This window comes from Populus trichocarpa, chromosome 8, assembly GCF_000002775.5.
Source record: "Populus trichocarpa isolate Nisqually-1 chromosome 8, P.trichocarpa_v4.1, whole genome shotgun sequence".
Classification (NCBI taxonomy): Eukaryota; Viridiplantae; Streptophyta; class Magnoliopsida; order Malpighiales; family Salicaceae; genus Populus; species Populus trichocarpa.
This window is the reverse complement of record NC_037292.2, coordinates 17,304,086-17,376,174: the sequence shown is the minus strand read 5'-3', so window position 1 is coordinate 17,376,174 and position 72,089 is coordinate 17,304,086. Positions and strand designations below refer to the sequence as shown.

The window sequence follows — 72,089 nt, the reverse complement described above, 5'->3', positions numbered from 1 at the left end:
AATATATATTACTTGTCAACTAATCATTTTTAAAATTCAAAGATGTTGGAGGCAAGCAACAATATAGCACCATAAAGAGAAGACAATGAATCAGATGACCACTGAATTTGGAGATAGGTTGGAGAGGCAATGTGCTAATGATCATGGTGAGGTTCAAAATAGGCCTAAGCGAAGAGAATTTAACGTTAATAGGGCTATTAAGCGAGTTAACACTGATGTGGATAAGTTTGTGTATGATAATGCAGACATAAGTGATGTTGATTTTAAAGATGTATCCATGGGATACAGGGAACGTTTTGGATAGAACCATAATCGTTGGTTTGAAGGGGAAAGATATGGTGATGATTTTGGCCAGATGAGTAATTATAGTTACCGGGACCATTGTCATAACCTAATTTTTGATCCCTAAAATTGTTTTTATAAATATATACCTTTACTTATTTTATTATTTTTTTTCACACAATGTTTTTTAGGAGACAAGCCATAAACCACAAAAGATCAAGAAGCTAGAAGAATAATCATATTGGGTCATTTTGACTAGACAGACTGAAGAAAGACTTGATTTGAGACAAAGTTTAAGGTTGAAATCCCATTTGACCAAAATTAGAAGAATTAATTAAGTTTATGAACTTAATTAAACTTTTAATGGGTTAAATTGACTTAATTAAGGAGTTAATTGAAGCAAAATTAAGTTTAAAAGTCAATTTGGCAAAAATTAAAAGAATTGATTGAGTTTAATTACTTCTAACGAGTTTTAAGGATTCAATCAAGGACTTAGTTGATGGAAAATTAAGTTTTAAGGCTTAATTCAAGTTAATTCATAAAGATTGGAAGAATAGAGACTCATTTGAAATTTTGAAGAACCTAAATGGTGCAATCAAGGGTTCAATTGAAAGAAATTAAAAGTTTGAAGGTTGTTGGAGGGTCAAAATCGAAAATTTTCATGACCAAAGACCAACTTGTAAAAGCGCGCAATTTTAGGGAATAAATTTGATTAAAACAAGGGCTAATTTGAAAGAAATTGAAAGTTCAACATTTATTAGGGATCAAATTGAACAAATTAGAAACCAAGAATCAATTTGAAAAAGGCGCTCAAATCAGAAGAGGCAATTTGAAATTTCTTAGGGGTATGATTGCATAAATTAAAAACAAGAACCAAATTAAAGATTGACCAAAATCTCAATTAGGGAACCCTAATATGTTGGGTTTAAATAAGACGAAGTCATCTGCCTTTATTCCCAATTGAGAAAGCTAATTGAGTTGACACCTTCAGGCGACTGAACGTGGCAACTCGGACCACCTCCTAGGTTGCAACCACCACTGATTGATAGAGGAGTTTCCCCTCTTCATGGTAGTGCCATCCTTGTTGGATGTTTGTACCCCACCTGCCATGTGGAAGTCCTCAACTTCTTGTCCCAAGTCAACTTTGACTGATTCAGAAATTTTGACAGTTTTTCATCTAACTTTAAATCAATGGCAAAAGAGCTATAAGTCTCCAAATAGAGTGTGGTTTGATTCTAGTTGAAGCAAAAACATCCCCTCTACAATTTTCATGGCTTATTTTGTTTCAATAATGTAAAACCCGATAAAAATAAAAATTAGGTCGGCCTATGATAAGAGGGAGTTAGAGGTAGCAGACTGGTTTGCTCTAAGGGGAAATGTGAGGGAGCAGAACTAACTTGTTCTAAATGGAAACTATTAAGGATTTGACTAGCCCTAGGATGAACCAAATAAGGATAAGAACATGGGTAACCAACCTTTCAAACACCTCTTCACATTTAAAAGAGGTATAAATACAGCAAAGAACAAAGAATAACCTTTCCTCTCCCCCCAAAACAGCTTTGGCTGCAACAATATCTCTTTACAAAGCAAAACTAGTAAACCCAGTTGCATGCACCACCCTTGAACGTGGTAGAAGAAGGGAGACATAGGGAGAAACAATGGTGGTCGAAGCCATGGAAGGAGAAGGAGCCCAAGCCTTTTTCCAAAATCGACAGCAGCCATTGTTGTAACACTCACACCCTTCCTTAAGGAGAAAACCAAACCCAACCAGCCTGCATACCACCTTCTTTGAGCATTGAGTGAGAAGTGAGTTAGGAGAAGGAGAGAAAACCAAAAACATGGTAGAAAGAGGAGCCTAGAGGGCCGGTTGGACAACAGGAGAGGGAAGGAAGAAACCGAACAGAAGAAAAAGAACAAACCACCTAATCTTACACTAGGACTGTCCATAATCGTGAGGTAAGGGAAGAATAGCACCTCCTTATTTATTCCTTGAAACTTCTGGATAGAAAAAGGGGAGAAAACTTTAAGAGAAATGGCCTAAGATTCTTACACCTATAATTAAGGAAAACTAGACTAGAGAATGCATGAAAATAGAGCTGATGGGGGACCTAACTCCAAAACATTTAACAAAAAAATGGATAAATTTGAATGCATAAATTTAGGAAGAGGGTCGATCTTAGTGAGGGCTAAATAGAATACAAATTTAATGTGATGAAATGCATGAATTGTGACCTTGTTAGAGTCTTAGATTATGCTGGAACCAAAATAGAAATTATGCTAGTGTGAATGACGTGATTTCTGCATGTGTTTGAAGAGATTGTGTGAAAATGTGTTAGAATGATGTAATGCACAACATTGTGACCCTGTTGAACCCTTAGAAGGATCTTTGAGCCGAAACAGAATTCATGTTGAAGTTAATGCTTTGAATCTGTCATGTAATTGGCGAAATTGCATGGTTATGAACCAAGTGAATGAAGTTATAATTGTAGCATGCTATTGTGAATATACTTGTGATAAAAATAAAGAATTGCATGTGTAAACTAGAGAGAAAATGGACAACAATGTCCGGTCAAAGAAGAGGGAAAATCATGATGGAAACCATGCATGATATAACACATTTAGAATAACATGAGATGAAATGGAAATAAAACCCTTATGTGTTGTAGAATTGTATTAGTTATGTTGGTGCTTGGCCATGATACAATTGAGAATATAGAAATGTATGATTGTAACAATCCTAGGTGTTGGTTTTGGAAGTGATGAATTAGGAGAAATCTTGGTAAATGTACATTTAGAAATGTTGCTTTTGTATTGCTTGATAATGTATGATGAATGGAGAGTGATTGGTGACATTTTATGTTTAGTTGGGTTGGGATATGTCTAGGGGAAAAGGCGCAGCGTAAACCTTATGCATAGTCTAGGGAGAAGGAAAAACTATAAATGACTCAATTTGTCGCTGGCGATTTCTGAATCGGCAGTGACTTAGTTTGCGTTGATGATTTCTGGGTTGAAAGCGACACAATTTTCATCTATGATTTCTAAGTCAACAACGAATGACATGCGCTGACCATTCTAGCATCAACCATAGAAACTAGGTTGCGTTGATGATTTCTGAGTCAGCAGCGACTTAGTTTTCATCAACGATTTCTATGTCAGCAGTAGCCTATGTGTGCTGATGATTTTTGAATTGGTAACGACTCAGTTTTCGTCAACGATTTTTATGTCAGTAGTAGCCTATGTGTGCTGATGATTTCAGCATCAACCATAGAACTGGGTTGCGTTGATGATTTCTAGGTTGGCAACGACTTAATTTTCATCTACGATTTTTGAGTAAGCAGTAGATTAAGTACGTTGATGATTTCATGCATCAGCCGTAGGACTAGATTTCACTGTCAAATCCTGTGTCACCAACAAATCAATTTTTGTTGTCGAATCCTGTGTCACCAACAAAATAAGTTTCACTGCTGATTATCTACAATAGATTTCCATTTCAGAAATGACTTAAATGCTTGTAACGATTTCATGGTATAATTGTGTAATATGTGGAACACTTGAATACGAACATGTGAATTCTTGGAATATATATAGTGACGCATTATATGATTACCAAATGCAATTATGCTAATTTGTGATCATTGATGTGTTAGGTGGTGCGACCAGGATCGGACCTGTGACTGGACAAGGACACCCCACATGAGAAGTATGTAGGTGACTTCTACCCCTTTCTAGCATAACGTTAGTTTCTGAAGTGAATTCATTATGAAAGACTAAGTATCATGCTATAGTGAATACTAAACTGTTATGAAATGTTTGAATGAGTATTACGAATGATCTATTATTGTGATATAGTGAATGTTAAACTGTTATAAAGTGCTTGTGTGAGTATTATGAAGGACCTATTGTTATGCTATAATGAATGCTAAGCTACTATGGAATGTTTGTATGAGTATTATAAAGGATCTATTATTATATTATAGTAAATGCTAAACTGTTATGGAATGTTTGTTGAGTATTATGAAGGATCTATTGTTATGTTATACTGAATGATAAACTGTTACGGAATGGTTATATGAGTAATTCAAAAGATCTATTGTGGTGTTATATGAATGTTAAACTGTTACGGAATGTTTGAATGAGTATTATGAAGGATCTACTATTATGATGTAATGAATGTTAAACTATTATGGATTGTTTGAATGAGCATTACGAAGAATATATTATTATGTTATGGTGATTACATAAACCATCTATGAAATGTTTGACTAAATTGGTGATTAGCTTCGGCTAATGGCATCTGAGACGGATGACTGAGTTGTGATTGATGATTAGCTTCGACTAATGGCTCCCAAGACAGATGATTGGGTTGCATTTGATGATTAGCTTCAGCTAATGGCATCCGAGATGGATGACCGGGTTGTGATTGATGATTTGCTTTAGCTAATGGCATCTTAGAGGGATGGTAAGGTTATGTTTAATTATTAGCTTCAGCTAATGGCATCCGAGATGGATGGTTGGGTTGTGATTAATGATTAGTTTTGGCTAATGGCATCCAAAACGGATGACCGAGTTGTGATTGATGATTAGCTTCGGCTAATGGCATTCTAGAAGAATGGCCGAGTTGCGTTTGACGACTAACTTCAGCTAAAAGAATCCTAAAGTGATGACTGGGTTACATTCAAAGGTTAGTTTCAGTTAATGTCATCTAAGATGGATGACCAGATTTGAGTATTGCAATTAGTCTCAGTAATAGACAAAATAATAAAGGCGACATTACATAAGTATGGGAAAAATGAAAGAATTATACTCTTTCGGGCCATTAATGAAAAGCAAACGTTAATATTGCTTTAATTATCTATTACTATGTTTTCAATTGCTTATAATGCTTGAAATTATCTTGTGTTGTAACAAGGGCATCACACCAACAAGGTGTGTAAGGAAATCTGTACGATCACACATTTTGAAAAGAACTATATATTTGCATGATATGGGTGTTATGTATTTTGTAAGAATGAACATACTAGTTGAATAGTTTCCATTCAACACTTTTGAAATGACTTATATCGATAATTATAATGGAACATGGATTTGAATGTATGAATGTGTAAATATGATATTATGAACATATGTATGTGGTATTCTCTTTTATGAGAATGGTGTATTATGAAATAACTTGAGTATTGCACTACACTAAGAGATGAATGTGTACTGTCACTTTTTATGGGATATTGATTTACATTATTCTATGTGGATTGTGCATTGCTAATGAATGAAATGCATTTATAAATTCGCATAATGATATTATGAAAGGCATCGAGAACCTGGTGACCTAAAAAAAAATTTCACCACCGATTTTAGCTTTGAAAAAGTCGGGTTATTACAAATAACTTCTCTTTTGCCACAGTTAAATTGAAGAAGATGCACCCCCAGTCAGCCATTTTTGGATCAGTTTTAGCTCTCTTTTTTCAACTCTTTCTAGAAGCTTCCAAAGGTTGTTAGGGACCTAGAGATAGGGAAAACTAACATGAAAGAGGTGAAAATGAATCTCTAACAAAATGGAGAAGAGAATCCTTTACATGCTAGTTTTAGAATACCACCAAGGGGAAGATGGTTTTGTAACCTCTTGCATATGAAAGGCCATAAAATAGAAAATAGAGGACAAGCAAAAAGGAAGAGGAGATTTGGAAAAAGAAAAAAAAGGAAAAAATTAGAGAACAATCTCTAGAGTTTTTTATAATAGAAACAAAGGGAAAGAAAGAAATGAGGTATCAAGGAAGAAAGGAAGAGGTTATTGGTCATTTGGAGCTCGAATAGAAGCTAGAAATCCAGTGGAAACCAGCAAGGAATCTAAAGGAAATCCATTGCTCTCATTGATTAGGTAAGTCTTCAACCTTTAATAAGGGGGTGAAGCTTAATGAGCACACCCCCTCCCCTTCATTTTAATCCATGTTGTAACTGTTATTTGATAGTTTAGTGTGTCTTAGATGTTGTTTTGTTAAGATTTGATTTTGTTTTGGTTATTTTTAGCCTATTTATTAAGTTATTTTAATGTCTTTTTAGGTCTGCACTTTCTTGTTGTTTAAGTTTATTTTCTAGGTTATAACCATCACAAGTTTATGTATTTGCAGCTTAGAATGTGTGTTGGATTAATGTTTTTAACTTATTATATTTCTAGATGCATTTGTTGGGGGGGTTTGAGTATGATATTGTTGCATCGAATTTCTGGGTTTTTAAGGCTTTTTAAAGCATGTTCTTGCCTCCTGAGTTTTGCTTGAGTCTTGTGTAAATGTTAAAATGTTTGGTTTGGATCCAAATTGCATAAAATGTAGGCTGTTTTAGGTTGACCATTTTGAAACTTGGATTTTTTTGCATATTTATGATGATTTTTTTTATTAGTTCTTTTTTATTCAAATATGTTTGGTCGTGATAATGTGGTTTGTTGAGGTCAGAATGGTCTGGTTTGTAGGCTTAAAAGGCGTTCTCTATGTTTGGTAGTGTTTCTTGGTTTTCTAGGCAATTCCAGGTTCATGTTCTTCGCGTTCATCCAATGAATATTATCATGTGTACTAGTTTTAGAGTTCGTTTTGATTGAATTCTGGTTTTTGCAAATTCGTATATCATTATTAGTAAATAATATAGGACTTTCAGGCATTAATAACATGTTTTGTTTTATGGATTGTAATCTTAGGGTTTCGATTTTGCACTGAAACCCATTCATGTCAAAATTATGGCTTTTGAGTGATAATCGAGACAAACTGACACTTTATTCTTAATCTATGTTGGATTGCGCATAAAATCTTCCCTTTTATTGCTTGACATTTGATCTGGTTTAGATTTGCATATTGCTGGGTTTAAGTTTGAATGTTCTTGGTGTTCATTTTTTTTGTGTTTGATATGTTTTTCTTAAGAAATTTTTGAGTTTTATGTTTTTGTTATGTTTAATCTGTTTTGATTTTGGGTCTTTGTTTTGGTTTATTTTTAGGTCAACCCAGTCGGGTCGACCAAATTGAGTCAACCTGGACAAGTCAAAACTGGTTCAGTCTTTTATACCTTGTTTGTTTTGCCTTTTTTTTTATTGGTTTAAGGGTATGTTTGGCAAATACCTTTTAGGTCTATTTTGTTTAGTTTTATTTCAAGAAAAAATGGGTCTTGCAAACATGGCCTTACAAAAATACAAAAAATAAATAAATAAAAAATAACCTTAAAAGAAAAATAAGTAATCTTAAAAATAAGTATTTTGTTTGTGTGCATATGGCTAAATCTCTCAAAAATACAAAAAAAAGAAAGTAAATCATATCTTACTTAAAATATAAAATATATGGTGCGCTTTAGTATTTTCATACAGAATTCAAAAAAGAATATATTTACATGCATTTGAATTTAATAACCAGTTTATTGAATCCATGAAATTTAACCTATGTTTCAAAAAATACAAAAAATAAATTATTTTGTTTCATTCAATATCTAAGATTACGAACTTATATGTAAGATATATTTCTGATGTTAAATAAAAGAGTTTTTTTATCATTTATTTCATATGTTCTAAATCTTTTTACCAAAAAAATTATTTTGTTTAATATAAGATATTATGAACTTATACGTAAGATGCATTTCTGGTATTAAATAAAAAGATAGTTTTTCTCTTTTTTTTCATGTGTTGACTTTATAATAACTAAGTTTTAACTTGATAAGATAAGAACCTCCTTACCAAGGAAGATTTTTTTAAAACTTTAGATAGACCAACATTTAGAAAACACAACAACCTTAGTTTTTTCAGATAAATAGAAATGCAGTTTACCCTAGGTAAGGTGTTTTAGGGGTGATACGTCCCCCTTACTCAAAACCTATCCCCTTACTCAGATTCTTGCAGACCAATAGGTTTTCTAGTGACCATAATACTAAGTGGTGACTCACATTTCTTTAGTTTCATTGATAAAGGGCAATAATTGCTTGTTTCTTTGCACCCATACCCTTTCACGCTAATCCTGCTCTGGGAGGACTATCACTGCGACGTCGCACACGTGCGATAAAATGACCACTCCACTAGGAACTCCGTGGACTAAGCTTTATTTGTTTTTCTGATTGTTGTGTTTTATTTTCTATTAGTCTGTATGTTTTTATTCTTTTTATGCTTTAAATGTTTACTATTTTTTGTCTATCATTTTTATTACCAACATAAGTTCTTTTATGCTTTCATTTTTTTTATCGCACATGCATTTGTATTTTTTAATATGGATTAATGCCTCATGCATCAACCTATGGCTATGGGTTAGGGTTCAGAATCGTGAAATACCAAACTCATATCTAAGTGTCTACTTGGTAATGGTGGACGTACGTGCCTTAACAATTCATTGCAACTGTAAAACCTGACAAAAAATATAAGTAAAAGGTTGACTTAAGCTAAACAAGAATTAAGGAGAACAAACCAGCCTGCTCTAGGTGGAAAATGGGGAAGGAAAACCGGCCTATCCTAGGTGGGAATTGTAGGGTAGTAACCAGCTCTAAGATAATCTAAAAGAAGGATAAGAACATCAAAAACTAGCCCCTTAAACACCTTATCACATTTATGAGTGGTATAACTACAAGGGGGAGAAAAAGAGATGACTCTTCCTCTCCCTTAAAACCGGCTACAGCTCCAGTTGTAACAATCTCTCTTTCGTAAAGAAAAACCTAGCAACCCAGCTGTATATGCCTTCCTTAAACGTTTGAGAAGAAAGGAGAGTTGGAGGAAAAGAGAAGTGACCGAAAACATGGAAGAAGAAGGAGCCTAGACCTCTCCCTAGAAACAGCAGCAGCCATGACTGTAGTTAACTCTCCTTCCGAAGAAAAAAAACCAAACCAAATAACATGCAAACCCCCTTGAGTGTAGAGTGAGTAGAGAGTTGGGAAAAAGAAGAGAAAATAAAAAAATATGGAAGAAGAGAGAGCCTAAAAGGCCGGTTGGAACAAGCAGAAGAAGAAGATAAGAAAACCTAAAGGAAGAAGAAGATGAAACCACCAAAACCTTCACTAAGACTGTTAAAAATGTGAGGTAAGACCAACATCTTTCCCTTGGCTAGTTGTTATCCCAAATTTTGAGCAGAAGAGAAGGGAAAGAATTCAAAAAAATAAGAGTTCAAGGCCCTTACATTATAACTCAAGATTAGGCAACTAAGTGGGATGAACCTAAGTAGAATAATGAACAAATGAAAACATGTGCAGATTCTTACAAAAGAAAAATGAATGAAAAAGAATGGTGTTGAATGTGTAGACTTAGAGGAGGTCGGCCAAGTGGAAGGGATGATTAGATTGTGTAATGAAATGAGGAAATGCATGAATAATGACCTTGTTAAACTCCTAAAAATGTGCTAGAACCAAGAACAAAATTTCATGTGTATGTTAATGCCTTGACTTTTACATTATAATTGAAGGAACTATGTGAAAATGTGATGAAATGATGGTATGCACAGAATTGTGTTGTTGTTAAGCCTTAGAGGCATGCTGCAGCTCAAATGAAAATCACACCATGATAATGCCTTGATTTTGTGTGCGCTGACAAATCCAAGCATCAGCCGAGGAAGCAATTTCGTTGATGATTTCTGAGTCGGCAACGACTCAGTTTTCATTGATGATTTTCGAATCAACACTGAATGTATTCGCTAACGATTCCAAACGTCAGCCGTGAAAGTAGTTTTGTTGATGATTTCTATGTCACCAGCGAACCATTTTTTGTTAACAATTTCTATGTCACCAACGACCCAGTTTTTGCTGACGGTTTTCTGTGATAACAGTGACTTAGTTTGTTGAGGAATTCCATAACAGAAATGATTTGATGCTTGTGACTACTTCGTCGTCGTCGTTCTGATCTAAGTCACTATAAAACTCAAGAATTAAACACTAGGATGCCTATGAGTGGCCACGTTTAAAATAAAGAGAAGTGTCTTGATATAATGATGTTCATTATATGATTGTATAATGTGTGGAACACTTGAATGTGAACATGTGTATTATTGGGATGTGTATGATAATGATTATATGGTTGCTTGCTAAGAGTATGCTGATTTTGATCATTCAATATGTCAGGTGATACGACCGGGATTAGACCTTTGATAGGACGAGGACACTCACTACCAGAAATTCGATTAAAACCAACAGAATTACCGACAAAATAATTTTGTCGGTAATTTGCGGTGATAATTACCGATGGACACTTTTTTGTTTGTAATTTCGTAGGTATATACTGACAGAATACTTCGATCGGTATATACCGACGGAATATATAGAATTTCAAAGAAAAAAGGCAATTCGCTTAAGTGGAAGTTTTTGCGGGCAATTTTACTGATGGAATGACCAAGAGATTCAAACCGGGATCTCCGTACAGTGACGTGACCGATTCACTGTCAGAATTGCTGACAGAATCACCGATAGAATGAGTCCGTCGGTGATTCCATCGGCAAAAGTTAATATATCACCGCTCTGCCGACCCTCTCCTCCCCTATTTCTCCTTTTTCCCCATCCCAACTCTCCCCTCCGTACAGGTTTTATGGAGAATTACATGTGATGGTATGCACAGAAAGAAGTATTTGTTCGTAATAAGAGCATAGGAGAAAGGGTGGTTAAGTCAACTTCTAGTCTAACAACGTGCATGGAGTTGCAAATGACAACAGTAATCCTTATAGGAATATGGTTATGGATGCAATGAGAATGAATCAAGGTAATGTCAGTCAATGTCCAATCATAGAAGAAGAACCTAATGCAGATGCAGCTAGGTTTTTTTAATTTGTTGAAAGATTCTGACGAATCATTATAGGTCTGAACCACAGTAAATTATCAGTCGTAGCATAGGTGTTCTCCATCAAGTCAGATCACGGGTTGAGTGAGGCCGGGTATGACAAAATTATTGAATGGGCGAAAAGCATTTTACCTGAAGGGAACAGGTTGAAAAAGAACTTCTATGCTGCAAAGTCCATGATGAAACCCCTCGGTTTAGGATACCAGAAAATTGACAAGTGCCCTAACTTCTGCATGTTACACTACCTTGAAAATGCTGAGCTGACCGAGTACATGACATGTGGGCATTCCCGTTACAAACCCAGAACTGGCAAGGGAAAGACTATCGTGGCATATAAAAAACTTAAATACTTCTCAATCACACATAGACTACGAAGATTATTCATGTCACCAAGGACTACTGAGCACATGACATGACACCAATCACATGATGTTGTTGATGGAGTGATGGTGCATTCTTCTGATGGCGAAGCGTGGAAACACTTTAACAGTGTGCATCCTCACTTTTCAGCTGAATCAAGGAACGTGTGTCTTGGGTTGTGTACAGACAGATTCAACCTATTTAGGTCATTTGCTGCTCCTTATTCTTGTTGGCCAGTCATACTCATGGTTTATAACTTGCCAATGGGAATGTGTATGAGGCCGAAGTTCATGTTTTTATCTACTGTCATACTTGGTCCGAGCAGCCCGGGCTGGAATATAGATGTTTGTCTTCGACCGTTGATTGATGAGTTGATGCAGTTGTGGTCCTCCAGAGCTTTGACTTATGATATATCGAGGAAACAAAATTTTGTTATGAGGGCGACTTTGATATGGACTATCAATGATTTTCCAACTTATAGAATGGTTTCTGGTTGGAGCACGCAGGGAAAACTAGCTTGTTCATACTGCATGAAAAACAACAAGGCATTCACGCTAACAAACAGAGGTAAAGCTTCTTTTTTTTACTGTCACTGTTGTTTCTTGCCACCGAATCACAGGTATAAAAAGAATAGAAATGACTTCTTTATTGGCAGAGTTGAAAAGGATGTTGCACCCCCGCATCTTTCTGGTGAAGAATTGCATTGTGTTTGGTCTTTAATCAGGTAAGCAGAAGTTTCATGGTTTTGGTTTGACCCACAATTAGGTAAAGCGAAGTATCTTTTGGGAGCTTCCTTATTGGAAGACCAATCTCCTCCGCTATAACCTTGATGTCATGCACATAGAAAAGAACGTGTTTGAGAACATTTTCAACATCGTCATGGATGTGAAGGGGAAGACAAAGTACAATATCAAGGCTAGATTGGATATAGCTTTGTTCTGTAACCGTTAAAATATGGAGTTGGTTTGTGATAGGGCACGGGTCGCAAAACCAAGAGCAAGCTTTGTGTTAGAGAAAAATGCACAACTACTAGTCTACAAATGGCTTAAGAGTCTGCTTTTCCCCGATGGACATGCCTCGAACATATCAAGGTTGGTTAATATGGAGGAATGCAGATTGTTGTATGGAATGTAGAGTCATAACTGCCACGTGTTTATGCAAACACTCATTCCATTAGCTTATCATGATTTGTTGCCAAAAGGGATATGAAATGCACTCATGAAGATCAGTCATTTCTTTAGAGATATATGCTCCAACAAGTTGAATGTTAATCACATTGAGAGGCTTGAAACAAGTATCATCAAGACACTATGCAAACTTGATATGATATTCCCTCCATCATTTTTTGACTCAATGGAGCATCTCCCCATACATCTACTGTTCGAGGCAAAAGTTGGAGGACCGGTCCAGTATAGATGGATATAACCATTCGAACAGTTAGATATTACAGTTGTAATGTAATTCATATATAAAAGTATTTTCTTTATTTTTCTTAATTGAAAATATTTGATTAATTCAATGCAGGTTAAGAATAAGACGCATGATGATAGCGGTGCAATGCCTTCCAGTGGGAACTTGTCAATATTCTCCAATCCTGGACGAGAATTTCGTAATAAAATACACTATGCATAGTTTGCGAATTCCTGTATGTCATTTTCTCAAGAACTTGTTGTATATAATGTACATACACTATGCAAACTCATTATCTCTTGCAAAATTACTGTATATCATTACAAAATTCTCATTTACTGTTCATTGTTGTACATTACATACAAGGTTTATCATTTCACCGTTTCCTCCTTTTATTTCCTATTTAATTAGATTTTCCATTCAAGAAAATCATACAAAATCCCTCACATTTTCTTATCAACTTTCTACACATTTGCATGGAGTCTACACACATTTTAAACCTTTTCAAAACATGACTTCCAGAATTCTCCATACTATAGATAGTCAGCTTCCATATATTTCCTAGCTAATTTCTACAAATTCAAGAGAATCAAGGGTATAAACAACTTTCCTATCGTTTGGAACCATTCTGAAAAGGATTATGCGCTTTCTCCTCCCCTTTTTCTTCACTCTCTTATGGGCTCTTTCAATTTGTTACCGGAAATTATGTTCACAATTTTACCAATATAAAATCATATGTGTCATCATGATGTTGGTCACATAACCGTTCAACATTCAAAACGGATCCAACCTTTGTTGATTCATCTATCTCCTTAAAGTTCTCCTTATAATTCATCTAAATCGTAAGGTTTCATCCCTAGCTCTTTATAAGTTAAGGGATCAAGAACCACATAGTCGTTGACATCTTTATCCTGATTTACCTAAACCATATAGGCAACTTAATCTCCTACAAATCTAAAAAGCTTTATTATTATTTTATTACCATCATATAACACTTATCAATACAACAATTTTTATTTGTGTTACCTCCTGCATCATTTACCTTTCATAAACCCACTGAACCTTATCCAGTATAAACTCATAATATTATGTTTGCATGATTAGAAGTTCGCATTTAAAATATACATGCATAGATATGAGTTTGTATTCTATCCTACAAATAGTCATCACGAATTTAATCTAAAAGGATCTAATAATAGTTATACATTCAGTACATTGATTCATATAAAAACACCATGATTTAGAATGCAACTACATGATTCCTTGCAAAAGTAGGTTCCCGTGTATTGGGTTTCCTAGGCACCTTGTTGGTATGACGTCCCTACTGCAGTACAAAACATTTACAAGAATGCAATTACTTAATAATAATAATAATAATAATAATAAGAAAATGGTCTGGCAGTTTAATGAAGCATTAACATTATCTCATGTTTGAAGCTTGACATTTGTAGTTCCTTCATGTTCTTGGTATACACAACTTGCAGTGCATATATATGCACCAATTCTTACAATCAACCATAATCTTAAATCCGGCCATTATTTTAAGACATCATTTGTCGAGGTTAACTGTTCACTAACCCCGGCCATCCCCTTCGAATGCCATCAGCCAAAGCTAATCAACCGTTTGTCCCGGTCGTCCATTCAGATGCCATTAGCCAAAACTAATCATTCATTTGTCCCGGCCATCCCTTCTGATGCAATTAGCCAAAACTAATCATTCATTTGTCCCGGTCATTCCTTTGGATGCCATTAGCCGAAGCTAATCAATTGTTTGTCCCGGTCATCCCTTCGGATGCATAGCCAAAGCTAATCATTCATTTGTCCTGGCCATCCCTTCGGATGCCATTAGCCAAAACTAATCATTCATTTCTCCCGGTCATCCATTCGGATGCTATTAGCCGAAGCTAATCAATTGTTTGTCCCGGTCATCCCTTCGGATGCATAGCCAAAGCTAATAATTTGTTTGTCCCGGCCATCCCTTCAGATGCCATTAACCAAAACTAATCATTCATTTGTCCCGGTCATCCCTTTGGATGTCATTAGCCGAAGCTAATCAATTGTTTGTCCCAGTCATCCCTTCGGATGCATAGCCAAAGCTAATAATTTGTTAACATTTAAGCATTTAACAGTCTGATATCTGAATTAACATAATACAGTAACATTCATGATAAAGTATTTTCATTATTCAACATTATTTAAAAGGAAGGTGAAAGTCACCTACCTGCAGTAGAAGCTCTACTCGTGCTCCCATGTTGCTGTTGTTGCACCACACCAGTGGTCCCTCTTGCAGTCACAGACTCATCTCATAAATTTTCCTCATTCAAGGATATGTTTTATAATAATCATATCAATAGCTAAAAAATCTCTCTTTCAATCATTTCTTTCTTTATATCTTACGTTTTTCTCATTACACCCATTAATGTTGTCATCCTTTATCCAACCATAGTTATCATTCCTTCAGACCGATATTACAGAGATTCCATATTCATCCATTACTCGTATGTTACTTTCTAAGCATTTTCATTTCCTCATAATAACATACATATATATATCATGTATATTTTCAGAGTTAGTATCTCAATGTGAAAATGTTCGTATGACTCAATTCTTTTATATAGTATTCACGTGAAAGTCTACTGTTACTGTCTAACTTTGAACAGTTACTGTCCAATTTTCAATTGTTACTATCCAACTGTTACTGTCTAGACATTGAACTGTTACTGTCTACACATTGAACTTTTATTGTCCAACTTTGAACTGTTACTGTCTAGACATGTGAACTGTTACTGTTTACACATTGAACTTTTATTGTCCAACTTTGAACTGTTATTGTCTAGACATTTGAACTGTTACTGTCTACATATTGAACTGTTACTGTCCAACCGTTACTGTCTAACTTTGAACTGTTACTGTCTACACATTGAACTGTTACTGTCCAACCGTTACTGTCTAACTTTGAACTGTTACTGTCTAGACATTTGAACTGTTACTGTCCAACTGTTACTGTCTACACATTGAACTATTACTATCCAACTATTACTGTCTAACTTTGAATTGTTAATGTCTACACATTGAACTGTTATTGTCTAGACATTTGAACTGTTAATGTCCACACATTGAACTGTTATTGTCCAACCGTTACTGTATAACTTTGAACTGTTATTGTCTAGACATTTGAACTGTTACTGTCCACACATTGAACTGTTATTGTCCAACCGTTACTGTATAACTTTGAACTGTTACTGTCTAGACATTTGAACTATTACTGTCTACACATTGAACTGTTACTGTCCAACTGTTACTGTCTAACTTTGAACTGTTACTGTCTATACATTTGAACTGTTACTGTCTACACATTGAACTGTTATTGTCCAATTGTTACTGTGTAACCTTGAACTGTTACTGTCTACACATTGAACTATTACTGTCCAACTGTTACTATCTAACTTTGAATTGTTACTGTCTAGACATTTAAACTGTTACTGTCCAACTGTTACTATCTGAACACTCATCAGATTTTTAACTATATCTAGAGTTATAGAACTCTGTTTCAAGCTAGATTAGTTCGTTGGAAAGCTAATACACGAGGCTAAAAGTTCTCTAAAGGAAGAAGAACCTAGTTCTACCTCTGAGATAGTAAAAAATTGCTCATCAACAAACACTACCCTATAGGGTCTGTCAGGATCCAATCTCGGTTGATGACCCATAACTGGGGTTCTACAGCTCCATATTGAGCAAGACCAATTTTCTTAGTTAGCTAACATCCAAAACTACAATTACTATGAAGAAACTGGATCCTAATTCTCTTATCCTCCTACTCGAATTCTCTCTAAAAGTCAGGAGACGAATCTGTCCAGATTCATCAATCTTTTCATTTACACACAACATCCACAATTTAACTTTTCTCTTTTATCTCAACCCCTGGCCATATCACATATCGTTTAAGAGTGTCAAAAAGATATCTTTATAAGAGCCAATTTATCTTATTTATTTCAATCTTCCCTCTTAACGTCAAAATAAAACATTCTTATCGATTTTACAAACTTTCCGAACAATATTCTTCTAAACACAATCTTTGACAACAATTTCAATCAATCAAAAATAACAAACGAATAATATTCCAAACAATCCATTCTTTCAAGTTATAATGCATTATTATGAGTATAACATATCCAAATATTAACTTCATCAAATGGTGAAATTTCTAGAAATATGGGTTTAACCGAACTGACCTCAAACTTGCAGACCTACTGTACGAGATACACAACTTCTATACCGAATGTTTTTTTCAGATCTCCACCGTTCAAATTTAGACAGAATCAAGAAGAACAACATATCCAAATTATAGCCTAATCCAACGGTGGTAGAAGGAGAAAGCATACAGCAAAGAAGACTGTTCATAAGTGTATTTTCCTAGATATTTTCCTCCTTCGATATCTCTCAAATGGAGACTGATATAGAAAATCCCTCCGGTGAAAATGTACACGACATGGATGAGAACAACATATTCAAATATCATTCTGATCCAACGGTGGAAGGTGGAGTTATAGCTGTCGGATGTTCTGCTATCAATATATCTTCTCTCCAGCCTCTCTATAAACTCTCTCTTACTCTTGCCAGCCGCCCCAAGAGAGAAACTAGAATGATATTTATAGTTTTAACATCTTGTTAATTGCACATTTATCCCTACCCCTTTTTATCATTTGTACATAAACTCCCAACCTTCTGTTATTTGAATATTGACCTCTCTTGATCTTACGTATTCATTTTGTCCTCACAAATGGTTTTCTTTTCAATAATTTATTACTATATTCACTTTTTATTTCATTAATTTCACTATTTTTTATCTTGATTTAGGTTTCTTTAATTTAATTTAACCCATTTTACTATTAGTTAAATTTTTTATCATTTAAATACCCAGAAAAATTATAACCAGGGGTTTACAGTATTATTCATAAACCTCATATAGAGCTCCTGGATGGTCTTAACACCATCCCCACATATAGCTGGGGACTGTTGTCTTGGTATGCTTGTACAAACATCTATGTCTTGTATGCATAAAGGAAGCAAACAAATTAGGGGATGTTTGCTACTTTTTCATGTATGAATCGAAAAATTGGATTATAACAATTTACATTTAAAATATTTATGTTAACAATAAATAATCAACTTGTTTTTATTTAATAATAGTTATGGTCCTTGGTGCTTCATGTTGGCCAATCCCAAATACTTAAATTGTCGCTTATAGTTATCCAAACTATGAGGGTTACAATACAGCTTTCACTAGGATGCATGTATTGCAAAGTTATTTAGCAATATTGATGCAAATTTATATTGTCTAATTGTAACTTTTAAGGATATAATTAAACTAACATATTTGTAATACTAGGTGGTGTGCTAGTAGAATATTTTAAAATAATCTAACACATGTATTGACATTTTATTAAAGGGAGCTAGATAGGCAGCATGCTATCCAGGTATTTTAGCCATTTTTTAAATAAAAAACATGACTCCACCAAATTGTATCTGTTTGGTATTTAAAAAACTTCTATTATAAAGGTCATGTGGACGCTTTACAAGGAAGAAAGATTGCCGATTGTTCCGGCTATTTGCATCAGCGAGATGGACATATGAACATCAGTGGTCTCGCTGATATTTTTTGAGATGATTGAACTACATTGCCTAGATCAAGTAATGCACTAGTTCATCTACAAATAGCACATTCTAGTTGACATTGATACGACTGATGCTTTGAACGCCATAACTCATTGAGGTAAAAATGATGATTACGATTGGTTAAGCCACCATGGAGCTTATGTACCACAACGGGATGTACGAAGAAATGGTATATTTACAGAGATGCAACTTGTGATTACAGATAAGAAGTATTTGATTTGGTATATGAGTATCACACGTCGAGTCATTACTCTGAATCCTGAGTAGGTTCTTATACTTGGTACATGCAGTACGAGCAATATGCTCAATAAATTCAAAATATTGTAAATATGTTAAAAATTGGGTTTTATGTATTGATATTTTATTTAACATTAATGTTTTATTAATATTAGGTTAACTTCATGTTATGAGAGGATCGAGAGATCGCATCAGTGCTTTGTAATATTGATGAAGAAAATGAAAGTTACACTTATGTGTCCTGGTGGTTCAATGTTTGCCGCATTGGACTTGAAATCTTTGGAGAGATGTTAAACTCTTGATGATGTCATGGTAGAGGACAAGGCCACTCAAGCAGGTGCAAGAGCTGGATCCATTCGTGCTACTAATGAGCCCGAATCATATAGTAGACCACGTAGATGTAGATAGATTAATTATGTTTATATATAATGAGATTTTAATTACTTAAATACTGTATTATTGAAGTATTTTATATTCATTTTTTATGATATATACATGTTTTCTTATTTTTGCATTCCTAGGGTTACTTGTGATTATAAAATGTGAGAGTTTGTTAAGTTTGGTGAGAATTTATTGAGTCTACAGTTTTTTTAAGTAGGATAAAATTTTGTTATAGTTTTTATATAGAAAAAACTCTACTCAAATTTTGTTAAAAGTATAAATTTTTTGACGCTCTAAAATCATTAACTAAATTAAATGTTAGATTAACAAAGTAAATAATAAATCTCATAAAGTTTTTTTTTGTTAGATTTAGATTTTGAGGAAATTTGTTGCTAGAAGAGGTAGTAGCCTGAGAATCAATCCTCTGGCTAAATGGTCGGCTGCTTGATCCAGTTGTTTGAACCGGTCGATCAATTAGAACAAAAACTATGGTTTTTATGAACGTTTTCTCCTAAATATATCTTATGCAACAAAACATATATCTTAAAAGTGTGTATTTTGTCACAATATTTTGCTGTTGTGTTAATTCGACCATTTATTTGCATTTTGTATGCTAATTGCACAATTTAACCGTTTGATTTATGGGTCCAGCAACAAACCTTTCTTCTAGTCTTCGGTCAGTTTTTGGTGAGGGCATGGCAGAAGAAAAATGCAAATGGATTGTTAAATAATGAAAGACCTGAAGGGCATGGCCACAGCGGCGATGTCTGCGAAGTTGCTTGATAAAACTTTGAAGATGGGATTGTTTAATGGAATTGCCTTCCTCAAACCATTGCTCTATAACTGGAATGATGGAGACCCTTTGGATTTCCAGCCTCTCTTCAAAACCATGATTCCTTTATCAATTGCCAGTCAAAGTCCAGTCACAAAATTGTCTCCAGATGACGCGAAAATACAAATATCCCCCAAGTTATCTCCATTAAAACCAGTTCAAAGCTCTTTTCACAAGAAAAACCCCAACACTACTAACAAGCGTGCAAAGCCCAAGACTCGTCCTTTTGGCTCCATATTAATAACCCCAGACCACGTTTCTCCTAAGAAAGGCAAGATAAGCCGGGGATAATGAGGAAAGAAGAGAGATTTTGGCCATGTGAGGAGCCAGCAGACGCTGGCTTTTTGTGGGTTTGGGTATTGGATGCAGGGTTTTAGGTGTTTTCCTTGGTTTGCTCTCACAGCTTCCATATGGCGAAAGGAGAGCAGTGGTGTGGGAGTTGGCTGTGAAATGTGAATGGTTTCACTTAGGGTTCTATGATCATTATTTTTTTTTATTTAACAATAAAGTTATAATATTTAGTAAGTAATTTTTCGCGCACGTAAACTATTATAAACAATAAGATGTAATAAAATGTAGCATTAAATTCTCAAGAGGGTCTTTCTTGTAGTTAAAGTAAGTCCTTCCCGCATATCAACTCGGGAAATTGGAGCTTGACTTGGGTGAGGTGGTCGGAAATTAATCCTCTAGAAAATCAAGTCATGATCTAAATTAAATTCAAATAAAACATAATAATGTAGATTTCAATACATATTTTTTAATTAAAAATATATGATTTTAACTAAAAAGACATAAAATGATTTTGGTTTAAGATAAATCTAGTTAATTTACCATAATTTGCTAATGTACGAGTTAATTTAATAATGAAGTGTTTAAGAGTATGATAATAATTTATTTTTAAAATATTATTAACTGAAAAATAAATTAAAATAATATTTTTTAAAAAATATTTTTAACATTAACACATCAAAACAATTTAAAAGTTAAAAATTTAATTTTTTTAAAAAAAATGTATTTGGAATATAATTTCAAATAACTTCTAGCCATGTTTGTTTTTATGTTTTAAAAGTGTTTTTGAAAAAAATTAAAAATTTTTTATTTTTTTATTTGCTTCAAATTAATATTTTTTAGTATTTTTAAATTATTTTGATATATTAATATCAAAAATTATTTTTTAAAAAAAAAAATATTATTTAATATATTTTTAAATAAAAAATATTTTAAAAAATAAGATTATTTTATGTACAAACCAGGTTTGATGAACGACGAAGGAGATTAAAAAATAAAAGTCACAACTTTCTCTGACATGACATGTAATATTTTATCTTAGTAATTTTATTATATCAAGGAAGAAAGGTTTGCTGCAACAATACACGGTAGCACCAGCAAACAGTCATCAGCCAGCCACATAAGCTGTTGTCAACACTATTCATTAACAATATAATATTATATAATCTCGTATCATCTTGAGATGGATAAAACAAAGAGCGGAGAGACTCATCCACATCGCAGTGAGTCAACTCATCAATGGAATAAGCCTATTTAAGCAAGTAGTAAGGGAGAGAAGCAGCAAGGGAACCATTTATTTTGGTGGCTTGAAGTTGCAAGGGAGGTAGCTGGGCTGAGGCTGAGGTTGCTGCTGATCATGACTAACAGATTGAGAAGATCCCTTAAGATCAATTCTCTTTCGTCAAGCAGAGACTGGGATGGTAAGCTATACTATTCTGTAATTACATCATCAACTCCCCATGACATACAATTACTTAATTACTACTAGCTAATTTTTTCTTTGAACAGAAGAACCATCTGCCGCCAAAACCAACCGCCTGGAGTGGCTCAACATCGACATTAATGGTACTGTTTCCAGTTGTTTTCTTACTACTTGCTTAAAAATACTACTAGTGTTTCATGGTCAGGTTCTCAAACCAAGTACTGGGATGCTGCGCTATATATACTACTTTTATGGCTACTTCAGGATGCTTGGAACAACCCCATATCATTGATATATACACAAGCTGAATACATTGACGATGAAGAAAATGCGAGCAAAAGAAAAAAGAAAAAACCAAGTAATAATAAGATCATCCTTTCTTTCTGTTGTTTTTAGAGAATTCTACTATTTTAGAGGAGACTGGGAGGGCAAGAGGGCAAAAATTGATATACGAAGGGTGGATGGTAAGGTACGGAAGGCGAAAGATCGGGAGTACATATATTCACATGAGGTACTTCACCCTGGAGCCCAGTTTCCTTTCTTATTACAAGAGGAGACCGAAAGATAATGGGGTAACTATTTTTATTTTATTTTTTTGTTAAATTTGCACTAGTTCTTTAATAATTCCCAAAGTTTATTTCGAATGAGTTTCTGGAATTAAAAAAAAAAAATGTATCTTTTTTATATGGATTTTTGTATTTATGGAAACGAGAATGCAGGTATGTTGTTGAGTGTTGAAGTCTTTGTCTATTTTAAATTAGGTTCCAATCAAGACCCTTTTGATTGATGGCAATTGTAGGGTAGCGGATAGAGGTTTGAAGACTCATCAAGGACATGTGAGTTTTTCCATTCAGATATATAACTATGCATAGTTTTCTAATATATAGGATCATTAGCAGCTTCAATAATTACATCATACTTTTTTATCAGTTTCATTTTTAAAGAATTGGAAAGTTGATGAATTTCTTTTTTGAGTAGTGGAAGTTGAGGAAATTTAATGGGGTTGGAAATTATATATGTTTAAGTGACTTCATGGTGATGATGGATGTCAGTAGTAGTGAAGATAGTTAAATTGATGTGCATTACACGAATGCACATCAATCCAATTTCGTTCCAAAACATAAATAGAAGTGGTGGCATTGCCATGTTTGAAGGAGGATATATCTTCTTATCAGAAATTTGCCAACTGTTTTGGTATGCAAATGAATTGGATTAGCCTCCATTAGCAGATAGGCTTCACACTAACTTTGTATTTGTTCATGTGAATGTGGATTTGTTTTGTGTTGAACTGAATGTTAAACAAACATTCCAAATGCTTTTTTGGGATTTTTTTTTTAACCTAATGAAACTGCATCTTGGGAAGCTGGTAATTGTTTGGGTTTTTGTTTCAATTACTGTTGGAAAATTAGTTTGCTGTTGTCACTCTGGTGACTTTGCCTCTCCTTCCTCTCTTTCTCTTTGAGTGGTCCCTTTTTCATGGAGAACCAGCTTTAGGGAGCTGGTGGTATCTTAATTAGCTGTAATGTAATTTTGCTGATGGGAGAGTTTCAATGTAATTATTGAATCTACAAGTTAACCTGAATATTGTTTTCATTTCTGCAGATGATTTACACTCTATCTGTTTACAACAAGAAAGAAAAGAATAATGCAATAACAGTGAGTAGTCTTTGCTCTCAGTTTCTGAAATTCTTAATGAAGATAATATCTTTAGTATCTGCCTTGGAAATAAGCAAAAACAAGATCTTTGTCTGAATACAACATTCTTAACCTTTTGCACTTCCTTAGCTTGCTGAATTTGTTGTGGCATCTGAATTGTTTGTAGAAAATGTTGATCCGCATGTGCTGTTTTCTTATTTCAGTTGTCGGCATTTAACATCCAGGAAGCACTGATCTGGAAGGAAAAAATTGAATCTGTAATTGATCAGGTCTCTATACTTCAGAATGTGTAAACTTTGTTATCTGCCAGTCCTTATAATTCGATAGCTTTTTCTCCTTCTGAGTTTTGGTTTGATTCACTGGTAAATATAGGTGTTATGAAATCCTGGATGAAATATCCTTGGTTAACCATAAGATGTTCCGTTGACTCTTTATTGAACATTTTCAGTTTCTATACACTGACTGGAATGATGATGCATATAAGACTTATTGCATGATTTGGTTGCAGCATAACACTGTTAGTGACAAATATGCCTCATACAAGTATGGATCTGGCATGGATAATGGGGTGACTGCTAGTTCATCAGAAAATGGAAGCCAGTGAGTGCCTGTTCTATTTCTCTGCTAGTTTAGCTGTAAGAAAGTAGATGCCTTCATAGCATTATTTTCTGCCTGCTTTGGTAAAACTATGTTGATACTGGCAAACATATTCTGTATTTTAAGGGAATAAATTGTGCAGCAGTTCACTTTCATGTGTCTTTATTAAAAGAATTTCATTACATTTTAGGTCAGCCATTTTCTACCACTACAATATTCCAGCAATTGATGTTAGATTCATCAACAATTTGAACTGCTATTGTAGCTAGTTTTATCAGCTGCTCCAACTGCTATGAAAGTCTGGAGGCAATATGCGTGTGCACTTTCCTGATTTCTGAATTGTCTGCAGGTTTGGTGAACATGAGGATGAAGACAACACTCATACAAATTTGTTCTGGAGAAAAACAATTGGAAATGGTTTTCATGACTCCTTTCATGGAATTCAACTTATTGATTCAATCTGTTTCCAATTCTCATTTGGTTCCTAACTGGCAGTTTCTCCTGATTCAGTAGTGGACCGTACACCAGAATGTGACTCAGAATTGCCAAACCAGACTGCTAACAACCAAGCATTCCCTATAAATCGTTGGCGTCTTCTAAAATGCCAAAATGGTGACCTATTTCTCATAGCTTTCTTTCATCGTTTAAAAGTTCATATATAGAAGCACATTAAAGACTTGAACTGGGAATTTGATTGCTGGCTATGTTACGGTGGTATAGATGAATTTATACTCAAGTTTTTTTTGCTGTACATATGACAGGACTCCGCATTTTTGAAGAGCTTACTGAAACTGATTACCTTGTATGGAATCATTTGTTCATTTGCTTTCTGTGTTAGACTTTGGTTTGCTATGTATGAGGCTTTAATTGGTCTTGCCACCATTTATTGTTTCCTTGATGCAGCTGAGGAGCTGCAGTCAAGCAATGAAGGCTGTAGGTATTGTTAAGGCTACATGTGAAGAAATATTTGAACTTGTAATGAGCATGGATGCAACACGGTTTGAGTAGGTTTTTTTCCCTTTTCACCCCAGAACTTAATATGATGGTTTTAGAGACCCTGTTAAATGTGTGCTTCCCCCTGTAGATTGATGCACTGCTGTGTGCATAATATGGTGTTAAATTCTACCTATATGCAATTTACTTGAATCTTTAATTCTTAATGTTTTATTAACTTGACTTATTCACGAAGAACTCCTGCAAATACTTGAAGAGAATTGCTGTTTGGTATATATGATTTTACGCAATGTGCTATGTTCTTCGTGTACTTTGACAATTCATGAATGATATTTTTCTTGCCTTTTGCAGGTGGGATTCCACTTTCCAGCATGGTTCTTTAGTTGAAGAGGTAGATGGACACACAGCAATACTCTATCATCGTCTTCAGCTGGACTGGTTTCCAAAGTACTATCATCCCCTACACCCCCAAATAAATTGCTTCCTTGCCTATGTCAAAATAATGAATGCATTTCATATGGAGTGTTGTTGGTCGTGTTTTCTAGTATGAAATTTCCAAAATAAAGCCATAGAAAATCCATATTAAGCTATATATCCTAATATTTTCCCTTCTTCTTTTCCAAGCCATGTATGCGCAATAATTAATTGTGTTATGAAAATCTAAGTTGCTCTCCAAGTAGGGGCATAAATACGCCAGGGTTTAGCCATTTTTCCTTGAGAAAGAATAAGTAGGATGTGTTTTACATAACCTACATCGAACAGTATTTTTAAGATTACTAGTGTATATCCATATTTCAAGAGTGAAGTTCCTTTCGTTCCTTCAGAAATCACATATTATCTTCTTCTGTCACTTACATATAAATGGGTTGCAGGTTTGTGTGGCCCCGTGACCTTTGCTATGTAAGGTATTGGCGGCGAAATGATGATGGAAGCTATGGTAAATGTTTTTGATTGTCCAAATCAATTTTGATGTTCTAACTTGTCACAAGCTTAACCTTCTTGTTATTGTGCAGTTGTGTTATTTCGTTCTAGAGAGCATGCAAACTGTGTTCCACAATCAGGTTATGTGCGTGCTCATGTTGAGAGTAAGTCTCAAATTCCCGTCCCTTTGGTTTGTGTTTAGGAATCTATCAGCAGAGTTTCTGATAGTTTTTAGCTACGTTCTGACTTACAGGTGGAGGTTTCAATATTTCCCCTTTGAAACCTCGTAATGGGAGACCTAGAACACAGGTGCAGCATCTTATGCAGATTGATCTAAAGGGATGGGGTGTGGGTTACATTCCATCATTTCAGCAGCATTGTCTTCTTGAGATGTTAAATAATATCGCTGGTGAGTTCCTTCTGTGATTTACTCACTGAAATCTGCCACTCTTGTCAGAAATTGATAGGTTTATTTAGCCTTGTTGTGCTTAAAAGTTAAGCTGCTTTGATCCAACATTTTCTAGAATAGAAGTGTTGTGGAAAAAAGATCGAGCAATTTATCATAGAAAAGCAGCTAAAAGCTAAGTGTGGAAGAAGCACCTCTTTTCCTGCTTCTCTTATTAACCATAGCAAGGCAAAACAATAGTATTGTATGCTAAAATTTCTCAACATCATAAATTGTCATTCTTATATGCTTTTGCACTACTTCCTCTCATCTGGAAGTCTGGGTTTGGGGTTGGGTTGTAGGTGCTAATTTTCCTTTTGTTTGTTTCCTTTAATTATTTCCATTCTCATCAATATTCTCATCAATATCACATCTTGTCGAATTTACGTTTCTTTTTTTTATTATTATTTCATTATTGATCAAATAGAGTTGATGCCAAAGGCTAAGAAGTAATGAAACATGTAACTGTTAAAAGGGACATGAAATATAACGATTGATTTGGCAAAGCGTACTCCACAAAACTTCACTATAAAAAATTGGAGATTACATCCACTAATCAAACGCTACACAAATACCTTATTATTGAAAACCCAGTTACATCTAGAATCTTCACAACTACTAGGCCTCGCAAAGGCAACCATTTCACAAAACCCACCATGGCACACACCAAAGAATTCTACCATCTAAGATTTGTGGTTGCCGCCACACACCATCAATAATAGAGGCGCACAAAAATTAGCCACAACACATGATATTTATACTTGCAATGAAGTCTTATTTTCATTAGGAAACATACTTCAAGTCCAGCTCCAACAAGAAAAGTCTCTTTTCGTAAACAAAATATATCAACACATTTCATTCTTGTTTAGGACACAACTCCATGCAATTACCAATCTAACCTAAACCAACTCACCAATTTAAGCCACAACTCAGCAGTAACTTGATGTTTCTAATTCCTGTTTGGTCATTGAGTAAGCACTCCTTCAATCTCAATGCTCCATTTTTTCTGGTTTAGTAATGGTTATGTTGCCTTTTCTGACAGGACTACGTGCATGGTGTGCCCAAAGAGATGAAAGAGATGCCCATACAAGAATCCCAGCCATAGCCATTAACACCTCAGGTTATGTTTCACCCCAAAAAACTGCAAGTTCTGCACTGATGGATGAATACTCCGATGAGGATGAAGAATTTCAAATAACCGAGGAAGAAGAAGAGGTATGGCTGACATCTTGTCCTCATACGATTTCTACATCAACAATGTAAACACTACTCTTTTTTCTTAATTTTCAGAATAACCCAACTCAGCATAAGAACAATTCAAAGAGAACAGGTGGATGATAGCTGCAACATTTCTTTGTTTTGCTCATTTTAATAAGTTTAATCTTTTATGGAACTGTTTGAGAATTTAAATAACAATCGTTTAAACAGTCTTGGAGGAACAACCAGTGGATCAAATTGATTTATCCTGTTTTTCTGGTAACTTATGTCATGATGATCATGACAATGCCCATGACTGCTGGCAAATATCTGCTGGAGACAACTTCAGCGTTCGCAGCAAGCGTTTTTTTTATGACAAATCAAAGGTTCCCTGCCATTTTTCTCTTTTTTTTAGTAAGTACATCGGGAGTTAGAAAGTCATCATCTTATGACCTTGTTTATCTTGCACTTGTTGCACTCTATGCAATGTGCATATGAAGGTCCCTGCTGGAAAACATTTGATGGATCTTGTTGCTGTGGATTGGTTCAAGGACACGAAAAGAATGGACCATGTTTCTAGGCGTCGAGGTTCTGCAGCACAAGTAAAGACCTTCCAGGCTCCCCCCTCTTCTCTTTTGGTGCTGTTCGTTTCACAACTTCAAAACACACTTTTCTGAAATAATTTGTTCTGGTCTGCCAATGGACCTTTATTAAATATAAATAATCTCAATACTTTATCCAGTTGGTGTTGGTGGGCAGAGCTGCTTTTGACCATATTTGTATCTGATTAATCCTAAGAGTTGAAATAGCTTGGTCACCCTTGTCCATGTTGATTGAATAATTTTTAAGAAGTCCATGGTTGTCAATTGTATGATGGCGCTAACTTACCTATGCACTTCTTTAAATGCCTGTGTAGGTTGCTTCTGAGAAAGGGCTTTTCTCTGTGGTTTTTAATCTGCAAGTAAGTTTATTCTACCAGGTGGTGTGAATTTCAGTTGCTCCATTTCAACAATGAACAACTGTGTTTTATCTCATTTATCACAGGTACCTGGTTCAACACACTACAGCATGGTATTTTACTTTGTGACGAAGGAATTAGTACCTGGATCTCTCTTGCAACGATTTGTTGATGGTGATGATGAATTCCGAAACAGTAGGTTTAAGCTTCTTCCATCAGTTCTCCAGGTAGTGTTTTTGAATCCTGCAGGGTTCATGGATATGTGCAATGAGTTCAGCATGACTAAGTTGCTTTCTATATTGAACCATGCAGGGTTCATGGATTATGCGCCAAAGTGTAGGAAGCACTCCATGTTTATTGGGAAAAGCAGTTGAGTGCAACTACATCCGTGGTCCCAAGTACCTGGAAGTAAGCACCACACAAATCTGTAACTGTAGAATTGCTTGAACAACACATCAGCATCGTCTAAACTGGTTTTATGCATCTGTAGGTCGATGTTGATATTGGTTCTTCCGCTGTTGCTTCTGGAGTTCTGTGGCTTGTAATGGGCACAAGTCCAACATTGGTGGTTGACATGGCTTTCCTAGTACAGGTGTGTCATGCAGGAGGCTCTATTTCATAGAACCATCTCGGTTATTTATATGACCAGGAAGGCTACCAACTGAAATTACGGACATTGCATTCATACTCATGAGCAAGCTACAAGGTTTAAGAGGACAAAGCCTTTATGATCACTTTCTAGGATTAGTATGCTATGTTGTAATAAAAAAAAATTCTCTTGGTTGTTCATTATTCTAAAACAAGTTTCATCAACACTTTGAAAATATGAAAACCAAGTTTCGCTAGGAAATTTGGTCTAGAAGTTTACTTTAAGAGAGATTTGATCGATTGATTGGGGGGAAAATAGTAAGGTAAAACTGAAACAGGAAACAACTTATCTCAGTTATGATGCATAGTCACTGCCCTTAAAGAATATGTTTAACAAAAAAATGAAATGAAAAAAAGCACTTTGGATGTCTCTTTCAAGCTCCCTTGGTAATGTTGCCACTGCATGTGCATCCTTTCGTGTTCTACAATCCTTGTAATGCTTCATCGCTCATTTCAAGCGGGGCTAGTGTGAGAGCCAGGGAATATTGCTCTGGCTGCATTTTGGTAATTGCTGGTATGGTAACGATGCAAGCTGCTCTTATGCTTTGAGATTTATGTATATATAGCGATGCATGGAGAGGCAATACTAAATCATTTACCGTGGATCTGTTCAAATTTTACCATTCTCCTTTTAATTTTCCCCTTTTTTACAGGCAAATACTACAGAAGAATTGCCAGAGCAGTTGATTGGTGCTGTCCGTGTTTCTCACGTTGAGCTTTCATCAGCTATGGTTCCCAGATTGCATCCAGATTCTTCATGAATAGCAGAGATCATTCGCTATTGATTTTGACAATAAATCATTTCTTCAGACTTAAATATGCAAGTGTTTTATCACAAAAAGGATATATATATATATGCATGCATGTGTTTCATTCCAATTTCATGAATTGTTTTGTATTGATCAAGAGTAGGCCAAAGTACAAAACTACTGAATCAGATGATGGCAGGGGGAGAAGATTTATCATCCACCAGCGTAGAAGGATGAAATTCCAAGATAACATTATGACATCAAATCATTGTAACATGAGATTATGGTTCAATAAATTGAGTGGTATTCAAGAAAAAGGCTGGTGGAGGTCATGAAAAGGGAGAAGTGGTGGTTGCTTCCAAGTTTCTTGACATATGGTACCCACTGGATGCGAGAGAAGCTCTTCTGGCTGCATGTTTTGGTACAGGAAGCTGATTCTTGAAATGGATTGCTGATCAGCGGAAAAAGAAGTCCTTACTCTTTGAGAGTAAGAAAAAGAAAACAATTATGCACGCATTTGCTCATTTATGAATTTATGGAAATATTCATCTTTAGGCGAGCATTAGTAGTTTTTTTTAGCCAAATGGCCTATTCAATAATCTTATTTTTAATGGTGATTAACTTGACTAGTCATAACGCAACCCTTTGACAAAACAGAGATTAAGCATGAACTAGCCAGTTTGCAGGATCAGATTGTGCTTGATTGAGAATCAAGATTTTAGTATCTGCATTGGAGTAGCAAAGTGTCTGAAGTATCTACACCAGGAGAGGACGTTCTGCAATTTGAGAAATTAGTTCCAGAGAATTGGCAGCCAAGAATGTACATGGCTGTAGCCCGAATGATCAAGGGATCAGTTCCAGAGATCTCCTACAAAAAAAATAACGAGGCGCTGCTGTGAAATATAGTTTCTCAATTTACTAGATCCTCAGGATGATATTTCAATGCTTCATGCTGGATTCCTGAATAAAGATGCTAATGGGGTTTAAAATACAGTGATAACTATCTGATTGATCTACCGTTTCAAACTTTTTGAAGGGCAGAGTAAGTCTGGAACAGCATTTGCTTCAGCTTCAATAGTTCTAAACACGATCTACCTCGTCTTCAGCAGCAGGAACAGGTTCAATATGATGTGAGGCGTGAAACTTGCTAGAAATGCTATACACTAGAGTTCTGAAACCAAATTACTAACGAAAGCACATTTAAGGACTCAACAAGGAGATAACAATTCAACAAGAGTACACAAATCTGGACATGCCAAGTGTGGCTATTTTCATGTAAATCCAGGGATTTACATTAACAGCCAACTCGTTTCTTACCCTTGTCAAAGTACGAATTATATGTATTCTTCACGTTGTCCCTGTGCCAAGAGCATAAGCATTGCCAAGAGCATAGGGAAACGATAAATAATCAAGAAATATTGTTGAAACCAACCAAAATGTTCTGCCACATGCATGCTTAAAGGAATCAGGACCACCTTGAGCAGATATGGTGAGCTTATCAAATCACACCTTGTGATGCTGGGCCCTGTATGACACCATATGGATTGTAGGTTTTTGATGGTATTCAACTATTGTTGAAACAAAGACAAAAGGAGCAATTTTTGCCTTGCTGCATCAAATATGTGAATATCGTTTCCTGCAATTACAAGAGGAAAGAAAGCTCTCACACACTATGAATATCGTTTCCTGAGTTTTACCTGGAAACATGCATAATCAAAGGTTAGTAGGTTATATATGTGAAGGTTTGGGAAAGGAAACAAATAAGAGAATTCCTGACTATCAGTAGCTTGGTTAGCAGATTGTCACAACTCAGGAAAATACTAGTAGAGTTTTCCAGCAAAAGGGATTTACAATTTTCAACAACTAGGTATCTTGACACCTATCCAATTTCGGAATTTTGATTAACAAAAGTATAACAATACAAAGACTTGTCATCATTAAAGTTCCAAGTTCCAAAGTTGGCATTTTTCATTGAAGTCAAAATGAAAAATGCAGTTCCTTAGAACAAACATGACTTAGCTGTAGGGTCTTTCATTCTCAGTACTCCAGATAGTTTTGGCTAAAAACTGAAGAAAGCACGTGCACAAGGAACTTGTCGATTGGTGATGCCAATTTCGTTTTCATTCTTCCTTCATTGCATTAAACACAAGGAAATTTATAAACTTCTCTGTTTCTGCTGCGTGGATAAGGCAATTCAAGGCCTGTTTTCTAACATGAAATCCAGTAATGCACAGAAACAAGAGTTCATTGGTGTTAAAGAAATGTACAGAAGGAGCAAAGGAAAAGGAGGGCATTGATGCAAAATAAACAGTTGATGTTCTTGAGGTCATTTTGATTTCTTTTTGTTGTATAAAATATTTGATGGCTACAAGCGGGACAACAAATATACATTCTCTCCCCCACTAAAAGAAGGCAAACTAGCATGTGGGTCGATGCTTTGGTTTGATGCTCTAAGCTTTATTTGCCTAGTTGATGAGAACTTCGTCTCTTACTATTTCTGGGATGGTTCCAGCACTGGAGTTTGGGAACACACAAAAAGAATTAATCTTGTAATTTTGGAATTTCCCATAACATTGTTAGATTCATATTGGAACTCAAGTTTACACACTATGTTTTCATGGCATCCAGGCTCATAACACGTTTTGATATGGTGGATAATCTAAAAAGGTCAACAATCTCTCCATGTATTTTAAATGCCTACCAATCAAAATCTCTGCTTCTGACTTTTGACTCTATGAACTTGTGCTATGGGATATTCGTTAATTGTCTGAAAGCAGTACCTTTTTTTTTTTATTATTATTATTATTAATATGGGTCTCTAAATAAATTTATATATATCTTGATTAATCTCACAAACTCTAAAAATAATAACCATGAAAATAAATAAATTTATATATATCTTGATTAAACTCACAAACAGTAAAGATAATAACCATGAAAATAAAGCCTACCCTGGAAGAACTCATTTTGAAAGCAATAATACTTTCCTTCATGAGAGATGGTTTCAGTTAGAGGATCTAAAAAGTAGTGAAGGGAAAGTAGACAATTCAAGCCCAAGCCCTAATCCTCTCTTGAAAAATTGACGGGGGCGGCTTATAAATATATCATCTAGAAGGAAATGAGAATTATCTTCAGATTTTATAGTCACTTTCCTTGACCTGGAGAGAAAATACCATTAAAAAAAAAATACGTTGATTTTTCTTCTTCGAAAAAGACACCGAGAGCCAAATTCATGAAGAAATTTCGTTAACGTATTTGATCATTTACCAAAATTCACATGAGACAACCTTCACTTCCATCCTATAAATACCACCTCTACTTATCTCATACATGTACCACAAAACCATCCTTCAACCCCAAATATTCTACTCCTTGTCGATCTTCTCTGATCATTCTATCTATATTACAATGGGTGTCATCACTTTGGAAAATGAATTCCTCGTTGCTGTGTCTCCAGCCAAGCTTTTCAAGGCATATTGCCTTGACACCGACGCTCTTATGCCTAAAATTCTACCAGAATATATTAAGAGCTCCGAGATAATTGAAGGAAATGGAGGACCAGGAACTGTCAGGAAGATTACTTTTGTTGAAGGCAAGTGTGTGTGTTAATCTCTACCTAGTTTTTACACTTGAAATTAGTTTAATATAATCTAGCTTTTATTTTTATTGTTTAAAGAAGATTGAACTTCACCTATAGCTTCAAGTAACAATCTAAGTTTGTTGATCACAGAACATGCATATTTTGATCAAACAAGTAACAATTTAAGTTTTCATTTGCAGGAAAAGGGCTCAATTATGTGAAGCAAAAGATTGAAGCAATCGACGAAGAGAACTTCACCTATAGCTTCAGCGTGATTGAAGCTGACGTTTGGAAGTTCGCTGAAGTTGAGAAAGTTATTTACGAGAACAAGTTTGTGCCTACTCCTGAAGGAGGATCCATCTGCAAGAGAACCAGCACATATCACATCAAAGGTGATGGTGAGATCAACAAAGATAAAATCAAGGACGTATATGGCAAAAAGACAGAGGCCTTGTTCAAGGTCGTTGAAGCTTACTTCTTGGCAAATCCTGATGCCTAAATCTGAAAATTTCTACTTTTTTATTTTTATTTTTTGTGTGAGATAATATAGGCGTGTATTCGGTGTGGCTTTCATGTTTTTACTCATAATAATTTGTGCTTGGGGTTTTGGTCATATGGTACTTGTATTGTTTTGAAAAGAGTAAAAGTTGTTGTACTCAAAATGCATAATAAAAATTATGTTTTGATTGTGATCGAAGGTTATTGAAGAGCAAGAACTCGAGACTTCTCTTCTCCTTTCATATTTGCAGGATTTAAAAAATTCTCTTCCAGATTTAGGAGCTTTCATGGACATTGATGGCAGAAAGCCAGACACAAGTTACGGTCTGCACTATTTGTGTAGACATAATCTCATAACAGCTACTTATGTCTGTACAAACAGAACGTAATGCATGAGCCAAAAAATAGCGACAGTTGATTGAAAAAATGAAATGAGTTAAAGAAGCCAAGTCGAGCAAACCGACAAAATGAGAGGGAAAAAAAAAAGACAGATGAGGAGTTTTTCCAGCAGCACACAGGCAATGCCTCATTTGGTTCAGCAAGAGGCACTGGAAAAGGTACAAAAAAGCATGTACAGAACAAAAACAAAGCAGTATGCGAGTGGGATGATGAGCTGGAATCTGAGATGGTACAAGCATGAAGCTGTGCCAAAATCCTTGACAAAATGGGTGGTCAGCTGCTAAAGCCTGGTAGTAATTCGTCCTGTATAAGAAAAGAAAAGAACCATGTGAAGCTGCGCAAAAGTGCAAGAAGTCTAAATTTAAACAGGCTTTTGCATTAAAAAAATGAAATGCATGAGTAAAAAGAGATCATAAACAGTTGGAATAGAAAAGATCCCAATTAGAAGTGTGGTAAAAGCCTGAAAAACCATCATTATTAGATAGGATGAAGGAACTTTCAAATGGTAGCTGAAAATTGCTGGGGACAATCATGAAAGAGCTTCAAAATGGGGAGGATCAAAGACGCAACAAAATCAAAAGTGTCAGGGCAGTTTATGTCATATTTGATATGATCAGATGGAGGAAGAAAGGGAAGCAAAACAGCAGCGTTAGCCAAGGCTATTTTGCATATGCAATATATGGACCAAACACAGTAAGATTTGCCAGATTAACATGAGGAACCACGACATGTTTTTGGAAAACAAATGGACACAGCAAGACAAAAAATACAGAAATTAAGGTGTGGCGAAAACAGAACCATGCCTGGACACTACAACAATCAAGCGCAAGGGAAAAAATCAAAACCAGATAGGCCTCACATCGCAAATACTGTGATAAAAGAAGGTAAACACGCTGAACAAAATTAGTAAAGAAAGAATACGCGTTGTAATTAGTGAGCAGCGCCTTCCTTGTCAGCTATGTTACTTCAATGTGTTTTTTGAAAGAATGTAAAAATAAAATAACCAAAACCTGACATACTAAAATGCATGTGAGCAGTGATTAATTGATCATTAATGAGTTAGCATAGTAAAAAATGCAGGCCAAGATTGAACAGATCAACACAGCATCAACAGCCAAACCGAGAGTAGAGAAGAATAAATAAAAAAGGACACACCTAAGACTGCGACGATGGCTATGAACGTTGTTTCTTGCTTGGTGGGGATTTGCTGGGAAGCTGTTTTGGCACGATCTTGGTTGCATTCACCTTCTCCAGCAATTGTGGCCTGAAACACAGCAATCAGGCTGCACCAAATAATTAACAGCAGATATGATTGTTTGCATGCATCACAAAGAGTGAAGAATAGTGAGTTCGAGCTCATAAAGTTTGCAATGTTTGCGCGCATTGAAAGACAAAACAAACAACTTTGCAATGTATGAAAATTGCAGGAAATTGATGGGGTATGCGCATCAAAGAAGGTCAGAAACAAACAAACCACAGAAAATAGCAAGTCTGAAGAACTGGGATCAAAGTCTCGCTCAGACAAGTATCCGTTTCAAGATGGAGAGCAAGGCTGTAGGCATTGGAAAAACTCATATGCTAGTAAGAGATTGCAGTAGTTATCACTTGGAAAATACTGAGAAAAAAACCCAAACCAGCTGAGTTTTTCATGTCACAGAACAGCCATAAAAATAGCATCAGCACAACCAATCAAACTTGGCGATCACCCAGCACATATCGACAGAAAGTTACTGAGCCAGTCCATACTTGCTGATGGGAAAAGCAAAATGGAATGTGGAAAAAGCTAACAATAAAGCATTCGTACAATAAAAGTTGCCCAGCAAAAAATAGTAGAGACGAAATCAACCTTGTGCTGCTGCAGAAAACTCCATGAATGCGCAGCGACTAAATCTTAAACTTCAAGGAGCTGAAGTGTTTTCCACCTGAAAGATTTATGTAATAGAGAATTTCAAACATAACAAAGGCTATATGCTTGAGAAAAGGAGATGAATCAACTCCTAGTTCCACCTAGACCCATGCCTGAAACAAAAGCAGGTATAATCTGAATAGTCAAGAACTGTTCAATCTCATTAAAATACTCAATTTTAAGTCTAAATGCCATTGAGCAAGCAAGTAGAGTTGGTATCATAACTGATATTAGCTGACATGGTCCTCAACTTTCCATTTGAAAACATCCATGTAGATGCACTGCCCAATCTTGGTCTAGCCCCATTAATGTAAAGAACAAACTATTAACAAATACTTTGAAGAACAGTGAGACTAGGTGTGCAAATGAACCAAGATAATTAATTGGAGAAGAAAGTTTTGAATAAATTTTACTCTAAAGTGATATGTTCATTCTTAGAAAGTTCTGAATAAATTTGGTGGATGAGAACATCACACACAACTCTTGAATCCTTTCCCATTCATATATGCAACCCCGAAACTTTCGAAAACCTCAACTGAACCACTCCCAAATCAATGAAACAATAAGCCAAGACCATGTATCCTAATCAAAAACACAAATGCAGCCACACTAATGCAGAGTAGGCCTAACAAGATTTCCAAACCATGAAGATTGGAAGCCCCTAAAAAACAACATACGTATACATGTATTTGATCAGTTTATATATATCTTAACTAATTTTACAAATTCTAAAATAATAATTATGTAATTCTTTAGTAATCCTGAGATTTATGATAATCGAATTCGTGACTCTAGACAGCAAAGCGCCGTTTATGCCAGCCCTTCTTTAGTAGGAGACTATTTGTTGGTCTTATTTTCTGCGGAATCAAAGACATCGAATTATAAGACTTAAACGCAAGACCTCCTCATGTTTAAGGTTTTGAGCCCAAGCGTTCCTCATGTCTAAGTCAAGTTCTTACCACTTATGCGAGTCCACGTGGGACTTTCTGGCTGTCTTGTTTTTTAGGAATCAAAGACGACACTTTGTAATTGTAATTATAATATTTATTCTCTGAATTGTTTTTGTTGCCTGTTTTTGTTTTTTTTTGTTACAATAAAAAGACTCGAATCGAAGAGGGAGACTACGGGTGCCGATTCAACTACAAATTTATTAAGACCTACTTGGCATTGTTCATATATAAAGTCATTCACCTGTGTTATTAAAAATTATTTAAGGTGCAGTCAAGTTAATCTAGATATTCATATTAAACTAAAAAAAAATTATTTTTTCCACTAATAACTTGTTTGATTTTATATTTTAAAAATATTTTTAAAAAAATTTAAAAAAATAATTTTTTTATTTTAAATTAATATTTTTAAATAGTTTTAATATACTGGTGTCAAAAATAAATTTTAAAAAATAAAAAATATTATTTTAATATATTTTTAAGTAAAAAATACTTTCAAAAATAACTCATATTAAAATAATTAATGGAATTTAAAACAAATATCAAAAAAAAAATTATTATTTACCTGGTGGTAATGCTTTTCTGACATTGTTTTATTAGCCTTCGTAGTCACAATGATACCAAAATATTTAGAGATCGGTGTCAATGAAATTTTGGTTACAATAGATTCTTAATATATAGAAACAAATAGATTATTTTGTAGAAAATATTAATAAAGAAAAAAGAAATTATACTAGAAAAATATTTTGTTTTAATGAGATTTGAATTATTAGTCTTCTTATAAAAAAAACTATTCACATATAGTTAAATAAAAAAAATTAAGCACTCTCTACAGCACAAAATCATATATATTAATTTACATTTATTTTTTAATTTTTTAATTTAGTCTTTATTTACTATTTTTAACATTTATTTTTGCATTTATTGCATGAGCTATTTTATTGAATGTATATATAAAATTTAAATTTTAGAATAAGATTTTTTCTTAATAACACCCGACATATTTTTTCTCAATTTTTTAAATATTTTTCTATCAAAAACCTTTGAGTAACTCAAAAACCCATTTTCATCTCAAAAGATATTTTAACTCATCCAAAAAAAAATAAAAAACTGATATGAAATTAAAGAACTCAATTATATGGTGATTCACTCACCTTTCACAAATTTATACCAACTCTGTTAGGAATATATGGTGATCATATGATGAAATTGGAAAAGGCAAAAGAGTTCACAAGGAAAAAAAAAAGTTACAGACTAAAAGGAACTAATTAATGGCCCAGGGTAACAGGGATGAGTAAAAAAACTAAAAGATCGATTAAATCAAAAAAACCGGAAAAAACTAACTGAGAAAATCGAATCGTGAAAAAAACCGATTAAAATTTTGAAAAAACGATCGGTTCGGTTCGGTTTCGGTTTTATAAACCTGAAACCAAAAAAACAGAGCTAAACCGAGCTAAATTTTAAATGGAATGTGAGTTCTTAATATATTTTATGATAATTTACATTGAACGAGAGCTTGCTAAAGATATTAATTCAGATTCGATCATAAATGAATTTTATATCACAAAACATGGAAGAGTGCAATTTTGATAGTGTAATTTATTTTTAATTTTTTTTAATTTTATATACTTTAAATTTGAATTAAAACTTTATTTTTAATTTGAAAAATTTATATATATAAGTTAATGATTAATTTTGAAAAATAATTTTTATATATCTATTTAATAGCGTATTACAGGAAAAATTTCTGACTCTACCTTGTATATAGAAATATGTCTAAGACAATAAGATTTGTAGAGCATGGTCTTTCAAAACTTTCCTTAGTTACCATTATATATATATATATATATATATATATATATGTTATTTTAATTTTTTTTAAAATATCCCAAGCTGTTACCTATCCATGTTTGTCAAATTCTTTTTTCAAATTTCAGGGTTTCTCAACAGTTTTTTTTTTTTAAATAATTTTTTTTTGTGGTTAAGAGATATTTTTTAAAATTCCACTCTATTTTTATTATTGCATAACTATTTTTTCTTTAATTTATAATTATTTTATAATTATTTTACTTAACTGGTGAATTTACACAATTTGTTACTGAGTTGATATTTTATTTTATTATTTTATTTTATTCAAAATTTAAATTAAATTACTAAAAAATTTCATCCTTATTTGTAACAATTTTTCTTTTTAATTATTATTTTTTAATTGAAATTCATTAAATTACCGGTTTTAGACTGGGTGGTTTATAATATATGTTTTTTTTTATCATGATAAATTTAGCTAATACTTCTCAAATTTTAATTTAAAATTTTTTTTTTATCAAATTTAACTTTAAAAGAAAGGGATAAATTTGTCTTCGTGTAGGATTTTAAATTATATCTCGGTGTATAGAAAAAGAAAAAGATTCCATCCCTACAACTTGTTTAAAACCAAATCACACATGGGGAATGTAATTCAATTTAATATATAATTTAAAATTAATTGATAATTTAATTCGAATTAAATTTTATAATTTTATTTTTAATGTTAATATTAGAAAGAATTAATTTAGTAAATTAGTTTTACTATTAAATGTTTTACCTCTAAATTATTTTTTAAAATTAAATTTCATTTAAAATTTTATTTTTAACAAGCAATAAAATTTCTTTAAGACCTCTAAATTCAATTTAAGTGAATTCAGATGATTGCAAATAAATTCAATTCCGATCTTGGCCACCATCGTTTCTTCCTCATGAAATCACAGCTGCCACCACCCAGAAAACTAACTCCCACCTTCACCTCCCCCATGCTGAAAGAGACTGCAAATCCACACCACTATCTCCCTCATCTCCTCCACACCAACGAATCACTCCCAGCCGCCACTGCCACTTTCTCTCCCAAACACACGCCACAGCCATTAACGCCATAGCTCGCATCTTCTAACCTACACAGCCCTCTCCTCTCTTCTTTTTTTTTTTTTTTTTTTTTTTGTTAAACCAAGCCAACGTATCCTCCTTGACCACCAAACCACCACCTCCAAGCACTTGAACTGCCCTAAAACCCTATCCAAACAAACGCCACCGAGATTTCTAGCCCCTCATCCTCGTCAACAGCCAGCCAGCCAGCCAGCCACCACAGACAAACACCTGTGACGTGATAATATATTGAAAAATAAAACAAAAAACAATGTAGCATGTTTTTTATTTTATTTAGCTATTATTTATTTTTCATTTTTATCTTATTATTTATTTATTTTATCTTTGTGAGAATGCGTGCTAGAATTATTATTTTTTTTAAATATATTTGGTTGATTTGGATGATGTCAAAATCACTCTAAAAAAGACTGAAAAATTCATTGAATGTGAGTAACACATATAACTTTTTAAGCACTTAATAACTACTTACCGAAATATCATGTTTAATTAAGTAATTAAGTGAGACATATACTTTGATAGAGTGATTAGCACGGTTAATCTTCTGGACACTTAACAACTACTTACTGGAATGTCATGTCTTTTTAGATAATAATAAAAGCTTCTAGTTGATGTTTTATCTGTAAACGTAAATGTCACTTTGCAAATACCTGTCCATAAAAAAGATCTAATCACTTAAGTTAATTGATTTTGTAGTCCAAAATACAAATCCTGATGATGATGAAATTGAATTTTTATTCTCTCACGAATGAGATTATTTCTGATATTATAGCTGTTGTTACATATAAAAGTTCTGATGATTAGTGGCCTAGTTTTGAAACCCGGACCGGCCCGGCGGGTCGACCCGGGCTTGGGACTAGTCCGGGTCTAAGTAAAAACCTACCTGGGAGTTGGCCCGGCAAAACCCGGTCGACTAGGCGGGTCGACCCGGGTAAACTCGGCTACCTTCCTGACAGAGAAAGGCAACAGCAGTCTGTAAGATCTAATCTTTGGAGGCAACCGCAGTTTTTTACAAGTACTCAACAAATGGCCTCTCCAAATCCTCATCTGAAATCTTTGTCTTCCCTTTCTCTTCATCATTCCCATTCCCATCATTACCAGAAGTACCCGCCCCCACTGTGGCAACCAAGTGCCCCTGCACCAGCTTAAAAAACCTCATCAACTGATTCTTTCTCCACTGTGGCTAACTTTGAACCCATTTGTGATTAATAATTTTGATAGGGGGTAACATCTCAACAAATAAAAAGAAAAGGAAAGTGAAATGCTCGAATATGAAGAGAGCAGACTTCTAGTTTTTGGAATGTAGGAGAGAGAGCAGACTTCTAGCTTCTGGATTGTAGGAGAAGTTCTCAACTACTCTCCATTGTCCAGGGCTCTATGCCTTGAACTCAAATAAAAAATATTTCAAATCCGAGTGGAAGAAAAATCTTTTTTTTTGTCTACCGCCCCCTCATGTGATTAATATTTTTTTTTAATTTTTTTTGGATTGATCCGGGTCAACCTATCTAACCCGTGACCCCTATTATTAAACCGGGTCAACCATCGTGTTGGGTTTCAAAACTATAATTAGTGGTTGATGAGCTGAGATATAATAATAATAAAAAAAAAATTACTATTTTGAATGTTTCCTTATTTTTAAGAATATGTTAGTTTAGGCAAATATAAATTGGAATTATTATATACAACTTCTCACTATCTATTAGGGACTAAATTTGATGTTTACAAAAAAAAAGAGAAAAAAAGAAAAAAGAAAACCCACGACCACAAGCTTGATTCTCCTTGTTATATTAGTGGTCTCTCCTAAACCACGTGCTCAAAAAACATGGAGCCACGTCACCAGGAGTTGAAATCACGATCCTACCCCTTCTCTTAGAACACAGAAACACCCATGAATCTATAAATTGTTGAATTTCTTAATAACGATAAAACACGTATAATCAGCCTTGGTGCAAGAGAATTTAATTTAAGAATATCTTTAATCACAAAATGAATAATGAAAAAAGAAAAAAGAAAGAATTATTATATGATACATCCATTTCAGATATAAAATTTAATAAAAAAAATCCTAGGAAGGATGTGGAAAATTATAAAAAAGAAAAAAAAAAGAAAAAGAAAACGGGGGTATTGCTGTAACTGAAGAAAAAAATCTAGTCGTTAGTTGCAAATTGCAATTACTGGGAAACAGAAACGTGGTCACTGACAGACTCATATAACCTTGCTTTGCCTGTCTCCAATGGCAATTCTTGGTTCAGGCAGCTGCACACTATTAAGGCTGACACCTAGCAATCATGATAAACGAAGAATCGCCACTTTTGCCACTCAATCTCCTCCTAGAAATGACAGTGCAGTTAACTGGGTTGAAGCAACTGGTGGCTTCTTCGAGAAAGACTCACGACCAATCATGTTATTTGATGGTACGGCTGAATCGTAGCTGCTTTTCGTGTCAATCAATTATACATCTATCTTTGTTTTCATATATCTATTTGTTATGCCTGCAGGTGTGTGTAACCTCTGTAATGGAGGTGTAAGGTTTGTGCGAGATAATGACCGAAATAGGTCAGTTTGTTACGTATAATAATGACCTCCCTTGCATTAATTTTAGCATATGATGGTGATCTCTGGTTAATTGATGGATAGGATGTTGAAATTCTACGTTTTGTGCTTGGGGGTTAGATGTTAAATGCAAGGATTATGAGCAATCTGGGCAGTTTGGCTACTTAATTTGCCTTCTTTCTATTAGATGGCCAAAATACACTATAATTTTGGATTTCTTTAGTTTCTTTAATCAGGCTAGCGATTGAAGTTGTTTAGCTTTGCATTCTTTGTCATAATATGTAATCGATTGTCTCATCTTACCAATGGGCACAAGAAACTACCTTTCTTCTTGAGTTTGTGCACAAGATGAGCTCTGAGCTTGTAATGAAGGATCTTGGCCCTTTACATTTCTTTCTTGGAATAGATGTTATTGATTTTTTCTCTCAGAAGTTTATCTTTTCTTGTTCATTCATCATGGACAGGAGAATCAGGTATGAGGCTCTCCAGAGTGAGGCAGGGAGAAAACTGTTGAGGAGGTCCGGAAGAGCTCCTGATGATATTTCAAGTGTTGTACTAGTTGAGAGAGATAGGTAATTAATGAAGATATATTACTACTAAGCATTTTCTCAAGATCAATTCCTTTTCTTTTTCTTTTAAGTGTAAAACATGGTGACTAGGGTTAGTTTGCATGCTTCAAAGTTTCTTCATTGATTCATTTGGTTGACGAATGTATTACAAGTTATAGATTTGTGGATGTGCTTAGAGAAAGAATGAGTGTGGAGAGCTAATACTTTAAGGTGAATCTTTAGATCACATATCAAGTCGGAAGCTGTGTTGAAGATAATGGAATACATAGACTTACCTTTTCCCCAGCTAGCATTTTTCCTACAGATTGTGCCTCTGTAAGTCATCTCTTTCCATAACTTTCGTGTAGTTTTTGTCAGTCAGTTTGGAACTGGTTAGGATACCAATTTTGACACGGAGAGATGAGATATGTCCATTAAAATTTTCCTCCTCTGGACGCTTGTTGCAGGTTCTTGAGGGATTTTGTATATGACAATGTTGCAAATAATCGCTACACAATTTTTGGGCGCTCAGAATCATGCGAGATATATTATGACTGAATCGTTCAATCATCATGTTCATGTGTGTATGTATATTGGATGGATGGTCCACAAGAGCAGAGATCTCTCAAGTGTGGTTTATGTTTAATCGCTACTGTGGTTTAAGAAGTTGTGACAATGTATATCAGTTCTCGGGATTTGTATTTGTAAACCTTGATTATGTATAACTATTTACTTGTCCTTGCATTTGTGCAGTGCCATAGGTTTGTGTTCTGATAATACTTATTACGTATTCTTCTGGCCATTTTCTTCTCCTTGCCCATCATAATTAAGTACCAGGAACCAGCATTTGCAGTGGACTTAATTGTTTGGGGCACTAATTCTTTAGCTTATCCTGTTTTGCACTGTTTTTTTTTTTTTTTTCTTAGATGCATCGTATAAAGGGGTATCGTTGGGGCCTTTGGCACGCCAGCACGAGTCTGTCCGCGGGGGATCTCGATGGGCACTGCCCTCGCCAGCAGGAGGTAAATAGCTGTTAATAAATGTATAATTGATATAATGCTCTCTAATCTCAAACTACAAAGCAACCCCTTTCATCTCCATTTTATATAGGATTGTTTAGATCAAAATTGATGCAGAATTAATTCAAAAAAATAAAACTTGATAGTTTTGGCCTAAAAACTAGACGTTTTTCCCCTTAAAATAAATTATTCAAGTTGTGGAAGATTACTAATCAAACAGGTGATTCGTAGGCTTATTTTGGGCTTAAAATTTTTTTATAGCAAACCCAAACTTAAACTCATGCCCGAGCCTAAGTATGTGTCGTGCCGAATATGATTTAAGCCCAAAACCTGCATAGCATAAAACATGTCCTTTCTAAACGTTTCTGTGTCTTATGACCCCAATTTTAATTTCATAAGGTATCACCATATAAACCACTTGAAAGGTTTATGATCTTTCAATGTATGATACAATATTTTTTAGGTTTAAATATTTTCTAACAAAAAATATTTGAGATTAATTTCTCATTTACCTAGAAATAATTTTATACATATTAATATTTTATTTTAAAATACTTATATTAAAATTATTTTTTAAAAAAACTTTAACTTTAAATACGAGTCACCTTACATTTAAGTTTGCCTCATAAGCACTTGTTGACCATATTCTAAACCAATTTTTTCAATAAACGACTTATATTTAACTTGGACATGATCTAACCAAGCAATGAATGTTTTCTTATAGGTTGATTGCCTATGACCAAAATGATTTACTATTTTCAACCATACACAAGAATAATGTTTTTAGCAAAAGGTTTGAGATCCTTACAAGAATCAAGGGGCACTTTCCGGTATAATCCAAGCATGACACCTTTATTTGGAACTTGTTAGTATATCAAAGCTAGCATTTGGTTCTACTTTTCAAATCATTTTAAGAGCGTCAATTGGAGTTTATTTCTGATGAATCAAATTTTTATTAGTATATCTTTACCAAAAAACACCAGATTAAAAAAGATTTACAGGTATAAATTTTTTAGAACATAAGCATGCCCTAATGAAGGCACGCTAAGTCGGGCACTAGCCAGACCCAATCACAATCATTGCCAAGCCCCGGGCACACCTAAGGGAATGAACATCCTTTCTGGGCATGCTTGGGGGGAAAATGATTTACTATTTTCAACCATACATAGGAACAATGTTTTTAGCAAAAGGTTTGAGATCCTTACATGAATTAAGGGGCACTTTTCAGTACAGTCCAAGCATGACACCTTTATTTGGAACTTGCTTGTATATCAAAGCTAGCATTTGGTTCTACTTTTCAAATTATTTTAAAAGCATCGATTGAAGTTTGTTTCTGATGAACCAAGTTTTTATCAGTATGTCTTACAAAAAAACACCGGATTAAAAAATATTTACGGGTATAAATTTTCTAGAACACAAACATGTCCCAGTAAAGGCGCACTAGGTCTGTCGTTAGCCACACCCAGCCACAATTAGGCTTGGTAGTGTGCCAAGCCCCAAACACACTAAAGGGAATGAGCATCCTCCTTGGGCATGCCCGAGAGAGTAAACATCCTCTCTAGGCACGCTCGAGACAATAAGCATCCTCTATTGGCACGCCCAAAAGAATGACCAGACCATCCTCTTAGGCATGCCCAAGGGAATGACCAGACCATCCTCCCTCAACACGTCCAAGGAAATGACCATCCTTCCTGGGTGCACCCACGAGAATGACTAGACCTTCCTTCTTTAGAACACCCAAGGGAATGACCATCCTCTCTGGGCATGCCTAAGGGAATGAACATCCTCCTCAGGGCACGCCTAAGGGAGTGGGCATCCTCTCTTAGGCACACTCAAGGGACATACTCGACCTCTCTTAGGCTCACTAAAAGAAAGACTCACTCTATTATGTCTAACCTAGAGGAAGAGCTTAGCTTTCATGAACTTAACTACATTTGACGTCTTGAACCCCAATCTTCATACATCTTTTAGATGTATAAAAGTCCTTCAAGGACCCATTATATTTCCATCAAACATTAATACATATATAAGGGATATTTGTCCCTCGTTAAATGTTATCAAGGTAAATTTACACTTCAGACCCTTCTTTTCACAAAAGGACAAGACTCATGGACTATAAATACACAACGAGATCTTCAGAACAAAGGTTCACAATATTATTGTATTTTCACTCTCTAAAATGATACTTATTTAAGCATCCAAGAGTCTCCACCTCCATCAAAGAGGACCTTTTATCGGTACTAGTCACAAGCCACCCTGGGTTACGAAGCACCAAGTATAAGCTATCAACCACCTAGGCTAGTGAGAATGGATGAGATCGCTAAGACCAATTATTTAACAGATTATCCAACCTGAAAACTATATTCCTAGGCTACTTGGAGTTTTTAGGACATCATCAGTTTCTTTGAAGAAGATGAGGAGCTATTTCTTTTAAATTGTAGAGAAATCTCAAACTATGGTTTTTCTTATGAAAATCACCGGCAATATTTTGAGATTATTGAAAGATTTTCAAAAAAAAAAACATGAAGAAAAGAGGAAGGAAGGAATGTGAACACTTTGATGTTGTGAGTAAGAATGGTAACTATATTTCTTGGTAATTTAAGGAAATCTAAAGGCGTGAGTTCTTAGGAAAATTCATTGCATGCATCACAACTTAGTTTTAAATTTTAAATTGTGGATGTTTTTTAGTATTTTATAAAAATTAAATAAGAAGCATTATTTACATCAATGAAAAATCAAATAAAAAGGAAACATGTTATTAAAACATTTATACAGTAAAATTTGTCCATATCAGACTAATTAAAGATAACATTCGTGCTGGATCAATATTTATTCTCAATTATGATTACGGTTTTGGGTAGAATATGATCGAATTTCTTTGAAGAGATATTTGATATTTGTTTTATGGAAATTTCTTTAAGTTTACTTTAATTATGCATTTGTTCCAAGACTAAACATTTATAAGTATAATTTTGTTGTTTCTAAATTCTTCTAAACAAATATTTTCTTATTAAAAACTAAATTCTAAAGTTGATTAAATTATTATTTTCATGTACGAACCAAGATGATTTGTTGATTCTAAAAACTCTTTTTTTCTTTTTCAAGACTAGATCCATCAAAAACATAAACATTTTTTTTTTATGAGTTAAGGATCATACCATTTCTACACTCTCCTATACTCTTTGAATGCAATCATATCACATATATGGATAGGCCAGCCGAAGTCTTTTTTATTTTATTTTGTTTTATTATTATTATTTGTTTGTTTGTTTCAGAACATGTATATGTACAAGTCTTTGAGATTGTAGATCACATCTTCCATTGGTTTTACATCCAAAAACAGCTTAAACGTCTTCTATGGTGTTGTGATGTCGCGGTCGCACAAATTAATTACCCTAGCTTAAAACACAACACACAAGATAGTATAGAGTAAGTAAGGGGTCGATCCCACAAGGAAAGTTCAAGTCCGATTTTTATGCTAGATGATATGCAATTTGGGGGGGGGGTTGGACATTATCTAGGCTAAAGCAAAAGAAAATAGAAAACTATCAAGCGAAATTAAATAAAATCAGAAAATTATCAAGAGAACAAACTTTGGTCGCAAGCACACATCCATCTACAGAAATCAGAACTGATCATGGAAATGAAACATCAATTTATATTATGAATATTTATCTCTTCTTAACATTGGTTAGTTAACGGATCCGCCGTATAACTAACCCTAACCATCAAACAACCACAGTGTCCGCACTAGTAATTTAATTCAATGGCAGCCTTAAGAACTATATAAGTTGATTAATCAAGAAAACATAATTGTCCGCAGTCTATGTTTGATTTGATTGAATGTTCTCCCTAAGATTAATAACGTAGATCCGCCACAATTATTAAACTCAGTTGCTTTACAAGTTCATATACCACAACTCCGGTTTTGATATCAAACTTAACAATAGATTGTCTACAATAATAACTTAGAGTCCGCTGTAGCAATTAAAATAAACAATCATAGAAAAAATAAGCATAGGAGAACAAACATATTCATCATATAAACTGAAAAGAAAAGGTAAAATAAATCTCACAATTCTTGAAATCCGAAGGTTTCCGTGTCCTTGCAACCAAGAAAAAGAGTTTAGCCTTACATGTTTGTTGAACAACTAATCAAAAAGAAGGAATGCATGATTTCAGGTTTCTTAGAGAAGAGGGGCATTTTTCTCCTCTTGGCTGGCTGCCCTCCCTTCTCTTCTCTCATTCTTTTTATATTCTAGGAAACCCTAGTCTCTATTTTACAAAATAGTCCTCCCTTAAGTAGACAGTTTACATTTAAGTACTTCAATAACTATTTTCCTAAAAAAGGGAAATAACCTTGCATGAAATCTTCAAGATTTGACTTAGAAGAGCTAAATTGCTGAAATAAAAACTTAGATGTCGGTTTGGATGCTTCCGAACGCAGTTTGGACTTGTTTCTTCACGAAACTTATTTGCTGGCAAAATTCAGTTGTCATCTTTGAAAAATCATATCTCTATCATATGACATTTTTTTTTTGTTGAAATTTGGAGCGTTGATTTCTTTGAGTAAGGAATCCAACAAAATTGAGTTTGCATCAATTGGACTTCTGTAGCTCTAAATATTCAAGTTGGAATGACAAAAGGTCAACACTGGCAGATTGTGAGATTTGACTTTGAAGGCTGCGATTTCCATGCTCTTCCTTATTTTATTTTCTTGCCTTAGATGTACAGAAATGTATGGATGTTAGCTTTTTAATGCCATTGGAATCACTTAATTTTGACCTCTAGAGCTCACGTTCTGCACAAAACATCGACTGAAGGTCAAATCTGTCAATTACCTTTAATTTACTCCTTTTTGCATCTTTCATCCAAAAGTGTCTTCAAAACATAAAAAAAAGAATATCAAGACATTTTATATATAAAACACAGGCAAAACACTAGTTAAATGTGAGTGAAACTATCGAATAATATGATTGCATTAAATACCCCCACACTTAGCTCTTGCTCATCCTCGAGAAAGGATAGGTAAAATCAAATTGAAATTAAATTAAATCAAATTACTATGACTAATCTCCTAATCTCCAATCAATATCCAAGAATATATGCATTATAAACAAGAATACAATCAAGAAGGATAAATAGTATAAATTTTCATGAATTTATTTACATGCAAACTTCAAAACTCAATTAATCATCATGATTTAAATGAAATCTATGCCATGCCAAAGTGATAGGTCCTCTCATTTATATACACTCCAACACTCACGTGTTTAGGGCTTATGTGTTTAAATCTCTCAAATTCAGTCAATGAATATGTTCTACCAAAAGCTTGCTCTTCAATCTCATCTCCATTACTAACATATTACAAGCAATGCATGAATTAAAAGATCTTATTTTCGGGTTGTAATGGGACTAAGGTTAAGGTGAGGTAAAAGAGAATAAAAGAAAAGGTTCAAACCAAAGAAAGTAAAGCATTCTGAAAAATGATATTTCAAACAAATTCCATCAAAGAACATAAATTTTTCATCTTTAATCACCAATGCTTAACTTCTTTTGATTTCAAGCTCTTTTAACATAAAATCTTAAGAACATAAAGAAACACTTTTTTTTTTCTTTCTTTCTTTTTTGTTTTTTTTTCACCTTTGGCAACTTTGCCCATCTTTTCATCAAGCATCACTTCTTCTTTCTTTTCACACAATTTCCAACCATAATTCCATGAGATATCACAAGTATATGCTCTACTAATCCTTGACCAGGGAAAAAGGAAAACATATAAAAAGTTAAGGCTTATACATGGATAAAGTAAAGAAATGATAAACAAGCTCAAAAGGGGCTCACTAAGGATAATATGCTTTAGGTTAGCTTTTTAGCTCAAGTGGTTAAAATTCCTAATGCCTTTATCATCTTCATGTATATATGTAATGTGAATGTAATCTCAACAAAATATGAAGTAAGTTGTAGAGATACATATCATTGAAAGAATGCACAATCAAAAAATATAATGTTGAAGGCTCAGAAGCTTGCATTGGTATAACACTATAAAGTCAACATGACATATTCTCAAAGTCAATCCCTAAACCAATTAAACCTTAAAACTTGCATGCACACTCCTTCATTTGATTTATATCTTCATCTATCTCAATTAATTCTCATATGTAATACTCACATTCTCATAAACCAATAGGAGTTCAAAAGATGAAACACAGAAATTTATTTATTTTTAACAACAAAGAAAATCAAAATAGAAAAACCAACATTCTCCCAATACCCCTACACTTAAAACACAACATTGTCCTCAATGTAGAAATAAAAGAAAAGGAATATAGGAGTATGATAAAAATAAAGTAAAATGCGAAAAAAAAAAAGATAAGGAAAAAGAAAGCAAATCTGTTTGTTTTTTTTTCTTTTTGTGCTGGGTTGCCTCCCAGTAAGCGCTTTTGTTTTATGTCATTGGCTCGACATGTTGTATGTTCATTCTTCATAGATTGGTTCATCTAACTCCATAGAAGCGGTGAGTTCTGCCGTCCAACCTTCATAGAAAGGTTTCAAGTAATGCCCATTGATTTTAAGCACTTTATTTGTTTCTAAACTTATAATTTCAATTGCACCGTAAGGTAAAACATTGGAAACAACAAAGGGTCCAATCCAACAAGAGCACAACTTTCCAGGAAAAAGTTTCAAACGCGAATGATAAAGAAGGACTTTGTCTCCAACATAAAACTCTTTTCTTGTAATCATTCGATCATGAAGACTCTTGGTATTTTCTTTGTAGATCCTTGCATTCTCATAAGCATCATTTTGAATCTCTTCTAACGTAATTCCAATTTTTTTAGGCACCAAAAGGATAGGCGCCACCCATACACTGTCCATGATGGGGTAAATGACTCCTGTATTATGGGGGACAGTTTGCAAAGCTTGCAAAACCAATACTGATTCATGCACGTTTTAGGGAACATATATATACCTCTCCATCTCTTCTATCTTGGTAAAATCATAGTCATAGCTCAAAGCTACGCTTAATCCATCCTCACTATCAAAATCACAAACTTGCTGCACACACTTGTTGCGATGTCGCGGTCGCACAAATTAATTACCCTAGCTTCAAACACAACACACAAGATAGTATAGAGCAAGCAAGGGGTCGATCACACGAGGAAGTTTCAAGTCAGATTTTTATGTTGTACGTTATGTAATTGGGGGGGTTTGGTTTGTGATTTTCTAAACTATGACAGCAATTAAACTAGCAAACAAAATCAATTAAAACCGAAACTTATCAAGAAAACAAATCTTGGTCGCAAGCACACATCCACCAACGGAAATTAGAACCGATCCTTGAAACGAAAATTGCAGTTTATGTTCTGAAATTTTATCTTTTCTTAACGTTGATTAATTAACGGATCCGCCGTATAACTAATCCTAACCAACAAACAATCAAAGTGTCCGCACTAATGATTCAATTTAATGGTAGCTTTAAGAACTAGATAATTTCATCAAGATTAACATACAAGCTGTCCGCAGCTTGTGTCACTTTGTTCAAATGTTCTCCCTAAGTTCAATAACGTAGTTCCGCCACAATTATCAAGCTTAGTTGCTTCACAAGTTCATATATCACAACTCCGGTTTTGATATTAAACTTAGCAATAGATTGTTCACAACAATAACTTAGAGTCCGCTCTAGCAATCATCAACAACAATCATAGGAAATATGCATAGGAAAACAATCATACTCATTCATAACATAAACTGAAAATAAAAGGAAGAATAAATCTCACGGTTCTTGAAATCCGAAGGTTTGTTGTGTCCTTGCAACCAAGAAAAGAGCTTAGCCTTGCATAACTATTGAACAACTACTTCTAAAGAATGAAAAGAGCATGATTTTTTAGGTTTGTAGAGGAGAGAATTTGTGTTTATTCTCTGCTGGCTGCTGCCTCCTTCTGCTCTCCCTCTTTTCTGCTCTCCCTCTTTTTTGTTGGCTGCTGCCTCTTCTCTCTTTCTTTTTATATGCTAAGAAACCCTAGTCTCTATTTTACAAAATAGTCCTTCCTTAAGTTGGCAGTTTACATTCAAGTACTTCAATAACTATTTTCCCTAAAAAGAATAAATAGTCTTACATGAAATCTTCAAGCTCTAACTTAGAGGAGCTAAATTGCTTATATAAAAACTTGGATGTCGGTTAAGATGCTTTGAAATGTAATTTGGACTCGTTTCTTCACGAAACCTGTTTGCTGGCAGAATTCAGTTGTCATCTTTGGAAAATCATATCTCCCTCATATGACATCGTTTTTGGCTTATATTTGGAGCGTGGATAGGTCTTTGAATTAGGAATCCAAGAAAATTGAGTTTGCATCAATTGGACTTCTGTAGCTCCAGATATTAAATTTGGAATGGCCAAAGGTCAACACTGGCAGAATGCGATATTTGACTTTGCAGGATGTGATTTCCATAATCTTTCTCTTTTTATTTTTCTTTCATTACATTTCCAGAAAGGTATGGATGTTAGCGTTTTAGTGCCACTGGAATCACTTCATTTCGATCTCTAGAACTCATGCTCTGCATAAAACATCGACTGAATGTCAAATCTGCCAATTACCTCCAATTTACTCCTTTTTGCATCTTTCATCCAAAAGTACCTTCAAAACATAAAACAAAGAATATCAAGACATTTTATATATAAAACATGGACAAAACATTAGGTAGATGTGGGTGAAACTATCGAATAATATGGTTACATCAAATACCCCCACACTTAGCTCTTGCTCGTCCTCGAGAAAGGATAGATAAAATCAAATTGAAAATAACTATGATTAATCTCTTAATCTCCCATCAATGTCCAAGAATATATGCATTATAAACAAGAATACAATCAAGAATGATAAATAGTATAATTCTCATGAATTCATTTACATGCAAACTTCGAAACTCAATTAATCGTCGGGATTTAAATGAAATCTATGTCATGCCAAAGTGATAGGTCCTCTCATTGATATACGCTTCAACACTCACGTGTTTAAGGCTTATATGTTTAAATCTCTCAAATTCAATCAATGAATATGTTCTACCATAAGCTTGCTCTTCAATCTCATCTCCATTACTAACATATTACAAACAATACATGAATCAAAAGGTCTTATTTTCTGGTTGTAATGGGGCTAAGGTTAAGGTGAGGTAAAAGAGAGTAAAAGAAAAGGTTCAAACTAAAGAAAGTAGAGCATTCTAAAAAAAATGATATTTCAAACAAGATATTTCATTAAAGCACATAAATTTTCCATCTTTAATCACCAATGCTTAACTTCTTTTGATTTCAAGCTTTTTCAACATAAAATCTTAAGAACATAAAGGAACACTTTTTTTTCTTTTTCTTTGTTCTTTTTTTTTCTTTTTTTTTTTACCTTTGGCAACTTTGCCCATCTTTTCATCAAGCATCACTTCTTCTTTCTTTTCACATAATTTCCAACCATAATTCCTTGAGATATCATAAGTATATGCTCTACTAATCCTTGGCCAAGGGAAAAGGAAAACATATAAAAAGTTAAGGCTTATACATGGATAAAGCAAAGAAAAGATAAACAAGCTCAAAGGGGTTTACTAAGGATAATTTGCTTTAGGTTGGCTTTTTGGCTTAAGTGGTTAAAATTTCTAATGCCTTTATCATCTTTATGTATATATGTAATGCGAATGTAATCTCAACAAGATATGAAGCAAGTTCTAGAGATACATATCATTGAAAGAATGCACAATCAAAGAATATAATGTTGAAGGCTCAAAAGCTTGCATTGATATAACACTATAAAGTCAACATGACATATTCTCAAAGTCAATCCCTAAACCAATTAAACCTTAAAATTTACATGCATACTCCTTCATTTGATTTATATCTTCATCTATCTCAACTAATTCTCATACATGATACTCATATTCTCAAAAACCAATGGGAGTTCAAAAGATCAAACATATTTTTTTTTTAAAAAAATAACAAAGAAAACCAAAATTAGAAAACCAACATTCTCCCAATACCCCCACACTTAAAACACAACATTGTCCTCAATGTTGAAATAAAAGCAAAGGAACAGAAGAGAATGACAGAAAATAAATTAAAATGTGAAAAAAAAATAAAAGATAAGGAAAAAGAAAGCAAATCTGATTTTTTTGTGTGCTGGGTTGCCTCCCAGTAAGCGCTTTTGTTTTATTTCATTGGCTTGACATGTGGCATGCTCATTCTTCATAGATTGGTTCAGCTAACTCTACAGAAGCGGTGAGTTCTGCCGTCCAATCTTCATAGAAAGGTTTTAAACGATGCCCATTGACCTTGAGTACTATGTTGGTTTCTAAACTTGTAATTTCAACTGCACCATAAGGAAAAACATTAGAAACAACAAAGGGTCCAATCCAACGAGAGCGTAATTTTCCAGGAAAAAGTTTCAAACGCGAATGATAAAGAAGGACTTTGTCTCCAACATGAAACTCTTTTCATGTAAGCATTTGGTCATGAAGATTCTTAGTCTTTTCTTTGTAAATCCTTGCATTCTCGTAAGCATCATTTCGAATTTCTTCCAACTCTTGCAGTTGTAGTTTTCTTGCAATCCCAGCAGCATCATAATCCATGTTACATTGTTTAATGGCCCAAAAAGCTTTGTGTTCAAGCTCCACCGGTAGATGACATGCTTTCCCATAAATCATTCTATAAGGTGACATTTCTATAGGTGATTTATAAGCAGTCTGATAAGCCCAAAGTGCATCTCCAAGACGTAAACTCCAATCTCGCCGGTTAGGTTGCACTGTTTTCTCCAAAATGGACTTGATTTCTCGATTTGAAATTTCAGCTTGGCCATTCGTTTGAGGATGATATGCTGTGGAAGTTCGATGAGTCACATGATATTTGCGTAGCAATGCTTTCATGGAACGATTACAGAAATGAGTGCCACGATCACTAATGATAGCTTTAGGGATTCCAAAACTGTCAAATATGTGAGTCCTGACAAAATCTAAAACAACCTTAGCATCGTTAGTTCGTGTGGCTTTCGCCTCAATCCATTTGGACACATAATCAACAGCAAGAAGAATATAAAGATTGCCAAATGAAGAAGGAAATGGACCCATAAAGTCAATACCCCAAACATCAAAAATTTCACTTACAAGAATATTCGTTAAAGGCATTTGATTCTTATGAGTGATATTACCTGTTCTTTGGCATTTTTCACATGATTTGCAGAAGTGATATGCATCTTTAAAAATAGAAGGCCAATAGAAACCACTTTCAAGTACCTTGTGGACTGTTCTTTTTGCTCCAAAATGCCCACCACAAGAATGAGAATGACAAAAAATGAGAATGGAATGAAATTCATCTTGTGGTACACACCTCCTAACTACTTGATCCGCACAAAATTTCCAAAGGTAAGGATCGTCCCAAAAATAATATTTAGCATCAGCTCGTAACTTATCTTTTTGGGGTTTAGACAAACCTGGAGGGAATTCTTTGGTGACTAAATAGTTTACCAAATCAGCATACCATGGTCTTGTAGAGGAATGCAACATATACAACTGCTCATCAGGGAATGTCTCTCTTATTGTTTCGATCTGTATATCGTCGGTCCTCAGTCGGCTCAAGTGATCAGCCACATGGTTTTCGACACCTTTTTTGTCTTTGATCTCAAGATCGAATTCTTGTAAAAGCAAGATCCACCTAATCAGTCTTGGTTTGGACTCCTTCTTCTTCAAAAGATACCTGAGAGCTGCATGGCCAGTAAAAACAATGACTTTTGTACCAAATAGATATGACCTGAATTTTTCAAGAGCAAACACCACTGCAAAAAGTTCATTTTCAGTTGTATGGTAATTGCATTGTGCTCCATCCAACATGCGAGAAGCATAGGTGATAACATGCAAATTCTTCCCAATTCTTTGCCCAAGCACAGCTCCTACCGCATAGTCACTCGCATCACACATTATCTCAAAAGGTTCATCCCAATTTGGTGGTTGGATGATAGGGGCAGATGTGACACGTCTCTTAAGCTCATCATGGGCATCTTTACATGCTTGATCAAACACAAAATCCACTTCTTTGGCTAATAGTTTGCACAAGGGTGCTGTAATCTTCGAGAAATCTTTGATAAAGCGTCGATAGAAACCTGCATGGCCTAGAAAAGAACGAACTTCCCTCACGCATGAGGGGTAAGGCAATGATGAAATAACATCTATCTTAGCTTTATCAACCTCTAATCCACGTGAAGACACAACATGCCCAAGAACTATTCCTTGTTCTACCATAAAATAACACTTTTCATAGTTCAAGACAAGGTTAGTTTCAATGCACCTTTTCAAGATTAAAGATAAATTTTTTAGACATTTATCAAAAGAATCACCATACACCGTGAAATCATCCATAAAAACCTCGATTATTCTTTCAACATAGTCAGAAAAAATACTCATCATGCATCTTTGAAAAGTTGCAGGAGCATTACAGAGACCCAAAGGCATTCTCCTATATGTATATGTACCAAATGGACATGTAAATGTAGTCTTTTCTTGATCCTCATGATTAATAACAATCTGATTGTATCCACTATATCCATCAAGAAAGCAATAAAAAGACTTACCTGCTAGGCGTTCAAGCATTTGATCCATAAATGGTAATGGGAAATGATCTTTGCGTGTAGAAAGATTGAGCTTTCTGTAATCAACACACATTCTCCATCCACTCGAGATGCGAGTAGGAATGAGCTCATCATTTTTGTTTTTCACCAACGTGATTCCGGTCTTTTTAGGCACCACATGGATTGGCGTGACCCATTTACTGTCAGTGATGGGGTAAATGACTCCTGCATCTAACAGTTTTAAAATTTCAACTTTCACTACCTCCATCATAGGCGGGTTCAACCTCCTTTGCATTTCCCTTGTTGGTTTTGCGTTGTCCTCCAATAGTATATGATGCATACACATTGAGGGACTAATGCCCTTGATGTCGGCTAGAGTCCATGTAATGGCCGTCTTGTGATCACACAACAACTTCACAAGTTTTTCCTCTTGTATACTTGTCAAACCTTTTGCTATGATAACGGGAAGTGTATTGTTGTCGCCAATGAATACATATTTCAAATTATCGGGCAAAGGTTTTAATTCTAACTCGGGGGCCTGTAAAATAGATGGCATAAGCTTTTTATGTGAGAGTACTAAATCAACAAAGACATTACCATGGGGAACGATTTGCAAAGCTTGTAAGGCCAATACTGATTCGTGCACGTTTTGGGGAACACACACGTGCCTCTTCATCTCTTCTATCTTGGTGAAATCATAGCCATAGCTCAAAGCTATGCTTAATCCGTCTTCGCAATCAAAATCACAAACTTGTTGCACACACTTATCAACTAAGTCATAGCATGTGATAGAATAAACATTGCTATAAGGATATTTCATTGCATCATGAAAATTGAATTCAATTTTTTCATCTCCTACCTCCGTAGACAAGGTATCCTTACCACAATCAATCTTTGCGTTGGCGGTTTTCAAGAATAGTCTCCCAAACAATATAGGAGTGCTGGTTGATGAGTCACAAGAATCATGTTCCATATCAAGAATATAAAAATCACATGGAATAACCAAACTATCAATCTTGACTAGGACATCTTCTATCACACCAAGTGGGTAAACAAAACTACGATCCGCAAGTTGTATTACAATGCTAGTTTTATTCAAAGGCTCAAGACTAAGAGAATCATAAACATGTTTGGGCATAACACTAATGGATGCACCTAAATCGCATAAAGCTCTTTTAAAACTAGCATTACCAATAAACGTACCTGGGTCTTTTTGTTTCAAAGGCAGATTCTTTTGAACAACGGCAGATACAACTTCACCCATACTTACCGTTTCATGACCTTTTAGTTTGAAAGCTCTCTTGGTAGTACACAACTCCTTCAAGAATTTGGCATACTTGGGAATTTGCTTGATAGCATCAAGCAAAGGAATGTTGAGTTCTACTTTCTTGAAAACCTCTAAAATCTCTTTTTTTTTGTCTTCTTTCTTTGACCTAGAAGAACTCACAAGAAAGGGTGGAATTGTTTTAAAACTGGAATTAATTGAGTGAGGAGTTACCTTTGGAGTGTTGGTCTTTATTTTAGTTTGTTGAGTAGGAGGATGTTCCTTCTTTGTACTCAATTCAATTTCTATCTCTTCTTCTTCCTCCATCTCAATTTGTTTCAACCTTTTCTCTTCAAGTTCTTTCCCACTTCGCAGCATGATCGCACTAACATTATCTATTGGATTCAATGCTTGAGAGGGTAAGTTTCCATTCATTTGTGCTTCCAATTTTGCTGCACTTGAAGCTACTTACCCCATTTGCTTCTCCAAATTGTGAATACTTAACCTTGTTTCCTGTTGAAAAGACATGACATTTTGTTGCAAGGTCACAATGTTAGAAGCCAAAGTTTTCATCATCTCACAAAGATCATCACCAGATGACGACCCCATAACATTAGAGTTTGTGAATGGAGGGGGTTGTCTTGCTTGATAATTTTGTTGAGGCTAAAATCCATGGGGATGGAACTGTCGGCCTTGATTCCCTTGTTGGGATGGGTTGCCGTAGCGTAGGTTGGGATGATCTCTCCATCCGGGATTGTACGTGTTGGAAAAGGGATCATATTTACGCTGGGGCTGTCCGTTGAATGTTCCATCAATTGCATGAGCTTGTTCAATGTAGTCTTCTTGCATTGTTGGGCACATATCCGAAGCATGTCCTTATAAGGAGCATATGCTACAAACTTTCACCTGCTGCACATTTCCACAAGCCAAAGAACGCACAAGAGAAGTAAGATCATTAACTTTACTTTCAAGGTTAGAAATACTTACCTCATTTACTTGTTTGTTGGAGAAGTCTCCACGAGTGCCAAATTGTTTTGAGTTGGCTGCCATGTTTGAGATCAATTGGCGTGCAGCCTCGGGTGTCTTATCCACCAATGCGCCTCCACTTGCAGCATCAATGATACTACGGTCAGTAGGCATCAATCCTTCATAGAAATATTGAATGAGCAGCTGATCGGGTATTTGATGATGAGGACATTGAATGCAGAGTTGCTCAAATCTTTCCCAATATTCGGAGAGTGTCTCTCCATGAGATTGTTGAATCCCACATATTTCTTTCCTTATGTTGGCAACTCGAGATGCTGGGAAATACTTCTCAAGGAAAATCTTCTTCATAGCATTCCAAGTTCCAATAGATCCTGGGAGAATAGAGAACAACCATGCCTTTGCTGCCCCCTTCAAAGAGAAAGGGAAAGCTTTCAACTTAACTTGTTCTTCATCAACTCCATTCGGTTTCATGCCAACACAAACCATATGGAACTCCTTGAGATGAGTATGAGGATCTTCTCCTGCAAGACCATTAAATGTTGGTAACAAATGAATAAAACCAGATTTGAGCTCAAAGTTTACATTATTATCAATGTTTATGCACAATGGTTGATTTTCCACGTTAGGAGCAGCAAGCTCCTTGAGTGTTTGTTGTCGTGCAACCGCCATGGTGTTGAGGCGAGCTTCCTTTCTTAACCTGCGTAAAGTGCTTTCTATTTCAAGATCAACCTGCACTTGAATTTGATTAGTAGAACGGGTCACAGGCATAAATTGCTAAGAAAACTCAAAAGAAAGTAACCACACAAGAGATCGAAACCAATGCAAATTGTACGAAAATCCTACGGTAGAAAACTAAAACTGCCTAAAAACACTAGAAAACAGCGAAATTTGGCCTCAATAGGGTGGGGCTAGTGATTTACCGAACATCGTTTCCCTTCAGGAAACAAAAGGCCGATACCTAATTCCACCAAAAACTCTGTTTTGAACAGTACCGCTCCGCAAGTGAACAGTACCGTTGCAAGCAAAAATTTTGTTTCTCTTTTTTTTTATTTTTTGGAAAACAGCAAATAAAAATAACAGTACAAGCACAAGAATCAACTAAAATTACCTCCCCGGCAACGGCGCCAAAATTTGTTGCGATGTCGTGGTCACACAAATTAATTACCCTAGCTTCAAACACAACACACAAGATAGTATAGAGCAAGCAAGGGGTCGATCCCACGAGGAAGTTTCAAGTTAGATTTTTATGTTGTACGTTATGTAATTGGGGGGGTTTGGTTTTTGATTTTCTAAACTATGACAGCAATTAAACTAGCAAACAAAATCAATTAAAATCGAAACTTATCAAGAAAACAAATCTTGGTCGCAAGCACACATCCACCAACGGAAATTAGAACCGATCCTTGAAATGAAAATTGTTGTTTATGTTCTGAAATTTTATCTTTTCTTAACGTTGATTAATTAACGGATCCGCCATATAACTAATCCTAACCAACAAACAATCAAAGTGTCCGCACTAATGATTCAATTTAATGGTAGCTTTAAGAACTAGATAATTTCATCAAGATTAACATACAAGCTGTCCGCAGCTTGTGTCACTTTGTTCAAATGTTCTCCCTAAGTTCAATAACGTAGTTCCACCACAATTATCAAGCTTAGTTGCTTCACAAGTTCATATATCACAACTCCGGTTTTGATATTAAACTTAGCAATAGATTGTTCACAACAATAACTTAGAGTCCGCTCTAGCAATCATCAACAACAATCATAGGAAATATGCATAGGAAAACAATCATACTCATTCATAACATAAACTGAAAATACAAGGAAGAATAAATCTCACGGTTCTTGAAATCCAAAGGTTTGTTGTGTCCTTGCAACCAAGAAAAGAGCTTAGCCTTGCATAACTATTGAACAACTACTTCTAAAGAATGAAAAGAGCATGATTTTTTGGGTTTGTAGAGGAGAGAATTTGTGTTTATTCTCTGCTGGTTGCTGCCTCTTTCTGCTCTCCCTTTTTTTTGTTGGCTGCTGCCTCTTCTCTCTTTCTTTTTATATGCTAAGAAACCCTAGTCTCTATTTTACAAAATAGTCCTTCCTTAAGTTGGCAGTTTACATTCAAGTACTTCAATAACTATTTTCCCTAAAAAGAATAAACAGTCTTGCATGAAATCTTCAAGCTCTGACTTAGAGAAGCTAAATTGCTGATATAAAAACTTGGATGTCGGTTAAGATGTTTCGAAATGTAATTTGGACTCGTTTCTTTACGAAACCTGTTTGCTGGCAGAATTCAGTTGTCATCTTTGGAAAATCATATCTCCCTCATATGACATCGTTTTTGGCTGAAATATGGAGCGTGGATAGGTATTTGAATTAGGAATCCAAGAAAATTGAGTTTGCATCAATTGGACTTCTATAGCTCCAGATATTAAATTTGGAATGGCCAAAGGTCAACATTGGCAGAATGCGATATTTGACTTTGCAGATGTGATTTCCATGATCTTTCTCTTTTTATTTTTCTTTCATTACATTTCCAGAAAGGTATGGATGTTAGCTTTTTAGTGCCACTAGAATCACTTCATTTCGATCTCTAGAACTCACGCTCTGCATAAAACATCAACTGAATGTCAAATCTACCAATTACCTCCAATTTACTCCTTTTTGCATCTTTCATCCAAAAGTACCTTCAAAACATAAAACAAAGAATATCAAGATATTTTATATATAAAACATGGAGAAAACATTAGGTAGATGTGGGTGAAACTATCGAATAATATGGTTACATCAACACTTATCAACTAAGTCATAGCATGTGATAGAATAAACATTGATATAAGGATATTTCATTGCATCATGAAAATTAAATTCAATCTTTTCATCTCCTACTTCTATAGACAAAGTATCCTTACCATAATCAATCTTTGTATTAGCAGTTTTCAAGAATGGTCTCCCAAACAATATAGAAGTGTTGTTTGATGAATCACAAGAATCATGTTCCATATCAAGAATATAAAAGTCGCTTGGAATGACTAAACTATCAATTTTAACTAGGACATCTTCTATCACACCAAGTGGGTAAACAAAACTACGATCTGCAAGTTGTATTACAATGCTAGTTTTATTCAAAGGCTCAAGACTAAGAGAATCATAAACATGTTTAGGCATAACACTAATGGATGCACCTAAATCACATAAAGCCCTTTTAAAACTAGCATTACCAATAACACATGGGATAGTAAATGCACCTGGGTCTTTTTGCTTCAAAGACATATTCTTTTGAACAACAGCATATACAATTTCACCCATACTTACCATTTCATGACCTTTCAGTTTGAAAGCTCTCTTGGTAGTACACAACTCCTTCAAGAATTTGGCATACTTGGGAATTTTCTTAGTAGCATCAAGCAAAGGAATGTTGAGTTTCACTTTCTTGTAAACCTTTAAAATCTCGTTTTCTTTATCCTCTTTCTTTGACCTAGAAGAACTCACAGGAAAGGGTGGAATTGTTTTAAAACTGGAATTCATTGAGTGAGGAGTTACCTTTGGAGTGTTGGTCTTTGTTTCAGTTTGTGGAGGAGAAGGAGGATGATTTTTATTCTTTGTACTCAATTCGATTTCTATCTCTTCGTCTTCCTCCATCTCAATTTTTTTCGACCTTTGCTCTTCAAGTTCTTTCCCACTTCGCAGCATGATCGCACTAACATTATCTATTGGATTCAATGCTTGAGAGGGTAAGTTTCCATTCATTTGTGCTTCCAATTTCGCTGCACTTGAAGCTACTTACCCCATTTGCTTCTCCAAATTGTGAATACTTGACCTTGTTTCCTGTTGAAAAGACATGACATTTTGTTGCAAGGTCACAATGTTAGAAGCCAAAGTTTTCATCATCTCACGAAGATCATCACCGGATGACGACCCCATAACATTAGAGTTTGTGAATGGAGGGGGTTGTCTTGCTTGATAATTTTGTTAGGGCTGAAATCCATGGGGATGGAATTGTCGGCCTTGATTGCCTTGTTGAGTCTGGTTCCCATAACGTAGGTTGGGATGATCTCTCCATCCAGGATTGTACGTGTGGGAAAACGGATCATACTTATGCTGAGGTTGTCCATTGAATGCTCCATCAACTGCATTAGCTTGTTCAATGTAATCTTTTTGCATTGTTGTGCACATATCTGAAGCATGTCCTTATAAGGAGTATATGCTACAAACTTTCACCTGCTGTACATTGCCACAAGCCAAAGAATGCACAAGTGAATTAAGATCATTAACTTTATTCTCAAGGTTAGAATTACTTACCTCATTTACTCGTTTGTTTGCGAAGTCTCCACGGGTGCCAAACTGTTTCGAGTTGGCTGCCATGTTTGAGATCAATTGGCGTGCAGCCTCGGGTGTCTTATCTACCAATGCCCCTCTACTTGCAGCATCAATGATACTACGGTCAGTAGGCATCAATCCTTCATAGAAATATTGAATGAGTAGCTGATCGGGTATTTGATGATGAAGGGCATTGAATACACAATTGCTCAAATCTTTCCTAATACTCGGAGAGTGTCTCCCCATGAGATTATCGAATCCCACAAATTTCTTTCCTTATGTTGGCAACTCGAGATGCTGGGAAATATTTTCCAATGAAGATCTTCTTCATGCCATTCCAAGTTCTAATGGAACCTGGGAGAATAGAGAAAAATCATGCCTTTACTGCCCCTTTTAAAGAGAAAGGGAAAGCTTTCAACTTAACATGTTCTTTGTCAACTTCATTCGGTTTCATGCCAATGCAAACCATATGGAACTCCTTGAGATGAGTATGAGGATCTTCTCCTGCAAGACCATTGAATGTTGGTAGCAAATGTATAAAACCAGATTTGAGCTCGAAGTTTACATTATTGTCGATGTTGATGCACAATGGTTGATTTTTTACATTAGGAGCAGCAAGCTCCTTGAGTGTTTGTTGTCGTTCAACAACCATGGTGTTGACGCAAACTTCCTTTCATAACCTGCGTAAAGTGTTTTCTATTTCGAGATCCACTTACACTTGACTCTAGTTAGTAGAACGGGTTACATGCATAAATCATCAAGAAAACTCAAAAGAAACCACCCACACAAGAGATCGAAAACAATGTAAATTCTACAAAAATCCTACGCTAGAAAACTATAACTGCCTAAAACCCTAGAAAACAACGGAATTTGGCCTCGCTAGGGTGGGGCTAGTGGTGCACCACTAGTCCTGTTTAGAACGTTGTTTCATTTCAGGAAACAAAAGGCCGATACCTAATTCCACCAAAAAATCTGTTTTGAATAGTACTGCAGCAAGCAAAAATTATGTTTCTTTTCTTTTCCAGAAAAATAAATAACAATCACAGCAAATAAAAATAATAGCACAAGAATCAATTAAAATTACTTCCCCGACAACGGTGCCAAAATTTGTTGCGATGTCGCAGTGGCACAAATTAATTACACTAGCTTAAAACACAACACACAAGATAGTATAAAGCAAGCAAGGGGTTGATCCCACGAGGAAAGTTTAAGTCAGATTTTTATGCTAGATGATATGCAATGGGGGGGTTTGGACGTTATCTAGGCTAAAACAAAAGAAAATAGAAAACTGTCAAGCAAAATTAAATAAAATTAGAAAATTATCAAGAGAACAAATCTTGATCGCAAGCACACATCCATCTACAGAAATCAGAACTGATCATGGAAACGAAACATCAATTTATATTATGAATATTTATCTCTTCTTAACATTGGTTAGTTAACGGATACGCCGTATAACTAACCCTAACCATCAAACAACCACAGTGTCCGCACTAGTAATTTAATTCAATGGCAGCCTTAAGAACTAGATAAGTTGATTAATCAAGAAAACATAATTGTCCGCAGTCTATGTTTGATTTGATTGAATGTTCTCCCTAAGATTAATAACGTAGATCCGCCACAATTATTAAACTCAGTTGCCTCACAAGTTCATATACCACAACTCCGGTTTTGATATCAAACTTAGCAAATAGATTGTCTACAATAATAACTTAGAGTCCGCTCTAGCAATTAAAATAAACAATCATAGAAAAAATAAGCATAGAAGAACAAACATATTCATCATATAAACTGAAAACAAAAGGTAAAAGAAATCTCACAGTTCTTGAAATCCGAAGGTTTTCTTGTCCTTGCAACCAAGAAAAAGAGTTTAGCCTTGCATTTTTGTTGAACAACTAATCAAAAAGAAGGAGGAATGCATGATTTCGGGTTTCTTAGAGGAGGGGGGCATTTTTCTCCTCTTGGCTGGTTGCCCTCCCTTCTCTTCTCTCCTTCTTTTTATATCCTAGGAAACCCTAGTCTCTATTTTACAAAATAGTCCTCCCTTAAGTAGACAATTTACATTTAAGTACTTCAATAACTATTTTTCAAAAAACAAAAAGAAATAGCCTTACATGAAATCTTCAAGATTTGACTTAGAGGAGCTAAATTGCTGAAATAAAAACTTAGATGTCGGTTTGGATGCTTCGGAACACAATTTGGACTTGTTTATTCACGAAACCTGTTTGCTGGCAGAATTCAGTTGTCATCTTTGAAAAATCATATCTCCATCATATGACATTTTTTTGGGCTGAAATTTGGAGCGTTGATTTCTTTAAGTAAGGAATCCAACAAAATTGAGTTTGCATCAATTGGACTTCTGTAGCTCCAGATATTCAAGTTGGAGTGGCAAAAGGTCAACATTGGCAGATTGCAAGATTTGACTTTGAAGGCTGCGATTTCCATGCTCTTCCTTATTTTATTTTCTTGCCTTAGATGTACAGAAAGGTATGGATGTTAGCTTTTTAATGCCACTAGAATCACTTTATTTCGACCTCTATAGCTCACGCTCTGCACAAAACATCGACTAAAGGTCAAATCTGCCAATTACCTTCAATTTACTCCTTTTTGCATCTTTCATCCAAAAGTACCTTCAAAACATAAAACAAAGAATATCAAGATATTTTATATATAAAACATAGGCAAAACACTAGTTAATTGTGGGTGAAACTATCGAATAATATGGTTGCATCATATGGGTCAGGGATATGCTTTCCATACAGTTTTTAAAAAAACTAACGAACAAGGTCTTTTTTAGTCAAAAACCCAAAACTATATCTATCATAATCTTTTATGGAAATATTACTATAAATCATGAATTACACGATGCACATCTCCACTGGGTTACTTTTAAGAGTCAATAGAAGATTATTCGAAGATTATCGAAAGACTCCTTACTCAGGTTATCCTTAATGAATTATATTTTGTCTTCACGGTTTATAGATAACATTCCTAAATAATGACATTCTGCATTACAAATCCATCTGGTACATTTGTAATAAACTTTCGAGTGTTTGGCACAATGGTATTTTTTTTTTGTAGAAGTGCTTTTATCTATCCCAGACATATGTGTAATAAAATAATTGGAAGACTCACCCGATAATCAGATCTTTGTTTCAATTATCCAGCAAATATCTTCAAGAATTTAATGGTGCATTAACAACCTCAATCTCTCACACCTAGCACGATAATTTTTTGTTATCGTATTTTAAGGCAAAGCAGAAAAATACTTTTTCAGTTTTTCGAGAGTGGTGTCCATTTTTCAGATGAGAGGTGGAGAAGAGATATAAAGAAAAAGAGAAACATAAAATTGAACAATCGATGAATAAATTTATAAACATATATCAGTTATCATGAGAAACTAAAAAAATCAACTTGAGAGTCATGACGTACTATTATCCACCATTTGATCGGGTTGGGAATAGACTAGCAAAACAAAAGTCATACAAAAAAGAAACATAAAAACAATGCGAGAAAAAAAAATCTTTATAAACAAGGTCATTCAAACCAATGTATTCATTTTCACTAGGAAAATTATCAAAGTATGCTTTCAAAAGATGTCCATTTAACTTAAAAACATTGTCATTTTTTGGATTCTCGATATGAAAGCCCCTATAAAGATATACATGTTTCACAATAAATGGACCGTTCCATCTTGATCTTAGCTTTGAAGGAAATAAATGGAGTCAACAATTATAAAGTAAAACCTTTTGACCAACATCAAATGTTTTTCTTAAGATTTTCTTGTCATGAACACTTTAATTCTTGCTTTATTAATTTTTGAATTCTCATATATATCATTTTTATTTCCTAAAGTTTATTTATTTGTAACTTACACAGTTAGCTAATATCATCAAGGTTTGAATTGAAAATTTTAATAGTCAAATAATTTTTATGTTCAAGTTTCACAAGCAAGTGACAAGGTTTTCCATAAACTAGCCTATAAAGTGACATACCTAATGATGTTTTAAAAGCATTTTGATAAGCCCAAAGTGTATCGTTAAGTCTTAAAGATCAATCTTTTTGATTAGGGATCACTGTTTTTTTCCAAGATTTGTTTGATCTCCTTATTAATAAGTTCTACTTGTCCACTTGTCTAGGGGTGATAAGGGGTGACAACTTTATGTGTCATTCTATATTTCTTCATTAAATATTCAAATGCCTTGTTGTAAGAATGTGTTCCACCATCACTTATCATGGATCGAGAGATTCCAAATCGACTTAAAATATTATCTTTAAAAATTTGACATTATTTTGACTTGGAGTTGCCTTTATCCATTTTCAAATATAATCTATTGTGATAAATATGTATAAAAAATCAAATGACAGAGGAAATGGTCTCATGAAATCTATACCCTAACAATCAAATATTTTAATGAAAAGAATATGATTTTGAAGGCATCATGTGATGTTTTGAAATAGATCTTAACTTTTAAAAAGTTTCACAAGTTTTACATATGCATGCGTGTCCTTGAACATGGTGGGCCAATAAAATCCACATTGTAAGAATTTTGCAGTCATCTTTTTTGACGAGAAATGACCCTTGCATTCCTTGAAATGACAAAATTCAATGACACTACTTACCTCATTGCCAGGAATGCATCATTGAAATATTTGATTAGGACAATACTTAAATAAGCAAGGGTTATCCCCATAAAAGTTCTTCACTTTGCTCAAAAAATTTCTTTTGTCTTGGGTACTTTAATGAGTTGGCAAATCTCATGTTGCAAGAAAATTAACAATACTAGCAAACCAAAGCATTGCAGCAATGGAAAATAAAGATTTGATAGGAAAGTAATCATTGATTGATGTAATATCAAATGTTGACTCTATTGTCAATCTTGACAAATGATCAACGATAATATTTTTAGTGTCTTTCTTGTTTTTTATTATGATATCAAATTCTTGGATTAACAAAATCCACCATACCAATCTAGCCTTAAAATCCTTCTTAGAAAGAAGATATTTTAATGTTGTATGATCACTAAAAACAACAACAGGTTTGTAACATCCCTAATTTTTTATATAAGATTACCAATAATCTCCTTCAAGTTAATATCAAAACAAGGTAATTTTTTTTACAGACTGTTATCAACAAAAATGGTCGACCAGTTCAATTTTATCTAGGATTTTGGTTGACCTATTTATTCAATAGTCTAATATTTCCCTTATTGATCAACCGGTTGATCAATCGGTCAATCGATTGATAAATTAACTGTTCAATTTATATAAGTGGTCAAACAAGTTATTTTATAAAACCAAATGGTTAACCGACTTAGGCAGATTCATGTTATTTGTTAATGAATCTATGTTCAGCTATTAACTTTCAATATGGTACTTAATTCCTTGATTTGATAATATTACTTTTCAAATTTCAGGTAGATTTCCTTTAGCCTTGGATTTCACCAAGTTATCATTAGCTTACATCACACTACATCTTTTCATCATGATTATAGTTCAAATATCCTAGACTTATCTCATATCTCATAATTCAATTTCCATAATCAATTGGCAATTACAAGGTATGGTGCAATAATTTTAGGAAAAACATTATGAACTAGATTTTTATATGATTCAAATTCTAAAGCACTAAATGAAACATAACATCATAAAAGAAGTCTATTGAAGAATTCTAAACAAAAGATACAAGGATTACAATCTTGACACTAATTACATACTATCTTTTACATTACAAAATCACATCTTCCTTAATTAACAAAAAGAAATTTCTAGTCATCTACTCATTCCATGCAAGGTTGCGAAGTACCCAAAATTAATTTATTGCACATTATAAATATAACTACATCATAAATAATCAAATCAATAAAACAACTATAATGACACGTGTTTTTCTTAATAGATTATTTTCAATCAATTTTCTCTTTATGGTTTTTATCAAACCATCATGATAAGCCATATGTCCTGGACATTAATGTTGTTGTAAGATAATAATCAGTAAAGAATAATTGAATAGCTACTTCGAGTGGGCTAAGTCCTCCTAGTACTCTGTATGGATAAAATTCTGCCTACGTTTTTATTCAATCTCACAACTTAAATAGCAAAATAATTACTGAAATTAAACAACAATTAACAACCCATAATTAATACTACTCCGTAACAGACTCTAACATAACTCCCAAATAATTACTATATAACATTCCTATTTTCCCAAGACCCATGTTCAGGTCACCTTAACAACCCAAAATTAATAACGACTGTGTAAAACATTCTAACGTAACAACCAAATAATTAACTGCATAACAACCCCATGTTTCCAAGACCCACGTCCAGATCACCTAAGGCCCCGTCCTAAAAGACCCATGACAATCCTCCCCCCATCAGAAGACCTTGCCCTCAAGTTTAGGGAAGTCTTTTTGCAGCTTATGAAATTCAACCCAGGAGGCATCATCAACCTCCAACCCTTTCCATTTAACCAACAGCTCACTGACAGCGCGTCTATTCTTCTTTTTGAGGCGTCGCTGCAAGATTTCTTCAGGCTCAACTTTTGGACCACCTCCAACAATTAATGGAGGAATAATAGTCACTAGCATATTTCGAGCACCCAGCTTCTTCTTCAAAACCGAAACATGAAACACGGGATGAAGGAGGGGGGGTGAAGGGAAGGTTCAAACGATAAGCAACACCACCAATCCGCTCTATTATCTAATAGGGTCCATAAAATCTGGGAGAAAGCTTGAGATTTTTGCGCTGCACAACCAAATGTTGTTTATATGGTTAGAGACGAAGGTAGACCCAGTCTTCTATTTCAAAATGTCGTTCAGTACATTTTAAATCTGCAAAACGCTTCATCCTCTCTTGGTCCACCTGTAGGTTCCCATGTAATAGGCGCAATATCTGATCCCGGCTCCTCAGGGTTTCTTTCACAGTCTGAACTGCAGTTATCCCTGGCGAATGAGCCAACAAAGGTGGGGGCGGGTATCCGTAAACTGCCTCAAATGGTGAAAGTTTAGTAGAAGCATGAATGTTGGTATTATACCATTTGTAAGATACTAATCAGTAAAGAATAATTGAATAGCCACTTCGAGTGGGCTAAGTCCTCCTAGTACTCTGTATGGATAAAATTCTGCCTACGTTTTTATTCAATCTCACAACTTAAATAGCAAAACAATTACTGAAATTAAGCAACAATTAACAACCCACAATTAATACTACTCCGTAACAGACTCTAACGTAACTCCCAAATAATTACTACATAACAGTCTTATTTTCCTAAGACCCACATTCAGGTCACCTTGAGAACCCAAAATTAATAACGACTGCGTAAAACATTCTAACGTAACAACCAAATAATTAAGTGCATAACAACCCCATATTTCCAAGACCCCCGTCCAGATCACCTAAGGCCACGTCCTAACAGACCCATGACAGTTGCTAAGATTTGTTATCCTTTAAAACTATTATTGCCTCCTTTTATAGGCTAAAATTTAAAACTATTAATGGTGACTAATTAATTTGGTGGTTTAACTAATTGAGTGGCTAATTATTGATTTAGTGGCTAGATAAAACATTATTGATAACATCATAATTTGAAAAGATGGTCTGTATGAAAGTTGTAGGTATTTATCTCAACTTTCCAACAAAATAAAAGAATGGGCTCATTTGGTTTCTAGAACTCGAGATAGGGGTTGAACACCGAACAAAGTCTGGGATGCAGAACAAATTCAGACTTCTCTTCTGTTGTTAAGATTTGAACTGAAAAACAACAATATTGAGTCATAGGCTCTCGTGAATGTTTTAGGTGTATGTCTTAGGGTTTGACCTTTGAAAATTGTTTCTAACATTGTCTTGTTCATTGAGACATTCCTTGAAAAATAGCAAAGACAATCATTTGATGAGTGTTCATTTGTTTCACATATTTGACATATAATTTCTTGAACAGATTTTAATGAACCACTCATTTTCAACTCTAGTGCCTCAACTTTTCTAGTTAAAGATGCAAATTTGGCTTAAAGGTTATTATCTTCGCTAAGGTTGTAAGCATCCTCCACTTGATATATAGGGCTGAATTTTACTCGGTGCCATACAAGTGCCTGTAGTGTCCTAATTTTGAGCAATTTCAACTAACAAGTCTAGGTACTTCATTATTTTATTAGGGTCTTTATCTTCAAAAGTTATATTGCACATCAATTTCACCATTTGCTTATCTGTAGGTGTTAAACCTTCATAGAAAAGTAAAACTATTCTCCATGTTTCAAAACCAAGGTAAGGACATGTATTAAGCAAGTCTTTATACCTATCCCAACACTAGTAAAATGTTTCTCCTGATTTTTTAGTGAAGGTGGTGATTTGTCTTTTAAAAGAGTTTTTTTGGTGAGAAGATAAAAACTTCTTTAAAAATTATTGTTGCATTTCATCATAAGCCCGAACAAATCCTGACCTAAGATTTTATAGCCATGCTTTAGCTTTATCTTTTAAGGAAAAAGCTTTAGTATAATGGTGTTTATGTTATAATTCAAGTCATTATAAGTGTTACATACCACTTCAAATTCTCTCAAATGAAAATATGATTTTTCTTAATCTAAGTCATGGAAATTTGGTAAAAGTTGAATGATACATGACTTAAAATTAAAGTGTTCTTTAAGTGTGGTCTTTAAGTGTTTTAAGATGGTTATTATTATTGTGAAGTGACTAATTATCTTCTTTATCCATGTTTTCTAAAGAAGATGAAGATTTCATAGAAAGTCTATCGCCTAATGCAAGTACAAAAAGAAAAGAAAAAA

At 34.6% G+C, this 72,089-nt stretch overlaps 3 protein-coding genes, 1 long non-coding RNA gene and 1 other non-coding gene across 14 annotated transcripts; 4 read left to right on the top strand and 1 right to left on the bottom strand.

Annotated features, from left to right (window-relative positions):
• The first annotated feature begins 21,352 nt into the window (after positions 1–21,352).
• On the top strand, positions 21,353–31,451 carry LOC18101875 (protein ENHANCED DISEASE RESISTANCE 2). 10 transcript variants are annotated; one of them, XM_052455321.1, is made up of 25 exons: positions 21,354–21,655; positions 21,744–21,800; positions 22,054–22,229; positions 22,419–22,493; positions 23,260–23,313; positions 23,517–23,582; positions 23,762–23,913; positions 24,260–24,327; positions 24,406–24,522; positions 24,672–24,712; positions 24,814–24,914; positions 25,216–25,311; positions 25,737–25,801; positions 25,878–25,949; positions 26,039–26,194; positions 27,273–27,445; positions 27,521–27,560; positions 27,659–27,813; positions 27,928–28,029; positions 28,344–28,388; positions 28,472–28,612; positions 28,698–28,793; positions 28,876–28,977; positions 29,687–29,829; positions 30,909–31,451. In XM_052455321.1, exons 1-24 carry the CDS (start codon positions 21,592–21,594, stop codon positions 29,792–29,794), a joined length of 2,322 nt encoding a protein of 773 aa, XP_052311281.1. In that variant the 5' UTR covers positions 21,354–21,591; the 3' UTR covers positions 29,795–29,829; positions 30,909–31,451. The 10 variants fall into 10 exon arrangements, with proteins under 10 accessions (XP_024463411.1, XP_052311281.1, XP_052311282.1 ...); XM_052455322.1 differs by lacking the exon at positions 30,909–31,451 and having other exon boundaries at positions 21,356–21,655; positions 21,747–21,800; positions 29,687–30,403; XM_024607638.2 differs by lacking the exon at positions 30,909–31,451 and having other exon boundaries at positions 21,360–21,655; positions 29,687–30,403.
• A 1,650-nt stretch (positions 31,452–33,101) lies between these two features.
• Positions 33,102–34,054, top strand: LOC18101874 (major allergen Pru ar 1). Its single transcript, XM_006380155.3, has 2 exons — positions 33,102–33,374; positions 33,563–34,054. Exons 1-2 carry the CDS (start codon positions 33,113–33,115, stop codon positions 33,859–33,861), a joined length of 561 nt encoding a protein of 186 aa, XP_006380217.2. The 5' UTR covers positions 33,102–33,112; the 3' UTR covers positions 33,862–34,054.
• LOC112328386 (uncharacterized) lies at positions 33,761–37,287 on the bottom strand. Its single transcript, XR_002983242.2, has 2 exons — positions 36,106–37,287; positions 33,761–34,562 (listed from the first exon to the last, which is right to left on the bottom strand). It is a non-coding gene; the product is annotated as an uncharacterized LOC112328386 (long non-coding RNA).
• Positions 37,288–42,190: 4,903 nt separating this feature from the next.
• Positions 42,191–43,873, top strand: LOC18101873 (DCC family protein At1g52590, chloroplastic). Its single transcript, XM_006380154.3, has 5 exons — positions 42,191–42,442; positions 42,527–42,584; positions 43,046–43,153; positions 43,373–43,465; positions 43,597–43,873. The coding sequence occupies exons 1-5, from the start codon at positions 42,262–42,264 to the stop codon at positions 43,685–43,687; spliced, it is 531 nt and encodes a 176-aa protein (XP_006380216.1). The 5' UTR covers positions 42,191–42,261; the 3' UTR covers positions 43,688–43,873.
• A 15,312-nt stretch (positions 43,874–59,185) lies between these two features.
• On the top strand, positions 59,186–59,292 carry LOC112328534 (small nucleolar RNA R71). Its single transcript, XR_002983549.1, has one exon. It is a non-coding gene; the product is annotated as a small nucleolar RNA R71 (small nucleolar RNA).
• The last annotated feature ends 12,797 nt before the right edge of the window (positions 59,293–72,089 follow it).

Excerpts from the sequence above, each read along its gene's own strand:
- LOC18101875 (XM_052455321.1), top strand. The coding sequence starts at position 21,592 with ATGACTAACAGATTGAGAAGATCCCTTAAGATCAATTCTCTTTCGTCA. Across the intron at positions 23,314-23,516 it reads AAAAGAATAATGCAATAACA|TTGTCGGCATTTAACATCCA; the intron begins GTGAGTAGTCTT and ends TTCTTATTTCAG. Across the intron at positions 28,613-28,697 it reads TTCTTCCATCAGTTCTCCAG|GGTTCATGGATTATGCGCCA; the intron begins GTAGTGTTTTTG and ends TGAACCATGCAG.
- LOC18101874 (XM_006380155.3), top strand. The coding sequence starts at position 33,113 with ATGTACCACAAAACCATCCTTCAACCCCAAATATTCTACTCCTTGTCG. Across the intron at positions 33,375-33,562 it reads GAAGATTACTTTTGTTGAAG|GAAAAGGGCTCAATTATGTG; the intron begins GCAAGTGTGTGT and ends TTTCATTTGCAG.
- LOC18101873 (XM_006380154.3), top strand. The coding sequence starts at position 42,262 with ATGGCAATTCTTGGTTCAGGCAGCTGCACACTATTAAGGCTGACACCT. Across the intron at positions 42,443-42,526 it reads ACCAATCATGTTATTTGATG|GTGTGTGTAACCTCTGTAAT; the intron begins GTACGGCTGAAT and ends TTATGCCTGCAG. Across the intron at positions 43,466-43,596 it reads TTCCTACAGATTGTGCCTCT|GTTCTTGAGGGATTTTGTAT; the intron begins GTAAGTCATCTC and ends CGCTTGTTGCAG.